At 39.3% G+C, this 60,948-nt stretch overlaps 1 protein-coding gene across 4 annotated transcripts; it reads left to right on the forward strand.

The window, feature by feature from the left end:
* Positions 1 to 10,601: 10,601 nt before the first annotated feature.
* Positions 10,602 to 58,263, forward strand: LOC128967622 (cadherin-6). Of its 4 annotated transcripts, none has more exons than XM_054381803.1 (11): positions 10,602 to 10,832; positions 34,295 to 34,589; positions 36,067 to 36,186; positions 38,204 to 38,371; positions 39,896 to 40,083; positions 41,484 to 41,737; positions 47,355 to 47,491; positions 51,860 to 51,988; positions 53,487 to 53,627; positions 53,714 to 53,965; positions 57,773 to 58,263. In XM_054381803.1, exons 1-11 carry the CDS (start codon positions 10,602 to 10,604, stop codon positions 58,261 to 58,263), a joined length of 2,406 nt encoding a protein of 801 aa, XP_054237778.1. The 4 variants fall into 4 exon arrangements, with proteins under 4 accessions (XP_054237778.1, XP_054237779.1, XP_054237780.1 ...); XM_054381804.1 differs by having other exon boundaries at positions 51,860 to 51,981; positions 53,510 to 53,627; XM_054381805.1 differs by having other exon boundaries at positions 51,860 to 51,981; positions 53,510 to 53,627; positions 57,779 to 58,263.
* The last annotated feature ends 2,685 nt before the right edge of the window (positions 58,264 to 60,948 follow it).

Consider the following 60,948-nt stretch of genomic DNA (forward strand, 5'->3'; position numbering starts at 1 on the left):
GACAGACAGCTGCTTTGCTCTACCACAGATGAAATGAGGTATGCTGGGAATGGGGAACTGCAAAAGATAAAAAAACCCCAAAAGATAGTAGTAGTCACACATAGAATTGTGGCTGTCCTAGAAGTGTTAAGTTACAGATTGTTGTAAATAAAAAAGGGAAAATAAAAAAGAATCTCTCTTTTACATATGATAAGTACATAAGCTCTAATACATCTATAATAGAATGAGAGGAGCTCTTCTTACCAGTTTAACCTCAGCCATACCACTTGCTATAACAATTCTGCTATCTCAGTCTGTGTGTTTCTTCTGTAGGAAATAAATAAGGGATTCAGCAATTAATACCATCTTTGACAACAATACCCACTGCCCAAACCATAACCAAAACATTCCTGTCAAAGAATTTTCTTTTACTTGTGTCTGCTACTGAACTGCTTAATTACTACTGTCAAAAACAGTCAGTGTTTGACAGGAGGAGAGGCTTGTGCCGATTGAAAAAGAAACTTCACCTCCTCCTTTTATTCCTACCTATGCATGTGGCAGTTCAGCATCCACCTTCATTATCACACTCCAATACTTGAGGGAGAACTGCAATGCCACTAAAGCAGCTGCAAGAGATTTGTCTCTTGTGTTTGGAGAGTATTGCTGACACCTTAGCTTTGAGTAACTGCTGATCAGCTACAGAAAGGATCCGTTGTCTGTGGTTCTGTCTCTTCTGCAAGAGCTTGTGGATGGATTTTCTTCCATGGCTGAGAGGTGGGTACCTAATAAATGGCAGCTTGAGCATGCATGGAAAAATCAAAACAGGGTAGCTCACCTACAATAAGAAGAGTACAGAAAGAAGCTGACAAGGTTAGTTTTTTTTTTTTAATGTGTCTAAAGATTTGGCATAGTTCCCTTATTAGAGCTTTTTGGGGCACTGGCAGCTTCTCATACTTTCTCAGAATGGAGTCTTGTTTTTTCTTACGAAAGGACTGCCTAAAAATTCACTGATTACTTCTAAGAACCTGTTTGGGAGACTTCAAGTACCAGAGTCTGAAGTGAAACAGGAGAGGTATTCAAACCATGTAGTTTTTCAGTGCAGATACAAAATGCTTTTAATTCAGGCACTTAAATCATTCAACAGCCTTCCTCTTTCTGTTAACTGGGTAGGGAGGCTAGCCTCCTTTTCAGACATCAGATTGTGATACATAATGTAGACTGAATTCCTTTCAGATTACACTCCCACTTTGAAGAACCTGCTAGTTTCCTATCCTAAAATAAATAAATAGGGGTTGAGAAAACCCAAACTTTACAAAAGCAAGTGCAGCTTTGATTGTAACTTTGTGTCTGAAAACAGCAGCAACTTTTACAAAAGGATGACAGTACTGCAGACTTCCATCAAGTACTGCAACAAGGAATAAAGTTTTCCTACAGCATTTTCATGGCTTTGAGGGCACTTTTGGTACAGCTGAAAACCCTTCACCTATGATTCCATACACATGTGCTGCTCTCTGCTATTGTGTTATGGAACAGTAATAAAAGATCCATGTACCAGATATGCACAGCAGTAGGAGTGCTACCAATTTGATCTCCTGCTAAATGTAGTCAATTGCTTAACTGTTTAGTTCCTCTCTCCATCAAGGAACAACTTCATATAATTTACAGCATTATTCTCTGTTACCTGCTAGTCTCATACCTGTCCCTTGTTCTAGATTTGGTTTTGCTGGGAAAGACCTTTGAGATCAAGCCCAATCCAAGCCTAATTCTATCAAGTCTGGTACTGAACCACGTCCCTCCACATTTATGCATCTTTTAAACACCTCAAGCGGCAGGAATTCAACCATCTCCCTGGGGAGCTTGTTCCAGTCTTTGAGAACTTGTTACTTGGGAGAAGACCTCAGCATCCACCTTGCTACAACCTCCTGTTAGGTAATTGTAGAGACTGCTTAGGTCTCCCCTCAGCTTTCTTTTCTCCAGACTAAACAATCCCTGTTCCCTCAGCTGCTCCTCAGGAGACCTTTTCTCCAGACCCTTCACTAGCTTTGTTGCTCCTCTCTAGCACCTCAGCGTCCTTCTTGTAGTGAGGGGCCTAAAATTTAACACAGTATCCAAGGCATGGTCTCACCAGTGCCAAGTACAGGGGGACAGTCACTTCCCTGGTCTTGCTTGACACACTATTCCTGATACAGGCCAGGATGCTCTTGGGTTTCTTGGCCACCTAGGCACACCGCATATCCATATCCTGGCAGCTGTTGATCAGCACCTTCATGTCTCTCTCTGCTAAGCAGCTTTCCAGCCACTCTTGCCCAAGCCTGTAACATTACATAGGGTGGTTGTGACCCAATTGGATGACCCAGCACTTGACCTTTTTTAATCTCATACAATTGGCCTTGGCCCATCAATCTGGCCTGGCCCATCAATCTGTCCTACCCTCAAGCAGATCAACACTCCCACACAGCTTCATGCCATCTGCAAACTTACTGCACACAATCCATTCATCCAGATCATTGATAAATACATTAAAGAAAACTGGCCCCAAAACTGAGCCCTGCAGAACACCACTTGTGACCAGCTGCCACCTGGATTTAACTCCATTCACCACCACTCTTTGGGGTCAGCCATCCAGCCACTGTTATACCCACCAAAGTGTTCACCCATCCAAGCCATGAGTAGCCAAGAGAATGCTGTGCAACATGGTGTCAAATGCTTTACTAAAGTCCACATAAACAAGGTGCACAGCCTTTCCCTCCACCACTAAGCAGGTCAGAGAGGGCACCTGCATATGAACCAGGGACCTCTTGATATGCAGTGAAATGCTTCTGTGGGAAGACAATGTCCTCCTTCTGCAGCAGGACAATGAAATACCATTGAAGCCTGCCTGCACAGCACTCGCAATGCGAGGAGCCTTTGGCAAGACCAGCTCCTGCTTCCTGTTAACACTAAGGAGAGAGGGCTCACAGAGCACAGGATCTGCTAGAGCTGAGTTTGTTCTTCCTCCATATAACTGCTTGCAGAGGAGACTAGCCTGTGACACATCCATAAGGTTGCTGCTCTGGAAGCAGTTACAGCTCTTGCCTGCACACCTAAGGAATGTCAGATCTTTTTGCAGGTGCTCCAGCTGCAGTGTCCACACACCCTCCAGCATATGCCAGTGTCCAGCTAGTGTATGCAGCGAAGGTGCACGTGGTGGTTAAAGCACATCTATGCCTTGGACTGGCACACCATCAGAAAGGAGAAAGAATAAACTTGTCACTAAAATGCTGCTGTATAACAGGAAACAGGAGTCCGGGTTCCAGCCCCACCACAGATATTCTTGAACAACCACAGAGAAGTCACTTAATGCAATCATACCATGGAAACAAGATTTCATTTTCTGTGCCTTTCCTCTATCTTGTATGTTGAAGCTCCTTATGCACAGCAGATAAAAGTTACACTCCCAGTGTGGCTACATAGAGAGATTTAGAGTGGGTACTTCTGAAACAAGATGACACTAAAGCTTTTCTCAAATGCCAGGTGAAAAAAAAAATTAAATGAGAGCAGACAAATGTTATCATCAGTGCACTCACCAGCTTCTGAATGAAGTTATACAGTCATCTTTTGCCACTGCCATTTGCAAACTAAAAAAGGAGACGTATTTCTCACTTTCCCTCTTTGTCCATGTGTGCTTTTGTGAAGGCTGATATTCATCTGCATTCAGGTCCACTAGGGTTAAAGCAGTTGCATGGTTCAAAAGCACCATGTTAATAGATCCCAGTGCAAGATGGAGATAGTAGTTATCTTAACATATCTGCTGCATTTAGTTATTTTTATAGCTCTGGATATTTTTGCCTGCTGAGAGAACTAAATTTAAAAAAACCCAAACCCAAACAACTTTGAAAGACACTATAATCAACCACTGACAGCTGCAATTACATTGTGTATTTGATGTCTTCAGAAAGTACCTCTAGTTTAAAACCACAAATCTTTCAGTTTGAATTCCCTCTTGGCTCTGTTCGGTTTTGTTATTTACAGGAATGACCACCAGAGCATACAGGTTTATATAACAAAGATATCCCAAAAAGTGAAGATCAGAATATTAAAATTTCATCAGCTGCCTTTATACTGAAAATGTGACTTTTTTTTTCTCTTTGTGACTGATATTTACAAATGAATGCCTCACAGACTTGCCATGAAGGAAAATGGACATTTGGATCTCAGGGCTGCAAAATGTAATTCACACTTGAGAAAATTACTAGATGGAGACTTTCAGATCTGACTGGTCATAAGAGAGACATGATGGTAAAGTAAGATCAAACTCCACAACTGTTTTTTAAGTCCAAGGCAATTATGGACAAGTCTGCAGTGTTAAAGCTTCTGAGCACATGAAACTTAACTGTTACTGAAAATATCTAACAAAGAATTCTTTGCTGTGTATGAAAATGTATCAATACGATATATTAAAATGTATGAATATGACACCGAAAAGAAGTGAATATGATCAATCTGAACACTTCTTTTTTTTAAGCTGGAATACTTTCCTTTGTGCAGCTATTGTTATTTTAACCTTTCCCCCTCATGATGAGAAAACAATTTTTCTGCAGGTTTTCCTTACACCCTTAATCCTTTCCTTGCAGTCTTACCTGCAGGGTGGCAGAACCACATACGTAAGGTTTGTAAGGACAGCCTCAACAGCATCCTAGGGTTCTGGCTCTTCTGAGTCATTCAGGTTCTCTTGGGCACTTGAACAGTGCTTCTTCAGCAGGGATTTGCAACAAGGCAAAAGCTAAGCAAATAATCACCAGATTTTTACCTAGCATGCCTCGTTCCATACCACACTTTACACAACCAACACAGGACTCATTATTTGGTTATTACCCTCCTCTTTTTGTTCCTCAGTGTTGATGTCTTCTCTCAGGCTTTGTGTGTCAAACACTTGCCCCGATGTTTAAGCCAGGGGAAGGTCCTTCCAGCAGGACCATGGGAATATGGAAGAGTATCTCACTGCATGGTCTTGTTGGGGGACTAGCAACTCACTCTCCTGTACAGGGAAACGGGAAGCTGAAGCCTGCGGTCCAGTTATTGTGCCTGGCCATTTGCTCAGTAGCATTGATTGGGATTTAAGCATGGTTAGCTTGCTTGACAAATTCAATTGTTGATGGCTGGGTAAGCCATCTAGAAGATATGATATCAGAATACTTTTAGTGCATCCCCACATATTCTATGAAATTAAACAGAAATTAAAGCTTCCAGGGCAGAGAACTATCTTTTTCTTGCAAAGGTGGTGGTAGATACTTCATTTAATATGGCTGTTGAAGCCAGGGACTAGTCTGCATCTTTCCACTACCAACTGTAAATCAGGGGTTTGAAGCACTAAAAGCACATAAACTGGTGCACTCATACTGCTAGAATGAAAGAACAGGGTCTAGTCTCTATCTTTGTGCATTTGCCCCCAAGAACCTGAGCCATTTCCATAATGGGAGGGGTACAGCTTATTGTGTTAAAAATACACAAAAAAAGACCAACAACCACAGAACTACCAAAACCTAAACCTAAGTATTCCTGTTAGCTGAGTTACAGTTACTCAGGGTATATCAGTATCATTTCTTATGCTCATTTTCCTAAATTAGTATGCCACATCTTCTATTAACTTTCACTTGCTCATTAAGTCCCAGCGTGAGGATAACAGTGCATTATCAGTTCTTGAAAATACAGTTTTCATTCCAGTGTACAAAAAGTCCTTAATCCTAATGTGTGAAGCTCTGCACCCAAGCCTCAAACAATGAAACTGTACTTAGATGACTAAGGAATAAAAGATCGACTATACTGACACCTCTCTTTGAATATAGATTATGTAGGAAACTTTAAAGACACTGATGACTATTGGCATATTTAGAGGCTATATAAAATATAATCATCATCAGCCCGTAATATTAAAAATATAGAAATGCACAGAAAAATGCAATTAAAACGCAATGTGAAATCTGAAAGGACATTATGCTCAAGTCCAGTGTCTAGGACACTTTATAAAGTGTATTTCTTTGAGAGTCTGTTGAGAGTGGATCACTATGGGCCTGAAGAGAAAGAAATAAAAGAAAAAAATAGTTTCCCTCTTCTTACTTCTCATGGGAAAGCCTTTTCTTAGTCTGATTTATTTAACCATCAACTCAGAGAAGCAGCTCAACCCATAGTCCTGAGTGGGAGCAGAGGTAGAACTTCTTTTGGGTTCCTCAAGAACTGACACCTGATACCTGTACTGTGCCAGAAAGGCATCTCCATCTCCCTGATTTGTAGGATGCCTCCAATGGATGCTTTTCCTCTTTGATTTGTAATCTAAATAATTAAGTATGTCTCTGAAGAGTTTAAATTTGAATTGAGTTCTCACACTGGTGGCATGAAGACATTACCTGCATTAACAAGATACTGGCAAAGATGGTGACTGGAAAGGCTGACTATGAGTACCATCACCTAGGGGAGATAATTTTGAAGTCAGTTGGTATTTATAGTGATTAAGCAATTGTCTGAGGTTTTGATCCTTCAAAGTGGCATGAACATAAACTTTAAATCTGTGACTTGTCCCAGTGAAGACAGTTCTGTAACTGCAAGTGACATTGCTTTTATGTTAACAATCACCATACCTAAAGTTAGACCGGGAGGTTTTTTCAGCTTGGGTATGCAGATTCCTCCTTCTCTTATAAAAAGCCCAGATTTGCTATGTATTTGAGCTGACAGAGCCAGACAGTTGTCTGAGGCTGTTGTACATTAAAATCATCTTTAACTCTTGACAGTTGATTAACACAGTGAGTTCCCCAACCAGTTGACCAGCTAATGGTTGAGAGAAATGCCATGTTTAAAGCATCCCTTTTGTCTCATTTTCTGTCTTTGTGCAAAGTGAAGTAAAATAAATTTTAGCTCCCATCCCAATGTCCCATCAGTTTTATTTGCACATCTGCATTTAAAGAAAATAAAATATCCCTGGTGAATGACTTGTTCTCAAAATAAAGAAGATTGCATGAGAAGAACTGTTACATTGCAGAGACCTCTCTGGAGCATGAGACATTGGGACTGCAACACAAAATGGCATTTAAGTGCCACAGGAGTTCAGTCTTTACTAAAGGCCTAGCTCAGACCATAGTGATTCTGTCACTTACTTTATCATCAACTCATAAAACAGTTATCAGCACCTACAGGGCAAGGACACCTTGGACTTCAGTTGGTACTTACCCCAACTGCACACGTAAGCTGAGATTTGTAAAGGTGTCTCTCTTGCCGCTCACAGGGAAGCTGCTGGGGCTTAGCTGCATTGCTGATTCGTGAAGACTTCCCAGTCAGAAAGCACATTATGGGATCACAGCCTTATTTCAGCATTTTGGACACATCTCTGCACTGCAGAGTCAAAGGCTGTATTTCACAGTTATGATATCATTCTCATGAGCTATATTTCAGCATGAGCCACCATAAAACATCTCCCATGACATCAGAGCTGTGAGAAATAGCTGATTTCAAGTGCAGAAAATTTCCCCACAGGAATAATTGTTTCTGGCAATTGGCATTTGAAGGACTGATCCTTTAAAAGGCTGGCACAAATCCTGTGTTGTAATGCTACTCCAGGCAGCACTGCTAAGGAAGTGTTACACGTAGGAGCAGAAATACTGAGACCCACTGTGGAATTTGGGTATAGAGGTAATGAGATGAGCACTGAGGAAGCCTCTCAGGTTGTGATTTTCAATCCCTCACACTTCATCAATCCATGCAGACTTCATTAATAGCTAGATAATAGATTTGCTCATACGCTGTGCTCTCTACCTTAAACCTTGCCTCTCCAGTAAGGTGAGCCACAAGCACATAGCCAGAGCTACTGTCTCATCCATGTTCTCACATCTGCACTCCAACCACGATCATGATGTGCATGCTGTTACATGGCCACCTGCTACTGCTGCTGCTGCTTGGGTCACTAATTATCTTATCTGGGCAGGCCTCAACCTCCCTGCAAAGTAACCTGGCAAAAAAACAGAAGTCAAAAATATGGTGCAAGACATAGTTTTCTCTTTCATATCATATCAGGGAAGATGGCAACCAGAACAGGCTCCACTTGGAACTGGGGATTAGAAGGTTAGAGCTGTAAAGGACAAGGCCCTTTGCAAATCAGAAGGTTACAGAAAAAGGTTAAGAGAAACTATAAACTGAGAAAAGTTAAAGACACCTCAGCCCTCCCTAGCCTAGTGTCAGAATCTGTCCACGTCCCCCTCTAGTGACCTGCACATTTATTTGCCAGTGCTCCATGGCTCACACTGAAGCCAATTGTTGAGCACATTGTAAAGCTCAGGCACGCTGGCTGTTTTCTGTTCCTTCTCTGTGAAGTCCTTCTTGTGGTGAGCAGTGGGTCTGTTCTTCCTGCTACATCTGTGTGTGTGTGTGTTTGTAGGTGTGGGTGTATACCCCTGTGTGTTTGTGGACATCACTCCCATGGCCTGCAGGACAACTTGGTTTTCCCTACAGAAAGTTCTCTGGCTATCATGAGACCTAACTGAAAACCTACCCTCTTCTCCAGAGGAAATGACTCCTTCAGAACTCGTTGTACCTTTTCCATTCTTCCTCTTAATGCAAAAAACTGACTCAGAAGTTACCTTTTTACAGTATTTTACCTTGTGGAGCAGTAAAACAGTATTGTTTGAACAGTCCTGTTCCATTACCTACTATCCATCTAAACACTAAGTGGTATTTCTTTACAGAAAATGATTTACTGAGAGCAACAGTAAGAGACTTGTGCTTATTTTATACAATTTATTGCTAAGAGCAATGACAACCAGGAGAGTGGCTAGCTCAAGGCATTGTAAACGCTTTAACTCCATCAGTATAGCTCAAAGGCTAAATTCTGCTTGATCTGCACCTTAAAAATAAAACAAACACACATAAGGAAAAAAATGGCCTATGATATAGTAGTGTTGTGTGAAATGCTTACAAAATAAAACAAACAAAAACCCCACTTCTTTTTAATTTGGCATACTCAGACTGTCATTCCACAGTCTTTACAAATATTGAGAGCTGCTGTGTTGAATTTTTAGCTGGTTCAGAATGTTTTATTGTGTTTTTATCAAAATATTGAAGGAAAAAAAACTACCAAATGATGACTTTTCCAAAAAGCATCAGTGCAAAATCCAATGAAAATTAATCAAACAATCCTTCTTTAAGAGTATGGATCTGGCTGGACATAAAGTGTTTAGGAAAAATATATGTTGTGTAATGTTTCTGTCAACTAATTCTGATTTCTTCACTTTATAAAAATGTTCCAAACCTGTTTCTTCATACATGGAATGGTTTGGGTTGGAAGAGACCTTAAAGATCATCAAGTTTCAACCCCATGCCATGGGCAAAGACACCTTCCACTAGACCAGATTGCTCAAGGCCTCATCCAACCTGGTCTTGAACACCTCCAGGGAGGTGGGATTCATGACCTAGAAGGCTGCTATAAGGTCATCCTAGAGCCTTCTCTTCTCCAGGCCGAACAGCCCCAACTCTTGCAGGCTGTCCCCACAGGGAAAGTGCTGCAGCCTTATGATTATCTTTTTGGCCCTCCTCTGGACCTGGTCCAACAGCTCAATGTCCTTCTTATGCTGGGGAACTAGAAATGTTAATTAGGTACTTTGCATAACTAAGATCCTTAGTATAATTTCTTCTTCCTGAATAGGAATTTTCAACTTTTTTAAAAACAGACGAACTGCCTGCACTGCACTATGCCACTGCTTTTGTCGTTATGGAAATCATGCAGAGATAGGGATCATGTTTGTAATTATTCTGTAGGAAGCAGTAGCTAGTAAGAACCCATAGGTAGATATTAAATAGCTGAATGGGTTTATTTGCAAATATTATTGATGAAAGTATTTACATATATAACTATATACAAATATACAAAGCTCTGGCAGTAGGTAACTGAAAAAACCAAAATATCTACTTAATTTTCTATGCAGAATCAAACAGGTCGAGTATGTGGGAGGTGCTGACAAATATACACATTTATTTCACTGATCTCTTTACCTAAATGAAGTTAAAGGTAAAACTCCTTAAATGTGAGGGGGAAAAGTCTCAAGTTATCAAAGTCCAGGCTCTTCAACCCATAACATTAGCAACAGAATGCCTCCTGGGAAGGCAGTGTGCACACTTGCTAGCCTTTCTTTGATGTAATACAGTAACCTCATCAAGATCCCTGGTTAGAAACTAATCAGTTACAACCTAAAGTTCATGCAGTAAAATGATAAATGTCTCGTTTGCCTCAGTCAATGAAGGGAAGTAAATGAAGTTTAAGAGGAAGAAAACGAACAACCCACAAACTCAAAACCCTCAAGCATCAGGACTCCTTTCTCCTACACAGTACAGATCATTTGAAAGACTTCTTGCAATGTCTGGAACCAGCATTTCAAGAATCATTATTATTCTCCTACTTTTTTGACTTACTTGCTGTAGTGATGAATGTTAAGTACCTTGAAAATGCTTATAAAGGTTTTTGTTTTGTTTTTTCAGAGATCCTTTGAGACTGCAAAGGCTAATATTTAAAGAAGGAAGACGGCATGAGATTGGATTCAGAGGAGTAAAGTTGGTTAGTTTGAGGACAAGACAAAAAGTCGTTATTTAAACCATCTTATGTTGCCATGATGAGAACTTACCATTGCTTCTGGCTGCTGTTTTGGGCTGGTCAGCCCCACCAAAGTTTCTTAACTCCATTACCCAAAAGGACTAGTGGCTTTCCAGAAAAGGAAAAGGTTTTGGTATTGTCTGGAAACAGTAGGCGAGACCTCCACCGTTCCAAAAGGAGCTGGATGTGGAATCAGTTCTTTTTATTGGAGGAATACACAGGAACTGACTACCAATACGTTGGCAAGGTAAGATTCTTTCATATGCATCTACATTTTGCTTTTAGAAGCACTGAAAACCCAGGAATAGCAAGTAGGTAAAAACAATGCTTGCTACAACTTCTACTACACCTTCCTGTCTGTTTAGCTTCTGCTGAAGAGTATTCAACAGAAAGGTTAGTATGCTTCAGCTTCAACAACTGGAAGTTCTTCATTTAACCAGCAACTCCCATGGCCAGTCATGCACAGGTATGTTAAAGATTTTAATTTCTTATTATCATCTGGAAATAATGCAGTTTATTAGGGTTGTCTAGGCCAGATTTTTAGCTTTAAAATGTAATTTGCATTTTCCCTTATGCTCATTAATTTTGCTAGAGTCATGCTAGATAAACCAGAAGAAGATTTGGTCCAAGATATTTAGGATTCACACTACTCGTATTTTGGCAAGGATTCTATCTACCCAGAAAAAGGTAACCCTTTGCCCTTTTATTCCCCACTGTACACAGCAGTGCTGCAGTCATTTTCTGATGAGGCTTTGTGGTGCCATTGAGGACTCTGACATGATGTTAATACCACAATCCATGAGAGCTGATGCACACTGTGCTTGTACACTAAGAAGCAACAGGCAGGGGAACATTTCTAAGCTCAAACCATGCCGGTAGTTGGAAAAGAGTCTATAAAATAATAATAAAATAATGATTAAAAAGCAAACCCAAACAAATGAAAATCCCACAACCAAAAATCACAGTTTAACTCTGAGAATACCCATCTCCCTGAGAAGCAGACCTCCCTGTAGAAAACAACACTTAGATGAATTGTAGATCTAATGCACCTATGGAGCGAGTCTATACTGCCCAAGGGGATGCAGTCCACAGGAACCTCTCTTGCAGAATGCAGAAATTATGCTATTGATGATGGCACTTGAAGCAGAAACAATACATCTTAGGTTTCCAAACCAAAATGGGATTATGCCTGATCTAGTTTGATCTCTCAAGACCTCTTGGCAAAGGCTGCAGATCACAGCAGTTTGACATTTTATCTCCCTCTGCAAGCTTCTGAGCATTCCCAGAAGAGATAGTGGCTGCTTTTCTTTCCTGACAATCATCTGTCAGTCAGAGCTGGATGTGACACTCCTCTCCTGTAAATGGCCACAAGGCGTGATTCGAATGAAGAGCTATCCAGCTGGCGTAATAGTCTTAGAGCTCCAACCAGGACAATCAACATTCATGAAGGGTGCCATTGAGCCCAGTCTACAGGAAAAAGCCAAAGGTAGAGAATCCTCAGAGAGGAGTAGAGAAGGAAGATAAGAGTGTAAGAAAAAAAAAAAAAAAGAACAGAGTAAGAGGGAAGAACTAGAAAGACAGAGGTGGAAGGAGAGGAAACTAAAATAGGAATCAAGATAGAGGAAGTGAAAGGGACATCAGATAGGAGTTGGGAGAAAAAGATTACCTAAAGAGAGCACAAATAAAAATGGAAGATGAGACAGTGAAGAAAAACCAAAAAAACCCCAGCAACAAACAACACATAAGAAGTATGGAATCAAGGAAAAGAAAAAAGAAAATCAATTAAAGGAAGTAGTCCTACACACACACTCCTGTTTGACAGTCTGCTCAGGGGGGCATCAGAGTAATGAACATCTCTTTTTCCAAAGATAAAGCATGTGAGTCTTACAGCCTGTCATCTTCACTGTGAATTTTGATATTAATCCTGCTCAGCACCAAGCCCCCCATTCTGTCCTCTGCAGAATTAGAGCAGAAGCTACTGGCTTCAGAGGGACTGATGGGAAAGTAAATATTCCTGCAGGGTGAGTTTGCTGAGAGAGAGTTTAAAAATGGTCTAGTTGGACCAGAAAAAAGAAGAAAGTTTGAACTGGAGTCAGAGAGAAAAAAAACTGTAGACATTATTTTAAAAAGTTGTTGTTCTACCTATCGGTGCTTTAATAGACTTATTGCTGCAAAGCACAGAAACAACAAATATTGTATAAATGTCACTGATTCTGTGTTCTTGGGCTGTTCACAAGTGGCCTTTCACACGTCTTTCAAATGCCAGAACTACTCACTCCCTTGTAATTGAACAATTAGCCAAGAGGCAGGGAAGAGCAGCCATTTATTATTAGAGAAAGTTAAATATTGGTGTGAGGACAAATGATAGAAACAGCCGAATGTCTCCAAATTGAGGTAACCAGGCAATTTAACTGAACAATTAAACTTGATTGGTGTGGGCAAATCAAGATAATTAATGTGTTTATGAAGCATATATTTTCTCAGGGGATTTGATGTTAACCTTAAATATGAACCAAATATAGTAGGAATATTTGGCTATAGTATTTATAATATACTATAGCATAAAGAAATTGGGAAAGGAAAATCTATTAAAGCAAGAGAAATATATGTATATAAAGGGGAATTGTGTTTATGTCTTACCCTATAACCACTCAGATACGGGTCTTCTGGGGCCTCCATATAAGCTACAAGGAAAAAAAAATCTTTCACTTGGGCTTTTGTCTTTTAATTTGTTAACATCCATTTAATCAAACATATACATCAAAATGTGAGATATGAGACGCCTGTATTTCAGCATTATTTCTATAGACTGCCCAAAGTACAGTTGTAAAACCCTGTAATTGTTTATACTTCAAATCCCACATTCATATAATAATAATTGGGAGAGGCAGGGGAGGAGAAAGAAACGTGAAGAGGAATGAATTCAGGCTTGAGAGGAAAAAAGAAAGGTAATCTCTCTGAAGACAGAGCTCAAGGCAATACTGAAGACAGTGCTGAAGCATTATCCAAGTCATGGACCAGAGCACTACTGTGATCCATAAATGTATACTCTCTCTCCAATGAACCCAAATGCTGTCCATCCTTTAGGAGATAATTACCTAAGTACATACAAAACCAAGTAGCCCTTTTTTGGTACCCAGGGGTACTGTCAGCTACTAAAAAGTTTTGTATGCTGCACACTTTGCTGTCAGCCCAAATACACTGCTCTATCACACTAGACAAGAATATGTAGCAGCCAGCAAGAAGCTCCAGCGGATTGTATGCTGTGGCTCTGACACTAGATCCATCATTTTATTATCCAGTTCTTGTGTCCCTCAATTTCATTCCTGTATATTAGTGAAATAAAGTAGAAATTCTCCCAGTCATGGTTAGTCTCAGACAATATGAGGAATTGAAGCAAAGTTCTAGACTGGAATTATTCATTGCTGAATAACTTGTGAACTACAGCTATTTATTGAAGTGTGATTGATGGGCATGGTGACATTTTAACCTGAAGATATCTTTTTTTCTGGTTCAGAAGTTATGGCATTTGGCAGCAACTCAATCCTAAAATAAAATAAAAGGATTACATGAGCATCAAAGTACAGAATTGCCCAGCACCACTACCTAGCCAAAATCTGCAACAGTAGAGTTGGGTTTTAAAAGAGACCTGTGGCTGCTTAGTACTGTTTTAAAGGGCTAAATCACAGGTAAACAATGAAGCTGTAGTGCAGCTGTATATAGAGATAGATGCTACATTCCCTAGAGGTCTTGAGGTATTTCTGGGCAAAAAGAGTGAAAAAAGTCTGCCCTGTTCCAAGGTTGTATTCAAAGGTATAGTAACCATTTGTATGCACTCAATGTCACTTCATGATGGTGCCATTGGCCTCATAAAATCTATAGACTGGCATCCATCAATGAGTGGTCTTGTTAAAGTACATACCTGTGAATCCTTGTTACATAAAGGAACAGGATGGCACTGTCTTTTAGACTAAAGGAAGAGCTGAACAAATCTTAACTCTTACTCATTAACCCAGGAACAGCTTCTGGCAGTCTGCAGTGGAAAGGAACAACTTAACATTCCTGATAAAAACAGCACAACTGTGGAACTAAAAGGAAATTTCCAGACATACTTTTCATTTTTTCGCTGTGTCTTATTGATGTTTGTATAATTCAAGCAGCATGCTTGCCTGAAAGCTATCTGATGTTACTACCTGTACAACCTATCATAAACAATCATCCTCTGCTGACAGCTCCATTTTTCAAAGAAGATAAAGTCAAAGTTCTGCTGCTGTGTGGCTTGGTGAAGCAGAAAGAATACTGCATTACTGTAGGCAAAACCAGAATCCTTTTGTTTGGTGTTGAAAGAACCACAGGGAACTATAAATTAACCTCTGTCAGGAATGGTTTAAGGTACCATTGATCCTGCTTTGGAGGGGAGGCGGGGGGGGGGGGGGGGGGTGAACTAAATGATATCACAGTGTAGTTTCAGTATTGTTCAGTATTGTTTTTCTTTCTTTTGCCTGTTTTTACTTCTGGCTACAACTATTCTGAAAACAAGCAGAATCATTCCTTGCAGTGTATTCCAACAGAAGCAAATCAAACAAAAGGTGGAATCTCTCCAAACCACTGAAAGTAGTGGGAGTAAGTGACATACTGGGACAAAAAAAAAGTCTGGCTGTGAGCAGACACAAGGGGCTATTTAAACAAGGGAAATTGTCTCCATGTAATACAGTCCATGCATTTTCAGCATTTGAGGCAGTAATGGGTCACATTACCCCAATGTTTAAAAGGTATCATCACATCTTAATTGGATGACATGATAACTAGCAAGAGAAACCTCAATTTCTCCTACATTGTTAGTGTGCTGGCATTCTGTACATTTTGTTCCCCCAGAAAAGCAAGATGTGAAAAGTCTAACTAAAATGATTCTTGCCATCTGCACTTTTAATATCCTTTATGCAGTTCTTTTGGCAAACACTTGCTTAGTATTTCTCTTTACTTTGTAACTTGCACTATGATATAAACCTGATGCCTGCAGTTTCCTATTCTAAACGCAGTGGATATGTGTTATCTTTACAAGGTCTACAATTAAAAGTCCCCCTTGTGACTTCTATTTATTCAGGGAGTCTACTCAAAACAGTTCTCCAGTTCTAGATTCTGCATTCTCCTTCCCGGAGAACTGGCAGCCCAAGAGCTAGGCTTTAAGTCTCTGAATGACCTGTCAGCCCTGAACAATTCCTGGCCTTGAAGTGGCTTCGTAACAAAACTGAAAACAGCTATTAGTCACCCCTGGGTTGAATCAGTCAATGTAAAGTGCTCTATGGGTTGCAGCAGTGCCCAGAGTGTACACAAGGCTCTGGGCTGGACGCCTGTCCCTGGCAAGTCCTCAACCATCCTCTTCCACAGCTCAATGTGCACATAAAATTTGACTTTATGCTGTGCCTCTCAAAGGACCTTCACATCCTTTACCATGCAGAAGGAGGAGGACAAAGGTTTTGCACCCTTCCAGATTTAGGTTTCCCTCCAGCACACTATCTGTGAGAGATTGCAGTGGTCCTTGGGGAGTACTAATGGCCATCTGCACCTCTCTCTGCAGAGGAATAAGGCTTTTGAGGGGCATTCATGGTACTCCTGCCCTTGCTCCTGACAAGAAAGTCACAGAATCCTTTTTTTGTGTCCTTTACATGTCTCAGTGTTAGTCAACTGCAATGATATGCTTAACTGTGTGGTGAAAGAAACATTAAGATCAACCTTTTACACATGAGGAAACTGGTATACAGGGAGCTTAAATAACTTCATGCACAGATGAAAGTCAGGGATTTCTAAACTGAGATTAAAATTAAACAAACAAACAAACAAAAAACAGAGTTCTTTGCCATCTTCCCTACCCCTCCCATTTAAATTATTAGGTCACCTGCCTCCCACTTCAGGAGGCTGAATATTTGTCATTCTCTTAAAAGGTAGAAAAAATGCCATGGTGCAGCTGCACTTTCTTTATTCCTCATCCATCATTCATATTTGCTGTCCCACTGTTTGACTTTCCCAAGTGCCCTTCATTCCTATATTGAATTGCACACACATATACACACTTGTCTTATATTCCTCTTTGAAAGATTTACTGGCTCTGATAGAACTTCTCTGTACTGTCAGTCTCTGTGGAATAGAGATAACTCTGAAATGAGGGACGGTTGAGAGGTTAGAGGCCCAGAATGACAATCCAGAAACAGCTTGCAGATTTTAAACTGTCATATGGGAGCTAAGAAAGGAGGCAATGAGGAATGGGTGGGATGGACAAGAATGTTATTCAGAAAATGAAAAGGCAGGAAATATAGGATGGTTAATGTTTATGATCATCGTAATTGTGACTCTACTTGGCATCATCCTTGTATCCAAATATATTATACAACATAAGAGCCTTACAACCATCTGTTTCAAACATACCACACTTCCTGCATTACAGTACATGATGGTAGTTAGACTGTAACAGTACACAACCTTCTTCCCATTCTACCTAGAGAAGCATGAAATCCTGGGACCCGCAAGCCAATCTTTCTGTTAATTCTTATTTTTCATTTTTTGTGCCTTGAACTAAACAATCTTGTTTTCCATATGCTAACAACCTGCTCATACCAGTACTTACGTTTTGGGCCACATCATGTCACAGACCATCTTGCCCTACTCTTGGTAGCAATTTGCATGTCTTCCTGGATTGTGCACCCCTAGACTTTTAGCTATAGAAAAACAGCTCTCCTCAGGGAGAGACTACTGGTGAAGTTCATGCTTTATTTCAACTTACTTACATCACAGGTCTTTGGAGCTGTTTTCTTATTTATACAGCACAGTAAAATCCTCACTATAAAGCTGCAACATCATAAATATGGAATGGCAGGCTAGTGACAGTTCAAGGCAAAGAATCATTGTTACACCCCCCCTTTTTTTTTTTTTGTTTAGAGTTGGCTCACCAAAAATATTAAAGCATAAACCATAATCCCTTTTCTTTTGCTGCTGTTTCACCTAGTGGTGAACACAGGGTCACAACAGGGCAGGAAATTGAGAGCTGTGGCCAGTCAGTGTAACGTTTCAAAAGACAAACTGAAAATGTGTTGTGATGTGAATGCTGTTGATACTGTTGATCTGTATGTGCTAATGCAGACTGTGGCTTGCTTTCACCATTCACGGGGGGAAACAAACCTCAGCATGCACTTGCAAATACTTCAGGATTCAGTGAAGCTTGTAGTTATCATGCAAGTCAGAGGTGGCAGATGAAAGATAAGGAAGAATCACCCTCTGGAAAGAAAGGAGAAAGGAAAAACATCAATCTAATGTCACCAAAAAAAAAAAAAAAAAAAAAAAAAAAGGATAAAAAAAACCCCACCAAAACCCCAGAACATCATTGTAAAGAAATAAAACACTCCCAGTGAGCTGGAAGTTAAAAATGTACATTAAAGGAGAAGGGGGAAACCAGGAAATGCTTATGTTAGAACTATCATTCCCACTGGTTGATTTTCAGAGTTTTTTATTTTGGAATCATATAATTCAGTGAAGACTGCTGTCCTACCCTCAATGTGCATATGCCATGTTGTACAGAGCGGGGGTCCAGAACAACTCAGCTGGAATGGCCTGGCACTATTTCTTACTTTGTCTCTTTGTGAAATATCCAGCAATATTTCACCATTAGATGTTTGCTGGAACAAAGAAGGTTTTACTGACCCACACAGGTTCATATAATGATCATTCAGTCATCTTTAGCATGGTTGTCAGCTTTGCCCATACTACATCTTCATACTGGAAGGCAACAACACGTCAGGTCTCTCATATAACTTCTGTTTAGTGTCATTTATCATTAATGGAAGGTTAAGTTCTCCCAAAGACAGAACCAAACAGTTTAACTGTATGTTTGCCTCCATGACATGCCCCCTCCTACCCAGCAATCCTTGCAATCAAGCTGACTGGGACACCAGCAGAGGATTTAAAGGGCATGCAAACAGAGGTGTCAGAGCATTCATAGTTTCTTTCAACTCCATGCTCATTCTGTGGTATAACACATTTCAGGTCAGTTGCTTAAAGGAGAGTTAATGCTGATTACAACTGCTAAATTTCCACACAGAAAGTCCTGTACTCATAGAAGTAACAAGTGCCAAGGGCATTGCAAGCAAAGAGTTAATGCCTTGTGGTTGAAATTCTTGCATGAATATTCATGGCAACTGTAAAATAGTGTGAGCCTCTGCTACTTTCAAGTAATAAAGTCTGTCAGGATCTAGAGCATTCACCTGATAAACTCACCTCATGCAAATATCTATTATTTTACCTACAGAAAATATTTTATGAAAAATTCCTTTTAGATTATTTAGACTTGATAAGATCACACCAATTATGTGTGCTTCAGAGAGAATTTTTTTCTTTCATGAATACTAGATATGATATAATTGGAAGAGCATAGACAAGTACTCTCACCAAAAGAATTCTAGGGTTTCCAGTCAAAATGAACTCACATTCCTAGACAGGCAATGTTGAATCTTGAACTGTTAGCTGAAGCCTGGGACTGACTATCACACCTGGCAGACAGAATCACAGAATAACTAAGGCTGGAAGAAACCCCTAGAGGCAATCTAATCTAAGCCTCTCCTCAAAGCAGGTCCAATTAGAGCAAGTTGCTCAGGGCAGTGTGTGGTCAAATTTTGTGTTATTTCCAAGGATGGACATTCCACAGTTTCTTTAGACACCTTTTTCAGTGCTTAACCATCTTCCCCTTCTTTATTTTTCCCCTCTCCTAATATCTAATCAGGATTTCCTTTGTTGCAACTTATGTCTATTGCCTCTCATCCTATTACTGCCTTCTCTAGCTGTGCCCATGAGGTACCTGTAAACAACAATAAACCTTCACAATTCTTAACAAACCCATTTTTTCTCCTCTCCTCACACACCATGTGCTCCAGCCCCTCTAACCCTCTTGGTGACCCTTCTGTAAACTCACCATTAATATCTTTCTTGTGCAAAGGAGGGGCAAAACTAGATGCAGTACTCCAGTTACATTCTCACCAACTCTGAATGAAAGAGAATGATCAACATCCTCAATGAAGGCCATATTTCTGCTAAAACAAACCAGTTGGCTTTCTTCTCAGCAAGGGCATACAGATGATTCATGTTCAATGTCTTGTCTGAAGTATCTGAATGCCCAGATACTTCCACTGCAACACTTTTTCCTGTCCAGCCTGTAACACTACAAGTGCTTATTCCAGCATAAATGCAGGACTTTGCATTTGCCTGTACTGAACGTTTTGACTTTTCCTTAAGTCCATTTCTCCTGGCTGTTGAGGTCCCTCCAGATAGCAGCTTGGCCTTCTCAATATTGAGTGTACTCTATTCAACTGACCTCCATTTTTTTAACAATCTGCAAAAGCTGCATTACATCATTTGAGCCATTAAGACATTAAGCAACATTTAACCCCAGCATCAACATGAGAGGAACATCAGTAGTGATCAGCCACCAGTCAGAGTTCATACCACAGATCACAATCCTTTCAGCTTGGCTATCCAGCCAATTTTCCACCCACTTTGTTAAACATTTCTCCAGCCCGTATCTCACTCATTTGTCTGCCAGGATACTGTAGGAGACTGTGTCAGAGGCATTGAAAAGTCATGCAATATCCACTGCCCTCTACTTGTTCACAGTGCCATCCATGCCTTCATGAAAGGCAGCCAAGTTAGCTAAGCATGATTTGCCACTACTAAATTCTCAGATTCTTCTTCTTGCTCTCTTCTGGAATGAGCATGACTTTCTCAGAGTTTAAGAACATTCCCCAGTGATTATGACTTTCAGACATTATAGAAAGAAAACATTTAATTACCATCCTTAGATCCATCCAGTGTTGTCCTATGGAGCTGAGTTTTTCCAATTTACTTAAAAGGCTGCTAATTTATTGGGGGTTTGTCTGCTGTGAATAATGCTTCACTCCACCAGAATTTTCTGCTATGCTCAAGGATCTTTGGGGCCTGTGGGCAAATTGCACTTCCACATCCCTGAGCAGTTCTTTTTCATTCATGAGTAATGGGACCAACATAACACATCCTCTGGTCAACTAATCAGTCTCTTGGGTCAAGAAACTGTCTTATGCCATTCTGGTTTGCTTGCATATAGACACAGAGCCCTTCCAGCAAACATGAGAACGATTAAAGTCTCCCATAAGTATTTGGGCCTGCAATCACAGAATTGTCTCCATCTGTGTAAACAAGGCTTCAACTTCTTCATCTCTTCAAGCAGGTGGTCTGTAGCAGATGCCTGTCATGATGTCTTGTGTTGGTCTGTCCTATTCTCTACAAGCTCTTAATTGTTTTGTCACCTGTTCCAAAGAGAAGCTCCACCTATCCAGATGATCTTTTACTAATTTTCCTCCTTGCCTTCCTGACCTGGACTTTCTAAAGGACCTACATGCCTCAGCTGCTGCAGCATTCAAGTCATGTGAGCTGTAACTACATATCTTGATTAATGCACTTTAAGGAATACTTACCTGAAAGAGAAATCTACTCAATGGCAGCCTTGGCTAGAGTTTCCCATAAACATATTCCTAGTTGAGCAGCCTTTTTGAAGAAGGTCTTGTTGAAATTTAAATATGAAGCTTTTTAGATTGTACCTGCTGTCAAATCCTTAATTATGTTTACATGACAAAAACTTTAGTTTAGAAACAAAGTTGGAGAACATGACAGCATGGAGATTTTTTTTTTCCCCCAGCTTCTGAACTAAGTGATCCAGGCATGGAGGTAGATTAAAGACTCAACTAAGCCTGTGGATATGAATTAATTTCCTTCTTATTAAGTCTTCATTTAAATCTGAATGTGGGTTCTTATTTGTTTAAGTGTTTGTCTGTATTTTCCCTTCTCCATTTCACCTCCTTTCTTCCCTCCCACACATACCTTTATAGCATATAAAATTCTTACATATATTTCAGGATTTGATTGTCAGCATCAAGTAGTCAGAATATCAAAGGGCCACCTTTGTTGGTAAGCAAAAGATGAGCATTTGCTTTCAAGCACATCCATCAGGGAGTGGTCAGAAGCTGTTACTTGCTGAAGAAGCCTGATGTTTTATTCAACTATATCCCAATAAGTCATTTCTGGATATTAGACCAAGGGATTTTCTTGGTTTGTTTTGTTATTTTTTTATCCTAGATAATTGTTAAGATAGATTCTTCCCTACCCTCACAGGGGTTTTCACTGAATTAGAAATGTACTGATTCATATACCTTCATGAGGTGCTGCATTTGCCTATTCTATAATTTTGAGACATTTGTGAAATTCATGAGTCCAAAGAAAACATTTTCTCACTGATGAAATGGATAATTGCGACCAGTGATAAAAAGTAAACAACTGTCCCTGAGTAAAAGGATTTCCTGAGAAATCAAATGCAATCAGAGCTGGCCACATCATACAGACTAATTAAACACATCACATAATTTAGAGATTAGGGCACATATATTAAACCAAATTATTAATTATGGAAGTGCACATTTGTTGAATTCACTCCTTTCTGAAAATAAAAAATTATTTTCTTCTTATCTCAGTGGAATACTTGCTGTCATCTACTACTATGTGAGTTCACTTTTTGAGTAAAGTGGTACAGGGTAGAAGTCCCATTATAGTCAATTAAAGATCTTCAAATTAATTGAAAATATTTAGATCAAACCCAGAAAAGTATTCTGCCATAAAATGGCTGGGTACACAGAAAAACTCAAATGACTTTTTTTCCTCTTGTGTAATTTTTAACAGATGAGGTACATACCTGGGCCTTTTGTCTTAGTGAGTATCTTTTCTTGCAAAAAAATAAAGAGAATGAGACATAGTTTATATGTTAATTAGTAAGCCTAAACAGTACAGGTACATGAACTGTGCTGTAGGTACCTTTTCCTGTGCCCCTATCTGTCTTTTAGCTATGCAATAATATCAGGATATTGGAACTATTTTGCTCTGACTTGGAAAAAGGCAATAATGAAAGTTCACCTGCTAGAAATGAAAACTCATGTATTCCTTTTCACTTTAGCACAAAGTCTTAAGGTACCACGGGGAAAAAAGCATACAACTGTGTTTTTTTAAACTACCTTGGCTTTTCTTAAGAGAACAACCAGATCTTCATGCTTTTGTGAGGGTAATTTCAAAAGTCTATACAATGCTCTTTTGTTCCCATCACTACTGTTTAGCTGGAGAGGGCTCTTTAGTCTTTCAGACAAAGGTATAGTGAAATGCAACTGCTGTAGGTAAAAACTGGGAAAATTCAGTTTACAGCCACAGAGCTTTTAATTTTTTTAAAGTGAGAAGTGAGTTACTACTCACAGAAAGAATTGTTTTGTGTTCCTTAGAGCATAAAAGAAAGACCTGCTATCTTACTTACTGTTCTTACTTACAGTAGTTCAAAGAAAAGCAAGAAGTTTGATAAAGAACATTAAATTCCAGGGCCCATATGTACAGAGAGGAGACTTGACACCACAGTCTCTTCTGCCTTATAAATTAAAGACCTGCTTTGTCTTCGTAAAGGCAAACTTTGTGAATTCCTGCTTTAATTGTGCTTGAAAATAATAGGAAGAGTAACAAATAAAACTTGCATTACCACAGAAGAGCTAAACACCACTCAGCTCAGGAGAACATAGAGACACCTTTACCTATTTTGAAGCTTTGCTAAATATTCATGAAGATCTGATAACGAGTTGCCCCTTGAGAGAAGGGCCAACAGAAAGAGACCTTTTTAGTCTGAGGTAACAGTTAACTGCAGAGCAGGACAAAAAAGTTCTTGTGCCTTTGTCCCTGTTTAATCACGATGAAGAGCAGCAGCAGCTGGGGAACCCAAGAGGAAAAAGAGTTGATAGGCCCTAGGCAATGCTGAAAGGATTAATACTTTCCAAATGATTTTTTGCAAAGCTGATTAGCTGTGGCTGCATGTTTGCACTTCAGGTTAGAAAACTCATTTGTGATTTTGAAGGGTGTATCATAAAGCTGTGAGCCACCGGGGTATGGGTGTTTATTCTTAGCTTCACGCATTTAAAATAGAACAGTAGGTTCCCAGCTACTATTTGGCCAGCCTGTTCTGTAAACCAAAGATCACAGCATCAGCCAGCCTGGTGTCCCTGTACATCTTGGTCATGTAACCTCATATATAGCCCTCACAAAAAGAGAAAGGAGTTTTCCAGCCTGCCGTTGTCCCTGGTCAAATGACAAATCATAAAATCATTAAGGTTGGAAAAGACCTTTAAGATCATCAAGTCCAACCATAACCCAGCTACCATGACCACTAAACTATATCCCGAAGTGACACATCTACACACTTCTTGAACGCATCCAGTGAGGGCAATTCCACCACCTCCCTGGGCAGCCTATTCCAATGCCTCACCGCTCTCTCAGTAAAGAAATTTTACCTAAGATCCAATCTAAACCTCTCCTGGCACAACTTAAGCTCATTTCTTCTCATCCTATCACTAGTACTTGGGAGAAGAGACCAACACCAGCCTCACTCTGGCCTCCTTTCAGGTAGTACGGCAGTAAGATCTCCCCTTAGCCTTTTCTTCTCCAGACTAAACACCTCCAGCTCCCTCAGCCACTCCTTATATGACATGCTCTCCAAACCCCTCATCAGACTTGTTGCACTTCTCTGGACACCTTCCAGAATCCCAAAGTCTTTCTTACACTGTGGAGCCCAGAACTGAATACAGTATTCAAGCTGTGGCCTCACCAGGGCCATACATAGGCACCATCACTTCTCTACTCCTGCTGGACACATGGGTTTTGATACAGGCCAGGATGCTGCTGGCCTTCTTGGCCATGTGGGCACACTGCTGGCTCATGTTCAGCCAGCCATCCACCAGCACCCCCAGATCCAGGCTCCTTATTTCTTACACTTTTTTTTTTCTTTTGTTTCACCACTGTTCCCTATTATTCCAGTGTCTTTTCTATGGTTTCTTTCTTTGTTTTGAAATCAGATGCCACCATCTTTTATTCTGAGTTTGCCTTCTGAATACCTGCTTGTGTCTGAATGTTGAAATGTCCTTATTGCTTTTTGGACTCTTTTTTTCCTGTGCTTTACCTTCTCTTAGTGTCATTTATTTGCAGGGATTAGATTGGTACTCCTGCTTTTGACAGTGAATGAGAAAGATCACTGACATTTTGATGCTCTCAAGAAACAGAAAGATATCATCATCTTGCTGCAGGTTTCTTCCTAGGTGTTTTTTCTATTCCTCCTATAACAGGATAGGAGGATGTTTTTTTTTTCAGATGATACTGCTGTTACTGAACAATTCTATTTGACATCTAGTTGTTTTCTCCATCTGCAGTGGGTGCAATTTTAGCATTTTTTTTAATCTCATGGCATTTTTTTGGGTAAAAACCCTCAGGTTTAGATCTAAGAACAGTACTTAGGTTAAAGGGGGACCCTTAGAGGGCATTATTGTTTTACCCTTTCCCGTTACACTCTGGGTTGTTTCTTTTACTAAAACATTTCAATTTTTTTAAGTAGAAATGATTGCATTTTAACAGAGAATGATCAGGGAACTGGTAGACCTTCCATATGAGGAAAGGCTGAGGTTTGTTCAGCCTTGAGAAGGCTTAGAGGAGACCTTATTACCACATACCAGTATATGAAGGGCAGATACCAGGACAATGGAGACTCCCTTTTTACAAGGAGTCACATGTAAAAGACAAGGGGTAATGGGTACAAGTTACTCCTGGGGAGATTCCCACTGGACTCCAGAAGAAAATGTTTCACCATGGGAACAGTCAGACATTGGAATCAGCTCCCAAGAGAAGTAATGGATTTGCCTACATTGGTAATTTTAAGGCTCAGCTTGACAGAGTGCAGGGCCATCTCATTTAAACAACACTATCACCTAGAAAGGCTGGATCAGATGATCCATGGGGTCCCTTCCAACCTGGCATTCTGTGATTCTGTCTCATAGTCCAAGTATTGGATCCCTCTATACTTTACAATTTATTTATTTATTAATGCATTTTTTTCTTCAAACATACCTTTGATTCCATGGAATGAAGGCTGATATGGCTTGCCTAAAAAAAAAAGGCAGCTTTCTGATACAAACTTTATATAAAACCTTTATATAAAAACTTTATATATATATAGTCTGTTACTTCTTATTATATTAATAAGAGCTGAATGAGCCAGGGTTTAAAGTAGTTCTGATTCTGCTATACAACCTTTTATAAACAAAACCCCAAAATGTAAGCACAATCCAGATAGGACATATTCTATAGAATCATACGTTGATCTGGTGGAAAAGACCTCTGAGATCACTGAGTCTATCATATTTTCCAAGGGCTCTAAAGAAGCCAACACTCCAAAATGCAGAAATCTTATATAAACTCAGTAATTCTTCAGTGCTCTTTTTTCATGAATTTTCTACAGATTTCATGTTTGCATGCCTGATTTCAGTACTGAATCTTATCCTTTATTGCTCACCAGAACATTATATAGGTAGAAAAGGATGCTCTTCAAAATGGAAGGAATAGAAGCAGGATGAAAATGCAATGTTCTTGAAATAATAGTTATTAAAAATAATCCAATGAATGATCATAAATTAGAAACAGCAAGAGAAGGATAAAAACCGGCATGTTTTAGTCAATCATGGGATGACAGAAGAAAGCTAGTTTGATACAGCAATGAAAATGGCATATGCTTGTACTCATTTCTAATAGAGATAGGAAAACATTAACATCATTGTTCAAAGACCTGTGTCCATTTATACAGAAGGAAAGGCAATTGAAATGCAGCAATTACAGAAAAATTACTAGGATCATCAGTTCCTCATATCTGGCCTTTTCTTCAATGGCTCTGCATAGAATCCATTCACTTGGAAACAAGAGACTGGAGTTGTAAACAGGATTCCAGCTGAGGACTCAGAAGTGCCTTTTTTACAAGCAAAGACTGTATATAGGCTGGTGGCCTAGCAAAGAAAAATACTGAAAGCATATAGGATTATTATCTATAAATGCTGGATGAGGAAGAATGTATGTACATGGGAAGAGGTTCTTAAAAAAGAAAAACAATGCTAGCACAAGAATAGCACAACTCATCTGGAGAACGAGAGTCTCTTCTAATCACCAGAGCAACCATCTCTTCAAATAGGAACACTGTAACTGGTGCACCTTTTTCTTCACCAGGCATAGGGGGAAGCAAGCAAGTGAAATTTGCATTAACAAACTGAAACACTTCTGAGCCATATTCAGGTTTACTGTATTAACTATAGTATAGTAACTATACTTATTATAGTAAACTAATAACTTTCTATAGTTCCCATAATCACAGGATATTAGGGGTTGGAAGGGACCTCTGAAGATCATTGAGTCCAATCCCCCTGCCAGAGCAGGACCATAGAATCTAGCACAGGTTGCACAGGAACACATCCAGATGGGTCTTGAAAGTCTCCAGAGGAGACTCCACAACCCCTCTGGGCAGCCTGTTCCAGTGCTCTGTGACCCTCACAGTGCAGAAGTTCCTCCTCATGTTGAGGTGGAACCTCCTGTGTTGTAGTTTATGTCCATTACCCCCTGTCCTATCATAGGGTGCAACAGAGAAGAACCTGTCCCCTCCCTCTTGACACCCAGCCCTCAGATATTTATAAACAGTATTCTATAAATAGTGACATCTGTAAGTTCAAGAAAGTGATGAGCAATGAAGACTGCTGATTGCTTTGGACAGCAATCTTGGGTTAGTTAGGAGACAGAAAAACATGAGAATCTAAGTAGCCCTGTATGGAAGTGCTGTTTCTGACAGCTGTACATCTAAAATCATGGTGTTGTGTCTTGTGGCTGGGCCTGTTTGCATTGCAGGTTTTGTTGTTTTCTTTGAAAATGACAGTGCTTGAATCATCTTCCTTCAAGCTCCAGCTCTTTTGAGGATGTAGAATATAAATCCTCAAAATACCCTGTGTAAGAATGGAAAGGAATCACCTTTTCTAGTCTTTTCTAGATACTCTAAACACCAAGAAAGGTTGGAAGCACTGTAGCATCTTTCTGCCATTGATTTCCAAATTCCTTTTTACCATCCTCTCATTTTTAACAGAAGCTTAAGCTACATTTTTGAAATAGTGGTTCCTAAGGGAACCACTTAAGTCTTGACACAACCTTCCAGATACCTGACCTAAGCAGATCACTAGCTTCAGCATTCCAGCATCTCTTTCCATTGGCCATCTCTAAATGATTTTTAAATCCATTAACTGCTTTCACTTAAATTTTATAGAGGACAAAAGGTGTCAAAACCATTAATTTCATATGCAGTTTGGAAGAACAGTAGCTGCATAAGGCAAAGAAACCTGTGTTGTGCCTTGACTGTTTGGTCAACTGGCTGGTTTATAAATGCAGACATAAGTCACCACCGACAGCCCACACTGTCTTTTCTCCAGCCCGTATTTAAAGGACATGAGAAGTAGCAGCATTTTGCAGTCAAGATGTTTTGAGGACACAGGCTGGAGCAAGAAGAATAAAATACCATGCAGTGGACTAAGTGGTATGAGAGCGAGCAGGATGCTTTGCCTTAGGGGTGAGTCAGAGGTTATGTGGACCATGAAGGGACCAGAGCTTAACTGAGGCCATAAAACATGGCACACATAGCCATAGGAAATCTGTTATTTCTATTGATGCTGGATCTTGCTGTGCATCCTGCAGAATATCTTTTTAGAAAACAGGATCTTTTATGGGTTGAAATAAATTATTTGTGTAGGAGTTTTGCCGTGATGATATGTGATAAAGCATTTGTATACACAGGAATGGAACATATATATAGTGTTTTGGGGGTATATTTTGTTTTGGGAAGAAATCTATACTTAAATTTCAGCAAAATATACATACTTGATTACCTCATGCAAAACTCGTGTAATTTTCCTTTTAACACGAAGTGGAGCAAAAACTTTGGTGCTGATTATTTGATGATATTAATGGTGTTAATTATGATATTAACTGAAGAGACTGGTTGATTATATAAGGATACAGAGCATGAGAAGAGACAGGAAAGAGTGCACGGTTATTATTCTGAAATAGAAACTGCATGCAATATTATAGTATTAGCAATTTCATTTTAAGTGCTTTAGTTTTTTCTGAATGCTGTAGCATTGCACTGTGTGACCTCAAGCAATACATGTGGTTGAATTTGTTCACTACTAGACTATTAAATCTGGAGCAAAATCATGTGTTATGACTACTGCCAAGAGGAAACCCATAATTCTCTCTCAGCTACCTACCGCTTACTTATTATTTTAATAATTAGTCTTTATTTCATTATGAAGAGTAAAAAAATGTGACCACAGTAACCCCAGATTAGCAAGTTCCTCTATAAATACAAACAAATAACAAGACACCACAGGCAGCTTATTTCAGGATAATTGTAGGTTGATGGCTCAGTGTGTACATCCCAAGGCCTACTGACTTTGATCTTTGCAGAGGTTCAGTAACTGCTCTGAAATTTAGTGAGTAAGGTGTTATATTCGCAACAGGAAACAAAACTTGGTCTGCAGGGTGAATGGAAAACCATCTTACCCACTGAATTGACAGGTATCAATCATAACCTGCAATATGACATTAGTGAGAGCTAAACTGCAATTTACAGCTGTCTTGGGTAACCTAAAACCACTTCATAAATGAGATTAACTCTGCTGTTTAAATCAGTGCTATAGGGTGAGATAGAGGAGGGGTGTTACTTCATTCTGGAGAATATTCACGGCCTGCAATCTCAATTTTCTGGAATCTAATTACCACAGCTATAAAAGTACATTTTCAGTACAACCTTGTTACAAATTTGTGTGCTAGAAAGCTGCTTCTCTTTAATGTATTCCATTTAAACACACAAGAAAGTTAGTGCTTAGCCTTAGCCTATTACAATATATGGGATCTCACTTTCATTATATGCCTTTGGTACTGCTATTTCATACAGCTTCATATCCAGGTGAATTAAGCATGGTTAGAAAAAGGCCCTGAGAGCACTGTTAGACCTGACTGTCCCTGCCCAGGCCAAGGGCTCTCCCCACCTGCCTATGGCCAGGGATTTAAGGTCGGCCTGCAGGGCCATCAGCCCCTGCCCCAGTGATGCTACAGCCCTGCCCTGCCCTGCCCTGCCTCGCCATGGGCCCTGCCTCGCCAGACCCAACCATGGGTGCATATCCCAGCTTGGTCTTTGCCCATCCCTATCCCCAGGACGGTGCTTGATGCCTGAGGCTGAGGTTGCCCCAGTATCCCCTGCTGCCCTGCTCCTGGTCAGAGCAGTGGGGATAGTGCTAGCTGCCAGATTCTGTCCTGACCCACCTGGGGAGCCACAACCTTTCACCTCTGTTCAAACCCACTGACACTGCTTCTCTTGTAAGTGCTGCCAACACTACAGAGTTTAGCTTCATAATACCAGAGATGGGCAATAATGAATTGTACAACTTAATATCAATTAGATCTGCTGTTTAAACAACCAGGTCTAGTGGAAGGTGTCCCTGTCCATGGCAGAGGGTTGGAACAAGATGATCTTTCAGGTCCCTTCCAACCTAAATTATTCTATGAATCTATGAATCAGTTCAATTTACAGTCTTATTGCAAAAGCACATGAAATGTGCCCCTAAAATCTCCCACATAGCTTGCTGAAGTACTTCCTATTTCTGTAGCATGGGGTCCATCTAATTTTTAAAAATCCTGGTAAAAATTTCCTGGAGTGTTGTTTTAAAGTGAAGCAATACTCTCTATTGGAGATGAAAACAAAAATATTCACTCAGGGGGAAAAATTTTTAAAGCTCTAAATACTTTGAGCACAACTTTCACTTTGTCTTTTTTTTTTTTTGGTCATGCTGAAGATACTCCATTGCTACCACCTTTGGTGCTTTCAGAGGGCTCTGCCAGCAATGCTGCAAACAAGGAGATTACTACAGATTGTGGCTAGTTTGAAAAAAACAAACTCACAAAATACTTCTCCCTTAAAAATAATTATCTATGTGACAACAAGCAGAATGTCAAATGCAGGCAGTTAATGCTGCAGTCCTGCATGCACTTTAAGCACCTCTTCCTGGAGGCATGAAGCCTTCTGCAGTAGAAGGTTGGACTAGATGATATCGGAGGTCTTTTCCAATCAAAGATATTCTGTGATTCTATGTATGTTTTCAATATTTTGGACCAGGACATTTGGGGCAGGGAAGAAAGACAAGATCTGGCCAGTTTTTATCTGACTAGAAGTCATTAAGCATGAACCAGACGGTTCACTTAACAGTAGTATTAAAGTAAAATGAGTAAAAGTATGCCTAAGGCATAATAAAATCTTTATTTGTGATTCATTCTCAGCCAGTGATTGAGGGGTGATTTCACAAAAGTGTCCACGTTATATCCTGAATGAATCAAGTTACTACAATATTAATACAGTGCAGTTGATGCATTTACTTTTTATTGCAGAGACTCACTTCTTCATGATTTTACTTTCCTTTGAGGTATTGCTCAGTTCAGTTACCAACTGAAAAGAATGCTGTTGAGTAGCACTGAGTTCTTCAAGAAACAAAACAAAACCATCTACCTCTAAGTGGAGCCCTAAAAACCTGTGGCTGAAGTAACTTTGTATTGAGGAACAGTATTATGATGCAACCAAGCTGACATGAGCACTATGTCCCAAGACATACTCTATCCTATAACCCACCTTCATGGTCCATTTATCTGTCCCATGACCAACTATATGTAGAGGACAGAGGACGATTTTGCAACATGGATGAGCGTGCAGAGTTAAGCTGTAACATCTCATACTGGCAAGGATCAGCCTGCTAAAAGTATCTGTAATATAACTGATATACAGCAAACTTCCTTTGAAATGAGGTGTCTGGCTAGTGAAAAATCACTTCAGCTTAAAAGAGGGTGTTGTTATTGCCACCATTTCATCCTCATAACTTAAGAATCGTGTTGAGTTTCACTCACAAAACCATCAACTATATTTTTAAGTGCATCTTGCCTCCAGGCCCTTCTTTGGCCCTCAACTTGCACCACTGATTTCTCCTTTAATTTTACTCCTAATTTATTTTTTTAACCGGGTTACAGTAGCAATTTCCCATTTCATGTAGGTCACACATAAAATACTGCTTCCAAGATAAACTATAATTTAAGAAAAAAATACAACAGGATAAAACTTTTCTACAAAGCAAATGGTCAAGGACGGATAAAATAATACATCATTTTTTTTCAGGTATTTGCCTCACAAGTGATGTTACAAATTTATCATCTATGCAATACTTTCCTAGAGATCTGCTTGCCTATTTTGGCTCAGCTCTTAAAACAGTTGATGCTGGGGTTATGATAAAGGCCTAGGGAATGTTTATTTTTAAAAGTTAGTGCTTTTCTTGAAGGGCTAGAGATCGAACTTTTCATGAAGATCATCTCATTCTCAATATTGCTGTCATTACACTTTGTCTTGTTATCCAAAGTCACAGTTCATCTTACATAGGTGGATTAATTGTGGAGGAGGATTGAAAATTTAATAATCTCTGGACTTGAAAAAAACCCCACAAGTTTCCATTTTTAGCTCTTTAGGTGATCTGGGCTAGGTTAAAGAGTACTATGGAAGACAATTCCCAGTGGTTCCAACACTTTTTCTAGCTTCTAGCTTGATTTTTTTTTTTTTTTTTTTTTGCTACCTTGTTCATTGAAACCGGGGTTAATTAAAATGATGACAAAAATTATTTTGGGAGTTCACCCTGTAACAAACCTCACAACAGCACTATTCCATGATTCATATGACTTAATGATAGTCTGTTACCAAGGGTTTTTTTTTGTCTAAATGTGATACAGACAAAGTTAAGGAGTCTTTCAAGGCAAACAAAGTTGAATTTTTGATGTGAAACAATCATAAAAAAATACAAAGTTTTAAAGACAAAATTATTTTCATACCTTTTCTGTTTCAGATTGCCTTTGAGGAAAATTATACTCAAGTACCCTATTGAAACTACTTTCTGTAGTAGACTTCTAGTTTGACCTCTTACCAAGCAGGTCTAACAGATACCCCTCAGAGGCTGAGGTTATATCTAGTAAATCATCTAATTCCTCTAGGCCCTATGGTCAAGTCTACTGGCCAACTGAATGAGACCCAGGAGATCAGAACTCTGTTCTAGTTTCCAAGCCTAGCCTTCTGAGAAACTTCAAGTGTCTCATGCTTTGTTAACCAAAACCCAGAGCAAATGGTATTGATTGCTTTTGTGAAGGGTTCTGAAATCTACTTATGAAAAATGCTTCCAAAAAAGGCCACCTATTGGTATTCTTATTATCAAGAGAAAAGGCTCTGTGCAAAGTTATATCGAATGCCCATTTCTCCCTGAGGGAGAAAATTAAGAAGAGTGCCTCAGCAGGTCTGTTAATGATTAACCACGTTACAGTTCTGGCATTTTGTATTAAGGCAGACTTGTTGAATGCATCATGCTTTCTGTAGGGACAACAGGCTTAAGCACACATTGTGGAGCACTGGGCCTCTGAGTGGGCTGTCAGTAGGCTGCCAGCATGGAACTGATCTGGGTAGAAAGTTGGAGGAAACCCCCAAAATTGACCACATGGCAATCCTTCCATCATGGTAGGGGCATAGCCAGGCATTAGTAAAGTCCATGTGCAGACTGTCTACATTTTTCCAACCTATCTTTTCTACAAAGCATGCTATCCAGCAATGCTAAGAACTTTCACTCACAAGAAAAAATACGTACAAAACACTTCTACATAGGACAAGAAAGGCAAAGAGGTGGTTGAGAAAGTCCAGCTCTCCTGACTCATAAACTTGTCTTTTCTATGAAATCAGCAATTTCTAGGAATCTGCTATCTAATACATTCTTTTTTTTTTCATGAATTTCATCACCTATGCCCTGCCTTTACAATTTTTATTTTCTCTAATGTTACAACAAAATAAATGGTAGTTCATTAGCCTAGATTTTAAGGCTGGGGGGGATAAATAAGCCTTTATCAAAGGAACTGCCATGAGAGTATGATTTAATTTGTCATACCTTTTGTGTGTGCTAAGCAGCATTTCAAGAGATGTGGAAATCTCCTGGGGGAAAAAAAAAATGTTTCAGCAGCTTGTGTTTTGTATGCTAATTACCATCATTCCCTTATTTCCTCTGCCTCCACCATCTTGATCCATATCCCTCTGGATAAAACAACTGATCTCTTCGTTGCCTGTGTTATAATGGTCCAGTCTGCCTGCTTTTCTCTGCTCTTCATTTGCCACGTTTGTGAACACCTGTATTTGTCTGCTACCCATGGATGTGTTTAGTATGTTATTATATTCTGCCCATAATGTCCATAGGGCTGCAAGAGCAGAACACTCATAACTGAAACTCAAGAAGTGGCTGGCCTGGCCACTTTTTAATTCTTTACTTCCTGCGATTCCTGAATCAAATGTTCTTCCACTGTATGACCTCACTGTAGGTCCTACTTATTCCTAGGATTCCATCTAAGCCACCAGCATTTAGATCTGTTTGATGTATGCTAGGTTGGGAAGATGATTTGCAGCTTCAGTTCATGATTTTCCTCAGGCCATTTCCTGTAATACTGAAGATCATTTCAATTCCAGTATCAGAACACAACTATCCTTCACTACTTCTCCTGCGGTATCACCTCTTTTCGCAGAAGTAGTGTACAGCCTTTTGACAAGGTATTAACAACAGCAGTGCATGTACCATGGTATCAGTTAAAGTATCAAGAATTGTATTCCAATTATTTATATCCCCCTTTTTTTCTTAATTCCCATTTCACCACCAGCTGCATTCAGACCAGGATAAAGGGGATGGATCACTTAAGTACATCCTTTCTGGAGATGGAGCAGGAGACCTTTTCATTATCAACGAAAACACTGGTGACATCCAGGCCACAAGGAGACTAGACAGAGAAGAAAAGCCTGTGTACATTCTCCGTGCCCAGGCTGTAAACAGAAGGACTGGAAGACCAGTGGAACCAGAATCTGAGTTCATCATTAAGATCCATGATATCAATGACAATGAGCCAATGTTTACAAAGGATGTTTACAACGCCAGCATTCCTGAAATGTCAGATGTTGGTAGGTGATAACTAATAATTTCAGTGTCCGGTCTCGGTTCTTTCTGTGGAGCTAAGGAAGGGCTCCAGTTTACAGGCACTGAATACAGAGATCTGCTGTTTCTGCTGTTTGAGTCTGGAAGAAAAGCACCTCAGCCATTTAAAAAACCCCATAAACCTAACTCCGGGAAAACAGTACAACAGTTTGCTGGAATCTGAGGTGTCAGCTGAGTGAAATCCTCTCTCTCTATAGTACCACAAAAAATGCAAATTAATATAATCTAGTTTAGCTCACAGTGGAAATGCACTGAGCTAAGCTGTGTCCATGAAACTTACAAAGAGTTTCCTTCATTAATATGATTTAACAGCAGTGTCATAATCTGGCAATCTGTGGTCACCTAAGTGTGTCCATGCCACCCGTAGATCTGTTCATCAACCCTTCTTTAGTTCAGAAGGGTTAAAAAAAAATGGAAAAGGTCAGGCTCAAAAGTGGTTCCACACACTTCAGGAGCAAAAACTGTCACTCAAGTCAAGTCATCACTGATTCTGAGATATGCCATTAACTTCCTATGACCTTTGTTAGTCTTTTCATGTAAAACACAACAGCTCCAAAGTCCATGGAATACCACTAAAATAATTCTATTGATTTAAAGTGTATCAAGCTGTAAGAATCAATACATAAAAAGAAAATAACTTCCTTGAAATACAATTTTAAGGTTGGCTCTTTTTGAGAGAAGTTCACAGGTTTTGATTCTTTGATTCTTAGGGAAGTAATTTTGATTTCTTTGTCAGAGAGCGATGGATAGTAGAACCACAAGAAGCACATTTCTAATCTGAAAGAGTATCCAGGGAGAGAAGCATTAATTAATCATAATCAAGAATGAGATTAAAATAAAGCTCAAGCAATATGAAAATAAAGACTTTGGGGCATACTTTCTCCTTTCATTCATAGGACTTGTCATATGGGTGAAACCTCATCTGGCGAAGAGAGAACCTTACAGTCACATTTTAATATGTGAAGTGAATATTCACAAATCTGTTTTAAGTGCCAAGACCTAAGCTCATTTTTTATGTTTGATAACCCATTGACTAGGATTCAATACCATTTATTTCTCTAGAAGACACATAACCTCCCCAGATTTACATTCCTATGTCAAACGTCTTACAAACACAAGTAAATGTGCAAAAGTATATTACTGACCTAGACTCAAATTCTGAATGTCTTCAATATCTGGGGAACACTGCATTTCTGGTTTCTTCCGAAGAAATATGATGAAGGATCTACATATTCAGTCAGTAACTGTGGATTTTAATGCACTGAGAATAACCCAGCTATCATTTTGTTTCTGCATCTATGTCTTTTATGAACAGAGAAACTTATATAAGAGTGTCTCTTTTTGTTTGACCTGTACATTAGCATTGTTTTTCCTACATCACAAACTATCTTGGTCATGAAAAAAGCTCTGTGGTTTTTAATTTTCTTTGATTTATCATTGCAGGTACCTTCGTCGTGCAAGTCACTGCAACCGACGCTGACGATCCCACATATGGGAACAGTGCTAAAGTTGTCTACAGCATTCTCCAGGGACAACCATATTTCTCTGTCGAATCTGAGACAGGTCAGGGGACCTTATCTGTCACTCTGTGACAATGTCTGTAATTCAAAGTGACATGCTAAGCCAAGCTAGGACATATTAAGACAGAAACTTCAAAGAGATTACATCTTGCTCAGTGTAAAATCTGACAAACTTAATAGAGCGATACATCTGTAAACATGACACCTACATTATTTTAATCTTGCCAGCAAAGTCTAATAAATACAATTAGTACTGGATGTGAACCAGTTTTCAATCATTTTTAACAAGCAGTGGGTACAGAGACTGCTGTGGATGCTTAAATTAAACCAAATGGGCTGGCTTCTAGATGAAAATGAGAAACAGGTGGGTGTGGAAAAAAGTGTGTAATTCTCATAGATCTTCATAATGGCTAAATGAAGACTGAGGGTTTGTTCAGGTGTTTTTTTTTCTCCTTCTGCTTCTTTGAAACTTATTTAAAGTGATTGTAATTTCTCTACATCTGCAACATACCACTTTAATGCTAATTTTATGAAAGAAATCTTAATTAAGAATAATGATAGGAGAGGTAAAATTGGTGGTTGTGCTGCACTAGAAGATAACAAATAGAATCCCGAATTTCAGAGTTCTGTTTTTCAAAGATGTTTAAATTATACACGGTGACTGGTATTTTGCATGGTCTGAATAATAGACAGCTTTGGAACCTCTGCATGTAAACTAGAGTTATGGATGACTGAATCTCCTGTACCACTGACTGTCCGACTACACAGATAGTCTCTTCCCAAGATTTATAACACAATTCTCCAAACAGAAACAAAGGATTTCAAGAAACTCCTTAAATGGGAATATCCACTCTGATAGGTTACTGGAAGCTTGAGAAATCTGTTCTCAGCATCCCTAGAGGAAAGGAATAGATTATCCCAAAGAATCAATCAAGTTCTAGTATTGTTTTAAGAAGAAAACTTAAAGACTCAGGCAGAGGAAAGGAGGGTGAGATCAGATGTCTCAAAGAAAAACTTGGGGCATGCAATTCTGAAAAGAGGCAGAGTCAAGGTCAAAGGGAGCTTCCCTTCAAACGTAGGGTATTAGATCATACAAGCAAGGCTAATGCACTCATTCTGACTTGGACAGTACTCCATGTCCTCTTCTGTCTAGAGTTAGAATGTAAGCTGGAAGTTCACTAGTAACAATCTTTTAGCAAGAGGGTTGTTAGAGGACACAGAGCAAGGTAAACCACAGGCTTGATCTTCCTGCCATTGAAATCACTTGCAAAACTGGAGTGAACTAAGTCTGCTGGAGTTGCTAGGAATGTTGCCATCTATTTCAGTGCTTGAATTGCACCTCTTTTGTCTACAAAGGAGCCCACTATTAGCCTTAACAGACCCAGAGAGGATACGAACATTTTGCTTCATGGTAAATCTAAATGACTATATTTCTGTAGGAGTTTGCCTCACAACTGATATTTATGCCTCTCAAGAAGGAAGTCACTGGCAACATAATTTCAATCCCTGTATAAATAGGAATATATACACTTGGGCATGCTTGGATGTTCATAATTTTCTTAATTAATTTCTCTTCTCTCTTGTAATGTTGTTGTACTGCCTCTTTAATGATGAATTGCTGAAGTCAACTTGCCCCCCCCCCCCTTTTTTTTTTTTTACCACCTCTGTCAAAACAAAAATATTGACAGGAGAGAAAAGATGAAGCACATTATAATGAACAAAGAGCATTTTTCCACTACAGTGAAAGAATTTAGCATGGAACTGAAAGGGGGTAGATAGTTATGTAAAATAACACTCAGAAATAACACTCAGAAATAAGTAGAACATCTTTCTGGGGATGCCACTAATATTGTGCCTGTCACATAGGCAGCAGCCTGAGATATGATATGACAAGTCTGTAATTTAATGAGCCATCTCATAACAGTAAAAATGTACACTGGGCAAGGTTTACTTATTACACAGAGATTGTTTTGTTCTTTAGGCTGTTGTGGTTTTTTAATATGAATTTCCATCAAAGTCAGTACCTTACTTGGCAACTCTCTAATTTTTTTTATTTTCAGGCATTATTAAAACTGCTTTGCTAAACATGGACCGTGAAAACAGGGAACAATACCAAGTGGTCATCCAGGCAAAGGACATGGGAGGCCAGATGGGTGGATTATCAGGAACCACCACCGTGAACATCACACTGACTGATGTAAACGACAATCCACCTCGCTTCCCCCAGAGTATGGAACATTTATGTTCTATGTCTTTACACTTTGATGTGGACAAAAATTGGTTTGTTGGGTTTTTTTCACCTCATATACTGTTTCTACTGTTGTGAACTGAGTATCAAAATTCATTTAAGGAAGAAAAAGGAACACACAAGCAAGCAATAGCATCATGTTCAGGTTAATTGCAATAACTGGGAAACAAATCTTTAATATTTTTACTCTAGTTGCAGCAGGCAGTCTGAGAAGTGAATTAAAGTACAGAAACAACCTCTGGTTTTCCTACCTATTAAATAGCTTTGATCAATATATTTATTTTTCAATATAATTTATATTACCTTGTGGTTGGCTGCATTTTAAGCTAGCTCCTCTAATCTAAAACATTTGTGTTTTGAAACATATTTATTTAAGTATGTAAAATGATCCTGAGAGCAGTTCCGTCAAAATGACTATTCACCCAGGAAGCATTTGCTTCAATGGATTTCCCTATATTCTTTGCATACAGAAACAAAGGCATATACATAAATATACTAGATTTTTCTGCCTATTTTCCTTCCTGTCTCAGAACATTTGGCAGATATCTATGTGGTATTTAAGGGAATAAAAGGGAATCACCCAAGCAAGATCTCTTGGAAAGTAATTTCTATTAATGACCATCCATTGTGATAAGGAATTTGAAGCGATTCAGCATTTGTCCACTTCTCTTTCCCTTTCTTTCCTCCGTTCCCTCCTTCTTTCCTTCTCTCTCTCTCTTTCTTTTTGGCTTTGTCTAACCACTTCTCTGTGTGTGGATCACTGAGTCAGTGTTTGTCAAAGTCAGGAGCAGCTGTTAGAGAGAAAATAATTGCAGATACTATCAGACAAATCAGCAAGCTTTGGCAGCTAAGTCGCTGGGAAAGTTATTGGAAGCAACTTGTCATTTAAGTTCAAAGTCTGTTCATAGCTATAGGAAAAATGTTTCCATTTAAATTAGAACAACTTAAGAGAAAATACAGCACTCTGCCGCTGACGAGTTAATTACACATCCTTGGACACAAGTGTCTTCAATATAAAAGCTAAAGATACAGCTTTGTAATGCTGACATTCCCCAAGTAGATTTTTTCAGAGGAGAATTCGATGTAGCACATGACTAGTAGGCATTTGGGCTCAATTTGGCTTTAGTGTTACTAAGCTGCATTGGCCTTTGGCAGTTCTCAGTATTTGTCCTTTGACCTCAAGATGTTTTTCATTATACAATTTTGATACGGCCAGCAGAGACGCTGATGGCACCTAGAAAAGGACATGTGTTGCTAAAGATACATGAGATACATGTTCATAGGAAAACAAAATGCCCATCCTTCATACTAGAAAACAGATAGAAAAATGTTAGTTTTATCCACATGAAAGTAAGGCAGAAGGCTGTTGCCCCAGGAAGGTCTGAAGACACAGTGACTCACAAACTCATCTGTGCATACCCAGCAAGGAGAGTAGGCTCAAAGATGGTGTCCAAAATATCATGAGACTACTGACTGACAAAATTTCCTTTTCTGTCTGCTGTAGGCACGTACCAATTCCGAGCTCCTGAGTCTATGCCATCTGACTCGCCAATTGGCAGGATAAAAGCTAATGATGCTGATGTGGATGAAAATGCAGAGATTGAATACAGCATCACTGAGGGGGATGGATATGACATGTTTGGAATTATCACAGACAAGGACACACAGGAAGGAATTATAACTGTCAAAAAGGTACACATCTTAACACAACCCCAGCCTCTGAAATACCAGTCAAAACTTTATCTAGCACATATTTGTTTTCCCTTTTTAGTGCACCATGTGTTGTTGATTAATTTGAATGCTGTCTATTACCAATTTCTATATTACCTATGTAAAGTTTCTTTTATACAAGCAATTGGGGTCCTTCTTCTTACACCCTCCTTTCTAAACCAATGCAGATACTTTGAAGGACCCGAGAGAGTAAATAACCTAGGGAGTGGACCCTCTGAACATATTCACAGAATAACTCAAGGAATGACATCCAACTGTGATTTTCTCCCTATGATGCTTACAAAATTTACCCATTTACTACAATATGCTGTGTTAAGACCACAGGAATAATCAGCATGGCTTTCCATTATCAGAAGGTGTTGAATTGTATAGCTATAGTGTAGTAAAGTATCTAGACAAATTTCTTTTGACTCACATTTTGTAAAAAAAGTGTAATTAATAAACGCGTCAACATGCTTTTGCTTTTGTAAAAAAAATCAGTGCCTTGCTGGATCACAGTGGACATCATCTACTAGGTTGCACATTGGCTGTCAGAAAAGGTTTGAGAAATATTGTTTACAGTGGGTTACCAGGCAAGCTTGATAAGGTTACAGTTATCATCCTCCATCAGTTCAAGTTCAGTCATTACTAGATAAACATCATGTATTTTCTGAACATGCACTTGCTTGGTGATATCAGTACGACACCTGTCATTACTTGTTTTTACGGAGACGCCTTCCAGGGCTGCTGATGATATCAGTCTAACTCTGTTTGCATTTCTGGATGTTGCTGACAGAAACTGTGAATTTTCTACAACATCGTGGAAAAATGGGGAGACTACTCTCTCCCCACATTTCTCTAACTAGTGTAACAAAGCATCATTAAATGCAGCTTCTTCGTATTTTCAAGAGTGTGATATAGTCATAATCTTTCACAAAATCCTGTTTTCCTTGATGGATGGTCCTGGATGTCCAGACACTGGATGTTAAAGTGTTTCCTTTCAGTGATGGAATACCAATATGTAAACAGGCGGCTCCTAGAAAATCTTTCCCTTTTTAGCATGTGGTGCTTAGGGGTAAGGAATAGAGTAGATGACATCAAAATGACAAAAGGCAGGAAGAGTTAAAGCTGTTTCTTAAGGAAAGATTAATTGGTGTTTAGGAGTTCTAAGCATAGAATTCCCTGAAAAATGGTGGGGTTTTTTGATAATGTATCACCAGTGGCATAGAGATCTTTTTCCTTTCTGCTGGCATTTTCATTCCAGTTCAAGCACTGTTACCTAACACAGGCCTGTCCATGACATCCCCCCCATTCATTTCACTCATCTGACTACAAATCACAGCAGTCCTCACAGACCTTAGGAGCTTTTTTCTTCTTCCCAGGCACTGGATTTCGAAAAGAAAAATCTGTATATTCTGAAAGTGGAAGCTACCAATACTCATGTGGACCCTCGATTCCTCTACCTGGGGCCATTCAAGGACTCGGCTACAGTCAGAATTCAAGTGGAAGATGTTGATGAGCCTCCTGTGTTCAGCAGACCAGCTTACATAATGGAAGTGAAAGAAGATGTTCCAATAAACAGTGTAATAGGAACAGTAACTGCTCAGGATCCAGATGCTGCCAAGAACCCTGTCAAGTAAGCACAGACTGTTTCAGTTTCTGTGTAATTTTTATGCAGCTTTAATTTTGCTTTATTCATGTCAGCGCACACACACACTTGTAACAAACTGTTCGAGTATGATTAAATATGGAGTATTGTAGATGGTAAATTATCTCTTATAGCCAAACATGCCTAGGTATTTGTGATTGTGTTTGCATGGCCCTTTCATCTTCAGTTACATCCTCTCCTCTTCACTAACTAATGTTTGTGGTTATTTCTACCATGGAAGAATTTGCTGCAAAAAGGGCACTAAGAAGATGCTAGTGTTCTCCTTCTCCCTTTAACATTTTCCAGTACAGCACGGTGCATCCTCTTGGCTACGTGACAGGGAGGTGATTCAGCAGCCTTTTCTTCTCCCATCCATCCAGACCCGCTTAACAGAGGTCACATTTATCTTCTCTAAACTGCAGGTAGAAATGCCTTAAATGCATCTCCTGTGCACACAGACTGATCGCATTTCTACCAGTGTAACGTTATTAAGATAAGAATCAGTCCCGTGGACTTTATAAATTATATTTGCCATGAATCAATAAAGTAGTCTTAGAGGAAGTGAAGTGAAAGTTGGAGTAGCTAAACCTAAGCCTTCATTTTTGGGGAACTTAACGTGCAAGTTGCTTCAGTGCAGTGGAAAACATACTGGAGTGCTTAAGTCATACTGGATAGACTACACAAGAACTTTTAAATACTTGTGTGCTTTAATTAAAGTTCATTGCTAGTGACAATGCAGTAAGAAGAGGAAATGAAAAATACAGCAATATTAAATCCAGGTCAGTTTTCAGCATGTCTCTGGGTTGGGCACCTTGGAAATGTCATAGTAGTCTTAAGAACAAAATGGAACAATGCAGGTTTAATAAAAATCCAATCTACTGATACTTTGCACTTCTGCAAACAACTATCTTTCATCAAGATAGCTTACACTGTTTATGAGGCATGGGTAAATTTTAAGCTCTCAGCTCATCTTGGGGGAGGAGTAAATACTATCATTTTAATCTCCTAGATGAAGAAACTAAATCTAGAAAGGTTTCTGGCACAAAGCCTATCTGTCTTCAGTTTATATGCAATGCTTTGCACATGAATTCTTGTTCAAGACTAAGCCTTCTAATTTTAATTAAGGTTTGCTTTCATTTATATCACGACATGCAACAATTATACAGAGTTCTGGACTAGCAGAGCATAATAATTTAAAATGTGGCATAATGTTTTGCTGACTTTGGTGAAGCCCAGGGACAGAAAGAAAACCTATCACACATCTTCATGGGCATGCAGGCATGAAGATGAAAAATTGGTTGGGGTGACATCCAGGCCCCTTGCAGTCTTCATATGAACTTGCTTTTTAATATCTAATGGCACTGTACAGTGAGGGGAGTGCTTCCCTGCTTTCCTCTGCTTCCCTGTGGTGATAACTACAACCATTTGCATTTCACACCAGCACCAGCTCCTAATTATATGTGATTTACAGCGGATAGGGATTATGCTGTTCATTGTTGAGTATTGCCTGCTGGCTCTTTTCTATTAATTGAATGTGTGTGCTAAAACTTAGCTATCTTTCCAAGGGCAGTTCTTAATATAGTATAGGTACTTTGCATATTAAAATATCAGATAATTATTGAGTAAAATTTAGCAGAGGTGTCAAAACTGATGCACGGCAGCAGAAAACTTGTCTCCTTTACACTCAAGGTGAAAGGAGAAGCAAAAGAAAAAGGAGAAGTTAGAGTAACAGAAATAAAGACAGCAAGAAGAAACATGAAAAATCAGTAAGAGCAGAAGGAAATCAGCAGAGAGCAGAGAAGTTAGCTTGCGATGAAGGTAATTTTATGGTGCTAATATCTTGGGTATATCCTAGAATTTAGAAGCATGGGTTGATTCTGCATCTTTTTGACAGGGTGATTTTCACTCTGAGCTTCAGGGAAGACACAATTAGACTGTATATATATGACTTGTCACTTGCTTGTCAATATTTCTTGATGGCTAAAAATAAAATCTTTAGATACTTTATATTACAATTAAAACTTTCTGTTTTCTCCCCTACTCAAGATTTTTCTTTTTAAACAAACTGAGCTCTAACTCTGCTAGATGAAAACCCCTTTGATCTTCCATTAAAGGAAACCTTCACAATTATGAAAATGCATTATGAAAAATTTACACACATCCCTTCCTGACCCACAAATCTTCCTGATTTGCGGTTACATTAGACAGCAGGCTGCTGAACATCAGAAGACAATGAAGCAATAGCAAAATACAAAGCAGATACCTGCCCTGGTTGTAAGACTGCACAATTGTTCATGGCCTGTGTATTGGTAGAGCTACATTTCCTAAGTCCAACTTCTATAAATAAGCTTGGCTGTGACATGTCATTAAGAAAATACGAAATACACTAATAGATGTTTGCCTATATTTGAATATACATCAATGTGTAGTGACATTAATACATTCCTGAGTAACACTCCATAGTGCAACTGTTATTCGAAAAAGTTTTGCATTCTGCTTGTGTTTGATCTAAACAGAAATATTATGAGCTGCTGCATTCTGAAAAAGATTGTGCTGCAACTGGCACTGTCACTGCTGTATTGTACATCAGGTCTTTTCAAATTGCTAGTTGAGCTTTTTTGCTATAGTAATTCCTCAGAGGCATAATGAAGTTCATCAGTCACTAGAATTCTCTCCCTGCTGTGCTTTGATTTACTAAAGTATATCAGCTTCAAATGATCTGCAAACAAATGTAAGGCTTAATTTTGTTTCTGTATTTTACTGACAACATATTTGCATGTGTGAGATTCTCTCACCCTTTCTTTCTTCCTATTATGTGCAAAGAGAGACTGGAATCCACACACATAACTTTTAACTTCCTAGCTTGTCAATTCCTCAGAGTTTGAAAGGGATGAAGTCCTGAAATCTGACAAATACGCACCAGTAATTTCATTAAATAAATGTAAAAATGAGTTTGATGTTGTCTGCTTAATTCTGACTAGATTATGATCCATAAATCAGAATTACCACCAATTCAACATAATTAACAGTCCTTGATCAAAAGAGACTGGATTATGCAAACTGAGAAATAGAAGTGACAGTCTAGCTTATTAAAATCATCCTTCTAGACCAGGGTTAATGGTATAATTAGAATATACTTTAACTGCATTGACCTTGTATGTATTTTCTTTGGATATGAAAAAATAAATTTAACATTTCATTAAGAAGCTGTTCTCTGGTTGTTTTGTTTTGTTTTTTTGGTGCTTGGGTTGTTGGTTGGTTTTTTTTCAGTACTAATGACTGAACATACATCTTTAGAAAATATTTTAAAATTCCTAGTGTCTTGAAGTGATTGTCAATATTACAGCTCAGGTAACATCTGAAAAATTCCAGACCAATTTTCCAAAATTATTTTTCCATATACTGTACCACAAATTGAATTTGGGAAATGTTTTAAAGTAAATACAATGATTATAATGTGCTAAGGCAGTAAGATTTTTAAAGTTCATTCATAATATGAAGCATGAATGAAATCATAATAGAGGAAAGAAAAAGCAACAAATGGACAACTCATGCCTAAAGCTAGTTACTTAAATACCTTGCAGAACAAGAGCCTGAAACACACTATTACAATTGGCTGGAACAGCTAATCTGTGGAAAATCCCAATACTTCATTTCAAATAGGACTGCAAACTCTACTTTTACTGCAAATGAAAATACCAAAGTATCTTAGTTGAAAGATACAAAAATGTGCTATGGAATATCTGAAAAATAATTGAATTTATAAAATATTAACATAATATCATATAAAAGCCTGAATTAATTAAAATAAAATCTTTACCATATCAAAAACTTTCTCAAAATGTGAGAGTTTATATTGATTTGTGTAAATTTGTTTCCATCAAACGTTGCAGGTAAGTCACCAAATTCACGTGCTATTCAGATGTGGACAAAACACCACAACTTGCTGGAGTTGTCCCATCAGTCAGCTGTCTGTTACATACCTTGTTACACTTCTCAAACTGATTGCAACTCTGCATAAAGGAACCAGGTTAGTGACACCACAGCAGACTTGAAGCAGCTGAAATTGCAGTACTGTTGGTCAAGTGACAGCAACAAATAAAAACTGAATCAACTCCTGAAAAACTAGAAAAGTGGGCCTATGCAAATCCTACCACCAAAACCAGTTAGCTTTTTGTGGCAATACCTTATTTGATTGTTTCCACAGAAATATAATGTGGAAAAAGAAAAATAATTTGGTGCTAATAATTAACACTTACTGAGGGTTTTAGGAAGGTAAGCTACTGTAAAATTCTTATTTTACAGCATGACTAGCCTGATCTGCTGTGCAAAGAAGAAGGAAAAAAAAAAGGTGCAGTTACAATATTGTTAGCAAAGTAATTCATTCTAAACCTGGACTCTTCTATTCTCTTGTTCTTCCACACAAAATCTCTCTAAGAAGTGGCTGCAGAGTCACTGGGATCTCTGTGCAGAATAAGCAGCTGCTCCTAGGGTAGAGCAGAGAATGTAAATTTATCTTCAGCCCCTGGATTCCTGTTGGTTCTGTAGTGGCAGTAAACTCTGCCAATCATTTCCCGGGACCAGTTTTCATGTGACTGCGTACCAGCTCAGACGTATCTTTATCTTTGTGCAGACACAAGGGATAGTAGTGGCTACCTTGCTTCCATGGACATGACCTGCAAGGCCATTAAAGGAGCATACTGAGCTTCCTAAGGCTCTGTCCTCAATCCTACAGCAGGACACATTCAGGCTTGAAACCAAAGCAGAAGAATGCAATTGCCTTCTTGCTTTAACAATACCAGAGGCATACTTCCATCAAAAAAAAAAAAAATCCGCCGTTTATGCAAGAATTTTCTCTTCATGAGACATGAAACCAAGTTACAACAATGGGATCAGGGCAGCAGCATCCTCACCTGTGAACTGAAGAGCTTTTAAAGTTGGATTCAGTTCAGCAGAAAGAAATCACACTGACAATCTGAATACATATTTAGACTCTGAGCTCCTCCAGAGCTTGTTAGCATTCACTTTAACATATAAATACCATCCAGCAGGGCTGAGCATGTTCTAATGAATTACAGCAAAGCTTTATGTGGTACGTACTCTGGAATAATGGACTCTCTTTCATGCTGACCTGGTTTCAGGGGGCAGTCTTTTTAAATACTGGGAAGTGAAAGGCAGAAATGCAGCCCAGCTGTCAAACTTTTATATCAGAAATTATTTGGAAGATTTGGAGATATCAAATCATAAAATGAAGGGTTTATAATGGAAAGCCACCTCAGCCTTAAAATAAACTTCCTATCTTTCAGGACACAGTCTTCACATTTCTCACTAAAAACAAAGCTTTGATGATTCTCAGAGGTATGTAAATTCTGCAGTAATTCATTTAGTCAGTGACAATGCTCCACCTTCTAAATCAGACCTCCAACATGTCATTATCCGGTAGCTCAGAACTAGCTCTTTGTGTGAATATATAAAGACTGAAACCCGTGTTGAAAACAAAAGACAACCCCATTTACTAGCTCTTTGACATCTAGTCTTAAAAAGTGGTTTAAGAGAGAAATTAAAAGGAAAAGCATTCTCCTAACCTCTGTCTCTGTATTTGCAGGTACTCTGTAGATCGACACACTGATATGGACAGAGTATTCAACATCAATTCAGGAAATGGTTCGATATTTACTTCAAAACCCCTTGACCGGGAAACACTGCTATGGCACAACATTACAGTAATAGCAGCAGAGATCAGTAAGTCAAACCTAAATAGAACTGCTGTCCCTGCTGTAATGAATTTAGCCTTCTAGCTGAGTGTGTGGAAAGCATGGCTGGGCAGATGTCAGGCTATAGGGATAGTCCAATCAGTATTAATGAAGAAGCAGAAGCTCTGCAAGAGGTGATCTGCAGTTCTGTGTTTTATTAGGGGAGCAGTTCATGAAGAGGTAACTTGGCTGAGCAGGGAGCAAAGGTAACAATTCTGTGTTTTCTTATCAGAAATAGCCATTTTTAATTTTGATCATTATTGTTGAATTCTGCAATTGCATGCAGCAAGCAAGATGGTTTAAAGCCAAACTGAATTCAGTCTGATCCAAACTGAGTATAGCACAGGCTGGATGTTCATAAGACTAAGGTGGCTGAGCTGAGGTAGGTCCAAACCTGAGCAGGCTCAGATCTTAATCAGTTTTAAGGATTTTTATTTTTCACTTCATTTGTATCCTTTGAAATTACAATCTTTAGTTACAAAACAATCAGTTTAGGATTGCTTAGAAGTAATCTTGTGATAATAGTAGTCATGTTGATTTCTGGAACTGAAATACCATGAATATAAATAAGGATACTAGATGGCTTCAATAAACAGTTCTCTTCAATACTTTAAGCATATGGCATGCTCAAGTACTAGGAAATGCAATTCTATTTGCTTTTGAAGAGGCACAGTGCCTATGCTTGTGAAGCATGATGTAACGGTAGATAGATCTAACATAAACACCAGTTCCGAGACCATCACAAAGTCAACTCAGAGGTTAAACGGCTTAAAAAAAAACAAACCAAACCAAACCCCAAACCAAAACAACCCTAAAGACCACAAACCCAAACCAAACACCAAAAAACTCCCACAACCCATAACCGTATTCTGATACAATATAAGCTTTACTTTCTTACGTTGTATATGTGCATACGGCTCAATCACCTGCTGAATGGTGAGAAGAGTGTAACTAAGGAGTACTTGACTACAGCTTTCTTTGTTCTGCAGGTCTTTTTAAAATGGAAAACTCATGTGAAACAATGCAAATGAAGCAGGCAGATAGGGTTATGCAAAAGGATAGTGGGCTAGAGCCTGCAGGAATTATGTTTCTTAATAGTTTTCTCCCTCTAGGTATGTGGATTCAGCATACCAAATAGACTTCTGGCTGACTGTCAGTCAGGTGTTTGTGTTTCTATTAAGTCTTGAAGGGTTAAGATCTGTACATTACAGACTGAGTTCCTGAATAGAGGAGGAGAGGAAAAATAAAACCCTAAAAAGGAATGAAACACAACAACTTTAAAGAAGCACACTTGCATTGATCCTAGCAGAGGTGAAAAAACATACAGTACACAAAATTGTATACTGTCTGAAAACCAACTTAGTATCTATACAAAACACTCATTTAGTTCCTTGCCTCCTCCTCAAAGGGCAGACCTTCTACTGGGCCAGACCATCTCAACTAAACCTTTTGTGTCTGACACAGGCTTCTGTCTTAATCATTATTTCTCTTTAGTCTGAATCCTTCCAGGCTGCAACAAGCTACTTCCCAGGTTGTGCTTCACTGAGCCTAGACCAAATTTGGCATAAGTGGGGTAAATGCCTTCCAAGAGTAATTTTCTTGGTTGAAATGCAGCTACTGTTTAAACAAGTCTTTGTCTGAGCCAGGCTACCTCATTAATTTTAGTCTCAAGAGACCAGACTGGAAAGCATCACTGCTTAATGTTCCTGGCTAAATCCAGTAATTTCTAGGACACCTAGCTAAAGTCTTAGTCCACTAAATTCCACCTAATCACTGGTTGCTCTCAGTGACGTATCAACACTTCAAAATCCAACTGTATTTCACTGAAGTAATCTAAAAGAAATACCTAGTCAAGTTACAGGCAGGATGTGCATTCAGATGGATGGGTGCTGACTTTGATATATTAAAAGAAAGGGCTAAAAAAAGGTAAAGTCATAAGAAGACACATCTTTCAGCGATGACCATTTTTTATTTCATTTTACAGTAGAAAAAAATTTGGATGTACAGAAGTTGTTTTGCCTTTAATCATCTAGAATTGTCCATAAGTATAGACAGCTTGATTTTTTTAATGTTCTATTTCACCCGCATAAGCTACATTTAATCAGTATCTCAGAAAATCATGCTGTGGATGTTGCAAACAAATAGTTGGTGAAACACTAGGTCAGTACACATCTGGCTTAGTCAGAAGGCAAACTGGCAATAAAACTCAGTACACAGGGCTAGCAATTCACAGCTGCAGAATTACAGCTGATTTACTAGAGAGAATTCCCAGAGTACTTTAAAATATTCTTTACTTAACACATAAGGGTGAATCAACCATTGGCAAGACTTTGAGGCTGTGTTTTTTTTAAAAAGGGACATTTTAACAATTTGGTTGCTGCCTCAACAGAAAACATACCACTACAGAGATGAATGGATGTTTGAGTTTGTTGAGACTGTGGTGCTGTGAAATGGTGACCAGCAGTAATTAAAGGATAATGCAAACAAATAATTAGAAAAATGACAAAAGAAAACAAAACCACAAACAAACATTTAAGGATGTATACACACATTTCAACTTCCATTTCCATTAAATCAGAAAAAAGGCCCATATTTATAGAGCATAACATTTTAATGAAACTTCTATTTATTACAGTATTGTTTTAAATTGTGAGAATTTAAGCAGCTAGTAGTGAACCAAAAATATGTAATTCATTGTTCAAAAAGCAGGTTAGAAAACTATTGTAATTCTTCAAAGCGAAGAAACATGTTTGCCAATATATTTGAATGTTAGAAAAAATCAACATTTGTATTGCTGCATTTTACCACAGAATTCAGCCTAGCCTATGTTATACATAAAGCATTACTTTATACATTGAGTGAATTTAGCCCAGTGGTTCATATTAGAAAGTAGTTTATGTTTATGGGAGTCATATTAACTTCAATGGGACTATGGTGCTTGAAATCATAGTATTTTGTCCAAATGACTGAGCTCTCTAATACAAATATACAATGACAATTTTGGAGAAGGCATTTTCAAATTTATAAAAGCATGATAAACATAGTAATAGGACTTTTATTAAACCCTAACTCAACAAACTACTATAATGAATGCTTGTAGAAGCATAGAGTCTTAGATCTGCTGTATTATATTGTACTCTTTTTTCACTTGAATCATAGGTTAAAATGCATTAGTAATATGAGTAGGAAATTAACATGGCAAAATGCTGTGTGAACCCTCATGAAAGGAAGGGGGAAGGAAACTCATTTCAGTCGCACTCATTCCCACAGTGAGTATGTCTGGGTGACCTGGCCTTTGTGTGATACGAAGCACAAAGGACACAGACCAAATCCTGGCAATGCCTCTTGTTTTCCTTTGGATTGGTGATGACAAATTGGTTGGGGGACAGAACTTGTGCCTTGTAGGAGTCACTAGTTATTATGATATGCCTTTTTGCCTTAGAATCTTGCCTGTTTCATCACTGATGGTGCTTAGGCAAGGTTGCTGCCAGTGGCCTTTCTTCCTTATTTTATGTAAAGACTGTTTGTACCCAACAGAAAAAGCAACCATCTATACAACGTGGTGCATTTCCAAATGTTTTGATTTTTATCTAGAAAGATAACAATATTTTCCTCAGCATGTTATGCTTGGGAATATCCTTGTCAAATTCAGTCTCTTCACACTATACAGTCATTACAGGAGAAAAAAAAACATTTTCATATGGGGATCTACAGATTCTATATAATGCTTATGTTCTTCAGCTGCTACATTTTAGTGTTAACTCTAGAATAGCAGACAAATCAATTCAAAAGGGATTAGAAAATATGTGATCAACAGCTTCAGATACTAATTCTGTAACATAATGGTAATCCTGGTAGCTTAAGAAACTGTATCACAAGTTTGTAAGAGATAGAACATTATATTACAGATGGAGAGTAAAAAAACCAAAACAATAATTGCATCTTCATGACTCTTCAGTCTTCCTGCTTCAGAGTTAACAAAGGGATTATGTTCTAAAAACTTTCTTGCCATCAAACTGTGTCAGGCTAATAAACAGGCTTCATTTTAGTTCCCGTATTATATTTTTATACACGTGTTTATCACACATACTTATGTGGAGCGTTCAAAGGAATTTGGAAATCCTGAACTCCAACTCAACTGTTTAGCCTACACAGAATCAGAGTAATGATAACACAGCATCATTTTGTGGAATTCACCCCATACCATGTTCCGCAGAAAGCAGCAGAATAAAAGTGGAGTGTTGCGTGTGAGAAGAATGAAGGCAACGAGCCCCTAAGTTTTCCCTTTTCTTCTCCTGCGCTAAGTCAATAGCTGTGCTAAATAAAATCTCTATTCTTTCTGGTTTTGTCATTTCAGACAACCCAAAAGAAAGTAGCCGTGTCCCAGTGTTCATTAAAGTTCTGGATGTAAATGACAATGCTCCGGAGTTTGCCATGTTTTATGAGACATTCGTCTGTGAAAATGCAAAGGCAGAACAGGTGTGGTGTCTGCTTGTATTAAGAAAAACACTACAAATTAATTGAGTTTTGCTACTATTCTTACATCATCTCATCAAGAGGCATACTTTGCATTGCATCAAGCTGTCAGGTTTGCAGAATTTAAACAGCAGCTGCACTGATCTGATTACGCTTAGTGTTCTTGCAGCTAATGTGACAGTATGTTTTAGACTGTTTTCTGTATTGTACCTTGTTATCCCTGATTAATCATCATTCCATGATTCTCTGCTTTATTCAGACACCTCCACTGTCTCCTTCAAAAAAAAATTTCAGGTCCATTAACTGTTGCAAGTCCTGTCTGTGATACAGCTAATTCCTGCCAGATAACTCTCACTCTAACAGTCCTATTACTAAATGGTTCAAAGTAGCAGATAATCTCGAAGGAAGATTGAGCCAAACAATTAGTGTGACATGAGATTTGGGTAGATAAATACACAGCCAGCTTGGACTGTCAACATCACCTTTCATCTTTATTTCTTGTCCCATGCAAAGGATTCCTGCCTGTCTAGAGTGCCATCAGCCCAAAACTGTTGGTTCAATTCAGCATGATTTTCCTGCCAACATTCAAGTTCATTATGTTACTGACTGGTGGCACAGGATAAAATAGCAAGGCAGTGACTGGCTGGAAAGCAGCCCTGAGGAGAGGGACTTGGGGGTGCTGGTGGATGAGAAGCTCAACATGAGCTGTCAATGTGCACTTGCAGCCCAGAAAGCCAACCAGAGCCTGGGCTGCATCAAGAGAAGTGTGGCCAGCAGGTCAAGGGAGGTGATTCTTCCCCTCTACTCAGGGCTCTCACCCCTCTGGTGAGACCCCACCTGGAGTACTATGTCCAGTTCTGGAGCCCCTATTACAAGATGGATATGGACATGCTGGAAGGTGTCCAGAGAAGGGCCACCAGGATGATCAGAGGGCTGGAGCACCTCTCCTATGAGGACAGACTGAAAGAGTTGGGGCTGTTCAGTCTGGAGAAGAGAAGGCTCTGAGGTGACCTTCTTGTGGCTTTTCAGTATCTGAAGGGGGACTGCAAGAAAGCTGGGGAGGGACTTTTTAGGATATCAGGTAGTGATAGGACTAGGGGGAATGGAATAAAGCTGGAAGTGGGGAGATTCAGGCTGGAGGTGAGGAAGAAGTTCTTCCCTATGAGAGTGGTGAGAGCCTGGAATGGGTTGTCCAGGGAGGTGGTTGAGGCCCCATCCCTGGAGGTGTTTAAGGCCAGGCTGGATGAGGCTCTGGCCAGCCTGCTCTAGTGTGAGGTGTCCCTGCCCATGGCAGGGGGGTTGGAACTGGCTGATCCTTGTGGTCCCGTCCAACCCTGACTGATTCTATGATTCTATAACTCTAATCAGCATCAGCAGCATATGAATCACTTTTCTTAAGCTCACCATAGCAGCATCAGCCTTAAAGTTGAAGGAAAAAAATGGATATGATAAGATTGCTTTATAATCCTAGAGTACATAAATAAGCATAAGGTCCATTGATCCTGAAGGTAATTTTTTCCTATCGTTTCAGCTGATACAAACGTTAAGTGCTGTTGATAAAGATGACTCTTACAGTGGACATCAGTTTTCATTCTCCTTACCTCCAGAGACAGCGAGCAGCTCCAACTTTACACTACAGGACAATAGAGGTGAATTTCTAGGAAGACCCTTCTTATTTTCTCATCCTTGCTTTCATCCTTCAGATGATGATATAATGTGTGCTTTTTGTTTCCAGACAACACAGCAGGGATTTTCACCCGAAAAACCAGATATAACCGGCATGAAATGAGTACCTACTTCTTGCCAGTGGTAATATCAGACAATGACTACCCTATCCAGAGCAGCACTGAAACGGTGACTATTCGAGTGTGTGCTTGCGACCATCGAGGAAAGATGCTGTCCTGTAATGCAGAAGCCTTGGTTCATCCTACAGGTCTTAGCACTGGGGCTCTTATTGCCATTCTTCTCTGTATCATTATATTACTTGGTAAGTATCTCAGAGGCACTTTGTTCCTTTCATGGTCATTTTGCACTGGTACAAGTGATTATACCAAGGCTAGGATGACAGCAAAGCAAAAGTATCCTTGCCTTATCCTGCATTTGTATTACTGTATTTCCCTCTCTGAGGGAATATAGAACACATCACACCTAATCTTAGTATCATCTCTCTTACTGGTTTCAGAGGTGCAACAGAAGGCGACCAGATAACTTAGTGTTAAACAATTAACATCCTGTATCTAAATGGAGAAATCTCAGTACTTCTGAGAAAAAAGTATGCTGAAATAGAGTGGCACTCTCTCCAAAGCTGTGGGGTCCTCCCCTTCAGGCACCTGTAAGTATGAAGAGATTAGATCCTGAGTGTGGAGAGCTCACGGATCTCTCCCCACAGCACTCACAGAAGCTCAACGTTTGTTACAAAAATAAGGAGAGTTTGCAACATCTCTCACATTCCTCTCACTCCGGTTCCACCACTCTCGTACAGCAAACAGAGATGGTTGATCCCTCAGCAATTAGCCATAATCTGTTCACGTGGGGAGAACTGTACAGTACAACAAAGGCAGTTCTCAGGGAGTCACTATTATTGACCTTTAGTATCTGGACAGGAAAGAAGGGAGTCAGACCAATTTTAGAGCAGTACAGTCGTGCCAGGGAGAAAATGTTTCCTCAGTGATTCCACTTCTTTCTGCAATAATTGTATCTTGGACTTGCCTGGAAAACAGAAGGCTCTGGGGAGACCTAATAACAACCTTCCAATACCTGAAGGGGGACTACAAGAAGGGTGGAGAGACACTGTTTACAAAGGCCTGTAGTGATAGGACAAGGGGCAATGACTTCAAACTAGAGAAGAGTAGATTCAGATTGGATGTTAGGAATGAGTCCTTTATCATGAGGGTAGTGGAACACTGGAACAGGCTGCCCAGGGAGGTGGTTTGGGCCCCATCCTTGAAGATACACAAAGTGAGGCTCGACAGGGCTCTGGGTAAGCTGATCTAGTTAAGGATACCCTTGCTGGGGTTGGACTATATCAGGTTGCTCAGAGCCCAAGGCTCAGAGCCTTGAGTGTTTCCAGGGATGGGGCACCCACCACCTTTCCAGGTAACCTGTTTCGGTGTTCCACCACCTTCATTACTGATCTTTACTATTAATAAAATTTCTCTCTCCAGTGATAACTCAAAGATCATGTTGTGATTCTCAGACTTCAACACTATAGTCATGTCTTGCCCATATGTGCACTATCCTGTTTTCAGAAAAGATTCCCACAGTAACAATCTTACCCTTAATTCACCATTTAATTAATTTCACAAAACATGGTATCATTGCCTATAACGGCTGAGCTCACTTTGTATCAAGTTCCTTACCAGAAAAAGAAATCCAGTGCTGCAGATAGTCTTGCACTCATTAGTACAACTTTGCTCATTAATATCAATCTGACATTAAACTATTAACTGGTTTATGTCAATCGAAAATAATTGATTCCGTGCGCTAAACAGCACTTTATGTCAATTACTGCTCATGCCACCATGCACCATAAGCAGATTTTCAATTAACTCAGCTATATAATTTTCTGTTTTCAGGATGGTTGCAGGGTTTGCATGTGCAACCACTACTGAGTGAAAAACAATACTTTGGGCAGATCTGAACCACAACTTAAAGTTTAGCAGCAACAAAAAATGCCTGTAAATTGCTCAGTTTATTTGCAGTTTGAGTAAGTCTAACAGCTTATCAGCAGGCCTCAGACATTCCTAAACACTCACATGCAAATTAAGGTGATGTACTTTAAAATATAACTTCCAACGCTTTGGGGGTTTTTCCTTCGAGTTCAGCACAAAATAAGAAAATTCAAGTATCAGAGATGTAACATAATTATCTAAGCTTCATCTTTGCACATTGTGTGTAACACTGGTTTTGTTAATGAGCTACTTCAGCAGCCCCTCAGTGTAAAAACTACCATTCCTGTGCTTTCTCAGGTCATTCTATCAGGCAATAATCCAGAAGCCCATTCGAAATTGATGCTGTGTTTTTCAAGTTCTCCAAAATTTTCTCCATCTATCTCTGTTTTTCTCACATAGACCTTCCCTCAATCCTCTCATACAGTGTCATAGATTTATGGTCTGAAAGAACAGAATTCTCTCTTACGAGCACAAAGAATCGTCACTCAGATTAGGACCTTTACATGACAACATAAGTAAATCCTCACCATTAGGGTAATAGCTTGAGCTTTCACCATCTGAACCAGCCCTCCAATGTCTTCAGTTTCACCTCCTCATTTATTTCCTTTCAACTCATATCAACAGATGTTGGCCCTTACACCATTCCTATAGTAAAGTCACAGCAGGAATTAGAGCATTTTCCTGTGTTTCTGTAATCAATGGAGAGAAAGAAACTTCCACAATATGCAATTGAGCACACCTATAGAGAACATCTTGCTCAAAACAATCCTGCAGGGGAGACCATCAGATTAAAAAAATATATATAATAAAATAAGCTTTGCTTTTTGTCTGTTGAAAGAAGCTAAGACAGACAAGTTTCAAATGGCTAAAATTTTGGGTAGAAAATGTCCTTAGCCCTTGGCATTGTTCTTAAAAAGGCTACAAATAAGAAAGGGACTACCAAAAAAAAAAAAGTTAAGTGTGCTTCAACTTACATACAGCTCTAGAAACACAGGTGATATGGAAGATAATTTTGATCCACTTTATCATCTTATGAGTTTAGACACTTCCTGCTTTGATTTGCTATGAAAGAATAATGAAGTCACTAAAATGTCTCATCTCTTGGATTTTGCACAGCAGAGCTGAAATACTGGGCACTGTGGATCTCAGACTAACAAAGCAACAGTGGTAATATTAATACATCCCTGCTCCTTGCTGATGTTCATTTGTAAATATTCAGCCATTTACCATCTTAAGGGAGAATTCAGCTAAGAAATCCGAAATAAGCTTCTAAAGGAAATGGTATTGAACAGATTCCCTTCCATCCTCTGTGCCTTCTCCTTCAATAGTACCATTGGTAAAAATATTTAAATTTGGATCAGGCCTTTCGAAAAAGTTCCTGCCCTCCAATAAATTAAAAATGCACGTATATACAATTTAGAATGAAAGGCATAAAATATCTGTTTGAGAAATCTTATGCCTTTGGCAGATTAAAAAATATCATTACCATATCTCATCATGCAAGATTTAAGATGTGCTTTTTTTTAAGGCACTGTACTTTGTAAAAATATCCCAGTGTCGTTAATAAAACTTGGGCTTTGTGCTAGCTAAAAATCCACTCCATATTCCAAGCTTTTTTTTTTTTTCCAGAGGAGGACAGATTTACTTATCTTAAAATACAGCTCTGCTAACCTTTTATCCCAGCCCAGTAGTTACTAGCCTGGTGCACAGCACAAGTTGCATCTCAGTCCAGGGGTTTAAAGGTAAGTAACGTCTGATGTTCCTTGTTTTGGGAGAAAGTCTTTCCTACTTCTCAACTCTCATGAAACTTGTTCTGTTCTCAAGGCAATGAAATTGCTGTGTGACTCAGGGTAAAAATGCGCCTGCTGACAAAAAGACACTCCACTTGGCTTCTTACAAGCTTGACGTTTCCTTTCTTCTAGTGTATGTTCATGCCATCTCATCTCCCAGGGTACTCACCGACAGAACAAGCACAGTTTGAAAACCTGATATGCGTGTTTGCAGTTTTGCAAAACATCTTTTACAACTTTGAATTTGAGCAGAGGCGTAGCATTTCTTCTGGGTTTTAATGGAGTTAGGGATTAACCTTTCCCTTTCTCTTCCCCTGTTATTTTTGTTTCCAGTTACAGTAGTGCTGTTTGCAGCACTGAGACGGCAGCGGAAGAAAGAGCCTTTGATTATTTCCAAAGAAGACATCAGAGACAACATTGTCAGTTATAATGATGAAGGTGGTGGAGAGGAAGACACCCAGGCATTTGATATCGGCACACTGAGAAATCCTGAAGCCATAGATGACAATAAATTACGCAGAGACATTGTGCCAGAAACACTTTTTATGCCACGGCGAACTGCAACGGTGCGAGATAATGCAGATGTCAGAGATTTCATTAACCAAAGGTTAAAGGACAATGATACAGACCCAACAGCACCCCCATATGACTCGTTAGCAACCTATGCGTACGAAGGTAACGGTTCTGTGGCCCAATCCCTCAGCTCCTTGGAGTCAGTGACTACGGAAGGAGATCAGGACTACGATTACCTCAGTGACTGGGGCCCTCGGTTTAAAAAGCTGGCAGATATGTATGGCGCAATGGACAGTGACAGAGACTCTTAATATGTTGCCTTTTTTCCCCCCCTTACTCGTTTTCAGAAACAGCATTGAGATAAGTGAAGTGGCTATTTCTATTTCTCCACAGCTGTGTAAAATTCTACCTGTTCCAATTGTATAATGACTGCAGCCTGTGTGGATCAGCTGTCAGAAAACTTTTTCTAGTACCATTATATGAGCTTCCAAGAGGCAAAATTCTTATTTTTTAGTGCATCCAGTTTACCCAGCCAATCTTACTGGCATGGCAGTGGTGGAAGGGAAAAAAAAGGATCAGACGGGGAGCAATATTTTTACTTATTCTGCTTATATTGTAAATTGGAGTATATTACTGTTTAAGGTCACTTGCTCTTTTTACTTGTATTCAGACTATACAGCTCAGATGACTGCTCTGTCAATTGTGTATTGCACATCCCAATGTAATGAGATACCCTAGTTTACCTTGTGTATTATAGTCAAAAGTAGTGGTGATGGAATGAAGGTTTATTATACGAGTAAGCTGAGAAAAAAAAAATCCATCAAACAAGCATTTTACTCATAAAGAGAATAGAAGGGTGTAATGGTCATTCAAATCTAAGTGTTTTTCTAGAGGTCGCCATTGCCCCCCATTGCACTGAATCATACTAACACACACATAGAAAAAGAGTTCATTGACTGCTATGTATATATTCTGACCTGGCACTGCTGGAGAGATGTGTGTGCGTGCATGTGGGTGTGGTCAGTGGCCCCAATGTCTAATTCTTGGATGGTTTCCTAGTTCTAACCCGGACTTGCCTTGTGATAATAAGGCAAGTCATCTAATCTAGCTCCAGATTAGATCATGACTTTGGAGGAAGCAGCAGATCGTAACTGTGCTTTTCTTCATACTTCTTTGATTGGCCTCCTCTTGCATGTCAGTTCAGTGGTGACCGCTCTGCTGGGGAGGTGGGAGTCAGACTTTTCATATTCAACTACTTCTGCTTGTTCTCATGTGCAGCAGGAGAGCAGGAGCCTCAAAGGGCCTATCACCCTTTGGGGAAAAAGAACAACTGCAAAGGAAGAAAATGTTCTTTTCTTGTCCTAACCTTCCCCACCAGGATGCCTAGGATGGCTTCCTGACTTCCTCTCTGCCCAGTCTTGCTATCTGTAAAGTGGGGAAATAATGCCTACCTCATCAGGATGTTTTAAGAGTTACGTAAGTCATTTGGAAAATGCTTTAGAGATTGAAAATGCTGGCATACTGCAGGAGGAAGTAATTTCTCATGCTTTTGGGTGGTTATTTTCCTTTTTTTTTTCTTTTTCCAGATTCAAGCCCTGAATGCAAAAGTGAGAATCAATCATCATTCCAGTGGCCTGAATAGTAGGGTTTATAGCTACAACTCATTTTATAAATAAACTATTCAGACAGGGTTCTTAAGAACTTCAACAAAAGGTAAAACTTTAGTCACAAGTCTCTCTCTGTGTATTTGTCTTCCTTGCCAAGCTATGTTACTTTTGTCCAGAAGTGGGGTGGGGGGAGAAGATGTCATAGTTTCAGGCCAAAACAGTTTTCTTTACAGCTCGTGCACCACTCAGTATTTCTATTGGTTTGGCAATCACTTAGTTTATACTCTTCAAATGCAGCCACCTAGGAGAGGCTTAATGGAGAAAACCCTAAGAGGCTGCCATGGACATATGCAATTCCAGGAGCTAAACTTGTACCGTATTGCAAAGTAGGGATGCAGCCTATTGGTATTGTGCCAAGGAAAGATGGCATTTTAAATGTTATTTTAATATACCTCATAAGCAATTAATCTCATGCATTTTATGTTGAAGCAGTATTTAATAACAGAATTGCAGGAATGGATCTGTTTTCCTCCTCCCCGAAATCTTAACTGAATCAGTTCGAAAACTAAACAGCTCAAATTTACTCTAAAAAGAGAGAAGGGGGAAGAAAACCTAATAAACAGCAACTTTAAAGGGATTAAGACTGAATCCCTGGAACTCATTATTCCTAGAGAGTTAAATAAAGAAAAAAGTATAAGACTCATACAACCACAACGACAGAAGATGAGCGAGTCATGCTGTGCTACACAGCTAGAAGTGGGAAGGACTCCTTCACAGTGAGGAGTATGTTTGTAGGTCTAGGGCAAGGCATCTAATGGCCAGCACCATTGATTAGGTGGATGTTCAGAAAGGAGGAGCCCAGAGTTCCAAAGGGTGCTGAACCTCTGGTCTCACCCAGGGCCCCTCAGAGTGCTTCATTCCAGCAGAACAAGGTGTCCAACTCCATTATTAAGGCAGGGCTGGGCCTTTCATGACCAATGGCAATGGCACAGGTAGGGCCTTATTATGTCTTACTGAGGGCCTCTTAAGAATTTAATATTGTAAAAGCCTTTGACCGAGGGAAAATGGGTACAAGCTAGAACACAGGAGGTTCCACTTCAACATGAGGAGACACTTCTTTATGGTGAGGATGATGTAGCACTGAAACAGGCTGCCCAGAGAAGTTGTGAAGTCTCCTTCTCTAGAGACTTTCAAAACCCATCTGGGTATCTTCCTTGGTGGCCTGCCCTAGATGATCCTGCTTTGGCAGGGGGTTTGGACTTGATCTCTGGAGGTCCCTTCCAACCCCTAACATTCTGTGATTCTGTGAAAGTCTAGTCTTTCATGGCTTCCTTGAAATCAGAACATCCAGGAGGCAACTTCTCCAAAACTTGTCTCTGGCACACAGGA

This window comes from Indicator indicator, chromosome 6, assembly GCF_027791375.1.
Source record: "Indicator indicator isolate 239-I01 chromosome 6, UM_Iind_1.1, whole genome shotgun sequence".
In the NCBI taxonomy this organism is placed as follows: Eukaryota; Metazoa; Chordata; class Aves; order Piciformes; family Indicatoridae; genus Indicator; species Indicator indicator.

What these genes read in the sequence shown, in the direction of transcription:
- LOC128967622 (XM_054381803.1), top strand. Translation starts at nt 10,602, where the DNA reads ATGATGAGAACTTACCATTGCTTCTGGCTGCTGTTTTGGGCTGGTCAG. An exon ending in CTCTGTCGAATCTGAGACAG is followed by an intron (nt 36,187 to 38,203) that starts GTCAGGGGACCT and finishes TTTTATTTTCAG; the next exon opens with GCATTATTAAAACTGCTTTG. An exon ending in GAATTATAACTGTCAAAAAG is followed by an intron (nt 40,084 to 41,483) that starts GTACACATCTTA and finishes TCTTCTTCCCAG; the next exon opens with GCACTGGATTTCGAAAAGAA.